This window comes from Trichosurus vulpecula, chromosome 7 (genome assembly GCF_011100635.1).
Source record: "Trichosurus vulpecula isolate mTriVul1 chromosome 7, mTriVul1.pri, whole genome shotgun sequence".
Classification (NCBI taxonomy): Eukaryota; Metazoa; Chordata; class Mammalia; order Diprotodontia; family Phalangeridae; genus Trichosurus; species Trichosurus vulpecula.
In genome coordinates this window covers 1,127,294-1,195,364 of record NC_050579.1, presented here as the reverse complement: position 1 = coordinate 1,195,364, position 68,071 = coordinate 1,127,294, and the positions used below count along the sequence as shown (strand labels likewise).

The window sequence follows — 68,071 nt, the reverse complement described above, 5'->3', positions numbered from 1 at the left end:
TCCCACTTTATCTGCCCCATTCAAACGAAGGCCAGAATCATTAAAAGTCAACAGCAAAAAGTCCCACCTTAATTACTATTACACTCGCCCATGTGACCTAAAAGCATCACAAAAATGCATCTTAAATCCACATGGTCTAAAAGCCTCTGGTGTCACAAACATGTCACTCAAACCCATGTAAACTAGGCTTTCCCTTGAGGCAAGGAGGTCATGAAGGACTCCTAATTTAATGAAGGAAACAAATGTTATACCGAGAGCGGGTGAGACACTCCACATGGAGAATTTATTAGCTGGTGGTCATTCGGGTTCAACCCAAATCAAAATGACCAAGAGTTTGGGGTGGAGAAGTCAAATTTATACAGTAGATCAAGGAGCAGTGGTTAGTTATCTCTTGAAACTTGCATATGTTATTTTAGCAGGCTTGGCAAGCCTCTTCCACCTTTGTGATCATGATACTTGAAGAGGAACCTCCTAAACAGACTGCAAGTACAGCATATCGTACTGCTGACAAAGTGTCAACTGAATTACAACCCAGGATCTCTCTGTTCAATTTGCCATTTACATCCCACAACATAAGATAAGAATAAGGAATTCAAGAGAATGTCCGGGCCTGAGGCCTTCATCCTTCAAGGCTATAGGCAGACCAAGGGATGCTCCAGCTGGGTTTGTTGACACAAGATAGAGACGTCTCTCAGCCCGCTCAGGAAAGAAACAGAGATTGCTAAGCATCAGGCCCTTCCCTTGGCCATACTCCATACTCCCAGAACAGTCACAGAGTGGGGGTGTGGTGCCAAGGACACCCACTGAAAGCCAAATGGCAGGAACTAAGTCTGATTTTCTTACGCAAACTGGGGTTTTTTTAGTTAGGGGCTGGGGGCAGGGTTTTTCTAGCAATAGCTGGATGTTCAGGTATCACACAAAGGCCAAACCCTTCAAGTGAACTTGATTGAATAAATGTTAAAAGCCCATCTCAATTACCAATGCAACTCCATATGCATCAGTACTGTGATGTTGCAGCCACAATATCTGAGGCCATCTTGGGTACACTAAGAAAGGCATAGTTTTCAGGAATGAGTAAGTTATAAACCCAGTGTTGTCTTCCTTTGGCCATACCTTTTGGGCCAGCACATTTTAAGGACAGTGACAGGCTGCATTTATTCCAGGGTTGGGGATGGACTCGGGCTTATGCCATACAGGGATCCATTCAAGGGTCCAAGAATATTTGTGCTGGGGAGAAAAAGACTTGGGGGAGAACATGATATCTTTTAGTATTTGAAGGTGGCCCTCTAGAAGAGAGAGAAGACTGGTGTTTATTAGTGCCAGAGGAGCAAAGGGTGAGTGTTTCAAAGGGACTAATTCAGACTGGTTGTCACAAACACTTCCTAACAAAGCCAACCAGACGTAGAAGGGAATGCTTCAGGAGGTGGGGGAGGGTCAGGTCTCTCTGGTTGGAGTCACGGCTCGGGGAGCACTTTGTGGGAAGTGAATAACTTTGTCAACAAAAATATTAAAAACATCCATTGACTAGCATTTCTCAAGTGCCTGCCATGTCCCAAACATGTTGTAAATGCTGGGAATAGATACAAGGAAAGACATAACTAGGGTCCCTGCCCTCAGGGATCTTGCATTTCAATGTTGGAGACAGTATGGAAATCTCTATCCACACTGTGTAAATGGAAGGCACTGTAGACATGAGAATTATCAACAAGCCTATGTGAAAGAGTAACCTTTATTTATAATCTTTAAAAATAACACATGGGCTTCTTTCTTTTCCCAAGGTGCTTGCGAATGGCCCTGGGGGCTTGTTACCTTGCCACCTCTAAGACTCTCTCCCTCCTTTGGGGATTTTCAAAATTGTCCAATTTACAAGAAAAAAAACCCCACCACTGAGACAGAGCTCTGAGCCAGTGGGACTTTATGAAAGGGTCCATGGCCCCTCTAATGAAATGGACCTCAGATCTGCATGACTGGAGATGCCCACTGCCTCCAGAGCATCTTTATAGTTTTATAGTGCTTGATACCAATCTGAGGCAGTCTTGGGGTACATTAAGAAAGGCACTCCACCTGGTGGAGGGGACAAAAATACTGAGTCAGATTGCTGGATAGACCCTGCCCTTGCCCCTCCAGGAAGGTCTACATCAAATACAGACTCCCATAGCTGCCAAATGGGCTAGTGAACAGACCTTAACAGACCTATCTTGACCTTTCAGGAGGTCCTACCAAAGCAGATGAGCAGGCTCATGAGGTTGGGCTAATGAGCCCATGTCAAAGCATTGGCTGAAGACCGGTAGAAAGGCAGGTGGAGGACAGGCAACCAGGTCACTCATTGGATACATACCCATGTTGGGCACCAGAGGGATGACAAACTGGGGGGGCTTTCCATGTAATTGAGTTGCCTCTGCTATGCAGGGCTTGGCCACCATAACAAAAACCAAGGATGGAGGGCTTCTGGTTAGCTTCCCACTATTGAGAAAGTGAACTTACAACCTGCAGTTCACAGTTCTGAGGCCTGATATGAAGAGCTTATTATCACTACCCTTATGGAATTATATCAAACTGATTAATACCGATTGGAACAAAATAGGGGTCTAATAAATCATCTTAATACCGATTGGAACAAAATAGGGGTCTAATAAATCATCTATCACACTTCTTTGTAGTTTTCCGTACAGTGTTGGTGTTATGTAGTCACCATCAGTGGGTAAATGTTCTTTGCACTCCCTGCTGTTACACTTCATAAATATCCTCCACGTTTCCTTTGGAAAGGATGTATCTTTTCTTGTGATGCCTCAATAGTCCATCACCTTCCCCTAATCACAAATCCTTCCTTTCCTGGAAAAAGGCCCTCCCGTTCCATCGAATCCAGTTCCAGCCAAGGGCAGGTTATTTCTAACTTGGATTTGGCTTTGTCATTCCCTGCCCCCACCCCTTTGGCGGCCATCTTGTTTGCAGATGATTTCTGCTGTCTGAGGGGCCGCTTCTTGCCCTTCGCAACTTCTATGTCTCTGCTTCCCATTTCTGCTTTCAGAGCTCTTTTTCCTAGGATTAATCCACTGCTTCTGCAATATTACGTTTTATGTATTCACCTGATAAGTGTTTAACTCTACATCACTTTCTAATTTATCTTCAAGGGCCCTGTAAACATAATTAGCCTTTCCACTTATGATTTACTATACACAGCACTTGGAATATAAAAATAAAAAATAGTTCCTTTAGTGAAAAGACCTTATAATAAAAAAACCAGGAAACATTTTTACAAATATCTAGAATTTAGGATAGGATACCTCCAGAGGAGAGACGCTAGCAGAATATTTTATCAGGTCAGGTTCTGTGAAGGAAGAGATCAAACCTATACCCAATCCTTTCCCATTGTATTTCCTGCCTTATGTTCTAGATGCTAAATAGAATCTAACCAAAGGCATCAAGTTGCTTTTCCTGTATTAGAAATGAGAAGATGCCTGTTTGATCTGTTTTGTGAAGAAAATTTGTAAAGCTGGCAGAACAGGTTTTCTCATGTACCCAAGGCCACTCTCTCTTTTCAGGTTCTTATAAATGTTGGCTTTCAAGGGCTGGGTGCCCATCTTTCAGACCTGTCTTTCTCCACCCTGCCCCCCCTCCCCCGCCCCATTCATGCAGTCTTCTGGTGCCCTTATCACATCTTAGCAGCTGAATTGGATCTTTTTTGCCTCAAACCCTTCTAGGTATCAGTTCCCAAAAATTCGGCCCCTGGGGTGCTTGCCAAATATGACCTCAAAGCCTGCTCCCTGTACCTGTTCTAAAACTCACTTTCATTCCTGAGTAGCTCCTATGGGTCTGCAAGTGTATAAATATGCCACTATATTCACTGACACTTTGGGATCTACTACTCTGAAAAAAAAGCGCAGCCCCACCCCCAATCTGTAGCTTTCACAATAAACTTGAACCATTTGCCTGCTAGCTGGATCGCAGTCTTTTGCATTACTATGGCAATTCTTGATGTCTCATGGAGTTATTAGCTTCCACTTGGCCAATTCAAGAGTTATTTCCTTCATTAAGGTTTTATGCCTCTTTTACAAAACTGTTAATTCTCTTCTCCTGTCCTTCTTCCCTAGTTCTTGCTTTTCTCATTTTCTCTACTCCTCTCATTTGGTTTTTTAAAATGATTTTTAGCTCCCCTTTTAAAAAACATAACTCTTGTTTTAGCTCTTCTAGGAATTCTCCTTAGACTTGTGTCCAATCTGCCCTTTTTCCTTTGAGGCTTTGCTTGTAGATGTTTTCAAGTCATTGTCTTCTGTGTTTGGGTCTTGAGCTTCCCTGTCACCATAGCAGCTCTTGATGGTTGGGTTCTTTTTGTTTTGGTTCATTCTTCTGGCCTCCTTCTGGACTTTGGATTTTATGTTAATGCTGGGCTCTTCCTGCACTTTGGGAGGGGATGTCTGACTTGATCTTCCATGCTTTTATGTCTCACTGCTTCCACAGCTCAGTCTAGGAGCTCGCACGTTTTTAGCACTCCCAGAGTGGTATGGTCTGTTTATTGTCCCCTTGGACAGCACAAGTTGGGTCTGTTGGCTTGAGTGTGGTTGAGTTTCAATAGTCGGCTGATGGACGCAGACACTGTTAACCCACTGGGAAGTTCTGCGGGTTCAGAGAGACTGAACTACTTACTGGCTTCTCTTTGGTCCGGGAATCCTGCCCTGTTAATTCTGCAGGCATAGGCACTGGGCCAAAGGCTAGAACTGTGTTGTTGCTCTGCTCTCGGGCTCAGAGCCACACAGCTGAGCTTTTGGAACTTGCTTCTTGTCCATTTCACAGCTAGGGCCCATGCTTGCAGCTGGAACTGTGCCTCTCCACCCAGGATCTAGGTTGTAGGTAACAGAGCCAACAGGTGGCCCACGTCCCTGCACCCAGTGCTAATTCAGGGGTTCCCTCATCTCTTTCTTCCCCTGCTCTTCCTGCCCTGATGCCCTAGAAAGCGCAGCATAACTTGTCTCCAGTGTTCACCAACCTCTCTGTCTAAGCTGCCCTGGTCTGGAAAAATGTCTCATTGTGACTTTTTCTTGACTTTCCAAATAAGAATTTGGCTTAGTGCATTTTTGAGATCTTTGTCAAAGAGGTGTGCTGGGCAAGCTAGGTTAAAGTGCTTCTCCCTCTGCCATCTTGACTCTGCCTCAGTGTGACAATTCCAACATACTTTTCCCCATCTCCTTCTCCATACAGTTGGTATCTTGGTTGTCTCTTGTAGCACCCCTAGATCTGTTGTCTCCCTTTCTGCCCCCTTGAGCATGCATGAGTTCTAACAGGATCATAGTATTTAGAGCTGACAAGGATCTTAGACTAAGATCAATTGGTCCAGTTGCCTTATGTTGAAGATGAGAAGAGGGTCAGAGAGAAGTGGTGACTTTTCTAAGGTCGTATAGATTCCAGATAGCAGAGGACCCTGTAGGACCAATGATCCTTTCTTCAGATGAAGTAAATTTCAGTGTGAATTTGATTCATCTTTATTTTTGTAATGGACAAAGACGGCCAACTTGTGATTTTTATCTTTTTATAATTTCATTTTAGAATTATGAATGTAAACAGAACGCAAAAAAGAGGTTTGCGTCCCCCCCCCAAAAAAAAATTCAAAAGAGGTTTGCGTATAAAATCATGAATCTCCATTTCATACGGTTTGCTTTTAAAGATATATAACAAAATATATATGTTCATAAATTCCACGTATTTCTTTCAAAACCACCCTCACTTGTTTGTTCTTCCTTCTGAACTCTTTTTGTTCTATACATTTTAAAACGTGATTCAGTGGCCCTCTTTTTGGTCTCACAATTGCTAACCACCCTCCTTCACCCCCTCCTCCCCAATTAAAAAGAAGAAGAAGGGGGGGAAAGCCCCTGGTAGCAGATCACAGGAGTGAAGCAAAACAAAGCCACCCATTGGCTGGTGCAGAGATGCACCTGCTTCTGCACCTCTTCTGTCAGAAGGTGGGTGCCGGCCTTCAGGCTAGGTTGGAAGCTGAAGGGGAGGACTAGGAGGAGCAGGAAGGGGAGAGGACCAGGAGGGGGAGGAGGGAGAGGAGGGAGAGGAAGGGGAGCTCGCTGAAAACTCCAAGCGTGGCGGTTCAGTTCATTAGGAGTCCCGGGGCCCCTTCCCATCCCCTCCCTCTCAGCTGTGGATCAGCGGCTTTCAGAGGGAGCCCCCCCAGGGGCAGGGAAATTCCATGATTGGCTAATTACAGGAGCCTGAGTGTTCTCTGATTGGCTGAGGGGAGCGCACATCAATCACAACCCCTCTCTGATTGGCTGAGGGGAGCGTACATCAATCACAACTCCTCTCTGACTGGCTGAGGGACGCGCACATTAATCGCAACTCCTTGGTCTTCTCGGCGAGGACTCCCCGAAGGTCCTAAAAACCTAACATTTGACCAGCCGCGTCCCAGGTTCCGAGGGAGCTGTGGTTTGTAGTAAAGGTCACTAGGCAGTGGGCGGCAGTGATGCCTAGGGGGGAGGGGCACCGCGCCAGCAAATGACCTTCATTACATAACGTTACAGAGTAGGGGGAGGGGTGTGTGACACTCTTATTCTAAAAAACATTAACAGACAACTGCCTTAAACGTAATCCTAGTCTTTTTATTTCACTAATACAGCCATTGGTACCCATCAAATCACAATGAGCCGGATAAATGCTGACTAAATTGAGTGGCGGGGGAGGGGAGGAGTCGGGGAGGGGGCAGCATCACTCTGCGCGGACCGAAAGAAGCCACTGCGCTTGGGAGATGGGGCCGGACTCGGACTACATTTCCCAGAAGGCCGCGGGGGACTCGCCATCGAGCGCGATGCATTATGGGAGTGCTCCTTCCGGGCGTCTTCAGTGCCTACTATTCAAGCAGCTGGGCTTCCAGGCCCCCTCCCTGCTCGGGTAGCCGCAGAGCAGTTCGGGAAGGAGGAGAGGGAGGGAATGTGCAAGTGCAGCCCCTGCTCGCTGCTCCGACCCCCTCCTTGCGGGGGTGGGGGAGAGGGTCAGAGTGCGCAGGCGCAGCCCAAGTTCCTTCCCCACCTCCTCCTCCATGCTATTGATCAGGTGAGGGGGCAGTGACGTTGGGGGGGAAGGGAAGTGAATAGGGGCGGAGTTTGAGTGAGGGGAAGACCACGTGGGGGAGTGCACTGGTTCTCCTGTGTAAGTGGTGGGGGAGGAGGCGTGGGTGTGCGTGCAGGCGTGAAGGGCTACGTCGGCTTCCTTCCATCTCCCACCTCGTAGCTTCGCTGAACCCCATCCCGCTGCACTCGAGGCCCCCCAGAGACTTGTCCCCTGTGACTGCCCTTGGCTGGGTCATCTCCCCCATTAGAATGGAAGCTCCCTGAGGGCAGGGCCTGGGCTCCTTCCTGCCCCCACTTAGTGCTCATTACATGACTGATGGGGGGGTCGGAGGGTGTGGCCTCTCCTGCATCGCCCAGACCTGAAGACCCCCCCCATCCACGGCTACCTAGTTATGACCCCCACTTTCCCGATGGGGAAGCTGAGGCAGACACAGGGGAAGCAACAGTTCTCTAACTGAATTTGAACCGCCCACCCCTCCCAGGCCTGAACTCTGTTCTCTGGTAGCACAGGTCAGGGTCTCCTTGCCTCACTGCCACCCCCTTCTAATGGTCTACCTCTCCCAACCCCGCCCCCCCAGATCTCTTGGGTCCCTGAAAGCTTCTACCAGACGTGGTGGAGTACCAGACCCCGCATCCTCTCCTTTCCCTCTCCAGGGTTACCTTGTGCCACCTTGTTTCAACAACCTGGCTGGTAGCTGTTGTGTGGGTGAAAGACCAACGCAAACCCAACAACAAGCACGCTACCAGCGCGCTGCAAGCCCAGGTTCTTTCGATTTGCTTTACTAAGGAAAGCTACGTTACGGGGTTGACAAGCTTACTTTAATCCAGCATACAAATATCACTCACTTAGTTCAGGGGAAAAAGCCAGCACCCTAAACTTCAAAGCAAATACAAAGTACAAACATGGACGGACAGAGACCTTGTCTGATTCAAATCCCAATACATCGTTACCAGGGTTCAACAAAGTCCCAACATCTGGGTTTAAGAGCTGGCGGGCCCTTAGCTACAGCTGCTCAGAGTGTCTGTCGCAAACCACCAAGAGTGAGAGCCCTGCACAAATAGCTATGTCGTCTCTTCTTATACCATTTCAGACGTCATCAAATGTCATCTGAATGACCAGAACTTAGGCTCCTATGATTGGCTCTTGAGTTAGAACCTCCTCTTAGTACCCCGGGAGCTTCACACCCACATAGACTTAGCACCTAATAGGGGTTTGGGCCTGGGGTTTAGCACCTAGTAAGACTCAATGAAATACACTTAATTAATCATAGGAAACAAAAGCCACACTCTTCAAGGGGACTTGCTTGAACTGAGTGCTAAGAACCCACTTTGCTTACCAACATACACCTCCTCCTGGATGGCTCCGCTCTGTGCCCACCTACTCCTGCTCAGGCTCCCTGCTGGACCATCATCCCCATCCCACCTCCTTGGCAGCTGGGGCTGGCACCTCTCTTTCTCCTTTGAGCTCTCTCTGTGACCTCCAAGCTCCCTGGATGGTCCTTTCTGCCCTGATGCCTCCCAGGCTGGGCAACCACCCTGTTCTCTGCTCAGCTCCATCCTGCCCAACCTAGCATGAATGAATACACACTCAGTGACCTAAACTGAATGAGAAGGAGAACCCAGGAAAAAACAGCAGGAGGTGGAAGTCTCCCGGGGACATCTTGTGGGGGCAGATAGATGTTGGCCCAGCAGGCCAAGGGAACCACCCAGCAAGAGAGGGCAGGCACACAGTCAGAGGAGGGTCTGGGTCCTCTAACGGACCAGAGGATCCATTCCAGGTCCCAAGCTAAGGTCCTGTGCCATGCATCTTCCATGAAAAAGTGTCACAAACACGTTCTGCATTCACAGGGCAAACCGCCTTTTCCCCCACCCTCCACTCTTCCGGGCCTCACTCCCTGACTCGGGCTCTGATCCAGTGACCCCAGCCTCCGGCTGTTCCTCCATCTTTGGGCTGGGGGAATTCTCTCTGCTGTCCCTCATGCCTGGAACGTTCTCCCTCCTCATCTCTGCCTACAGACTTCCCGGCACCCTTCAGAACTAAAGTCGACATGCCTTCCACAGTGTTTCCCAGCCCTTTCCTTCTAACCCCTCCCCCACCCCATCTTTCATCATCTCTTTTCCTGTGTGTAGCTCGTTTGTACATAGTTGCTTGCTGTCTCCACTATTGGACTGTAAGCTTCTTGAGGGGAGGGACCGTCTTTTGCCTCTTTTTCCTTTTCCCAGCCCTTAGCACAGTGTCTGGCACACACTAGGCACTTTAAAGGTGATCACGCAGGTTGTAAGTTGGGGATCCAAGATTTGAAAGTCCTAAGATTCTAAATTTAATATCATTTCTTCCATGCCATATTACTTCTTATATCCAAACAAAAGAATGGTTCCCTATTGAAAATAAAGTTACCTAAATATTATTTGCAAAAGATATGATTGTACTTAGTCTGATCACAAGCTGCAAAAAAATCCACAGGAAAATAAGGATGAAGTGGATGAAAAGACACGAATGGCCAAGAATAGAACATTCAGGCAGGTCTGCAAACCAGTGATATTGATGATATAAATATACATCTACAAACATGAACAGGCACAGGCATGCAGGAGACGCCATGTGTCCTAGCGGATGGAAGGCTGGCCTTGGTTGTGTGAAGATGGGGAAGTCATTTGGCCTCTTGGTCACCTTCAAAGACTATCAAGAGGAGTTGCCACTATGCATTTCTGAGGAGACTTTCCAGAGTAGTTCTCTAAACTGATTAACTGACAGGCTCAGATGAAAATATGTAAATGGCACACACAGAGAAAAAGATTCCAGGTTAAGAACCCCAGCCCTAGATTTCCTGACATTGGGGGAAACCAGTGGAGCCTTCAGATACCCTTCAGTCCTCCCCCTAGTCTCACTGCATGACAGACCCATCCTTTTTATTTGTTTTTAATTTTGAACTTAAACATCAAATAAAGTGATAATTTCCATAAATTAGAACAGAAAAAGATTATATTATGCAGTTTGTCTTTTCCTCTTAGACACATGACAAATGCAACATGTAACTTCCAAAGTTGTTGTGTCTCCTGTCTTTCCTTCCATCTTTTCTGTGCATTTAAAAAATGCTTCAATGACCCTCTCATCTCTTTTGGCTATCTCTTTATACTACCACTAGTCCCTCTTTCTGATCCATCTCCGCCCTCCCAAATAAAACAAGGAAAAAGAAAAAAAGCCAAATCATTGTAGCAAATATGGATACATTTAAAAAATTCTCATATTGCCCCTGTCCAAAAATGTATCTCGTTCCGCACCTCTCTGCCAAGTGGCGGTTCATCATCAGTCTTCCGGACTCACTGTTAGTCCTTCATCAGTTTTTGTTTCAAAGTTGTTCTTTACAATGTTGCTATTGTGTAAATTATTGTCCTGGGGCGGCTAGGTGGCGCGGTGAGTAGAGCACGGGCCCTGGAGTCAGGAGGACCTGAGTTCAAATGCGACCTCAGGCACTTGACACACTATCTGTGTGACCTTGGGCAAGTCACTTAACCCCCATTGCCCTGCCTTCCTCCCTCCAAAAAACAAAAAACAAAACTATTCTCCTGTTACTGCTCCCTTCACTCTTCATCAGTTCATACAAGTCTTCCTGTGTTCCTCTGAAACTGTCCTTTTCACAATTTCTTAGGGTGTGACACTATTACATTACATTCAGAAACCACAATCTGTTCAACCATTCCCCAAATGACAGGCACCCCCTTAGGTTCCAGGGAGATAAGAAGCAGCAGCTTAGACCCTAAATTGTTACAGCACTCTGCTGGGACCCCTCCCCTGCAGGCATCCAGTTTTAGTCTCTGTAGGTATCTGCAAATATGTTATCTTCCTTACTCAATTCTGATTTTGTATATGAACTTATATGCTCAATGGGACCTCTCATTTCATTTTTATATTCCAAATGCTGAGCACAGCACTCTATAAGCAAGTTGTTGCTAAGGCGTTTAGTTGTGTCTGACTTGTGACCCCATTTTTATGGGGTTTTCTTGGCAGATACTGGAGTGGTTTACCATTTCCTTCTCCAGGGTTCCCATTTTACAGCTGAGGAAACTGAGGCAGAGATTAAGTGACTTGCCCAGTGTCTGAGTCTGGGTTTGAATTCAGGTCCTCCTGACTCCAGGCCCAGCACTCTATCCACTTGTGAGAGATGAATCATGATGGGCCCCTCCTCTGTATTAGTTCCGTATGATTCTATAAGAGATCATAATTGTTAGCAATTATTTTACTATACTCATCTAGTAATACATTTCTAGCCATCTAATTGGTGTGAGAATAAGCAATTTATTAATCCCTATTTTTGATAATCACACAGAAATATAGATTCTGACAGAAGGACTTTAATGTATTGTTCACTACGTGTTTATCAGCCATGGAGCTTATCTGTATTACCACAAGAATGCTGACATAGATATCTCCACCCTGTTTTGCTCAAATTCCATGACCAAGCCAGCATGACTGGATAGGCCCCTCTGATTGTACCATCTCCTCGAGCCCAACCTAAGGAGGAGCCTGTCCATCTTATGAGTACCTGATCAGTGGGGATATTCCCTGCTTCACCCACCCAGTGACCTTATGTGTCATATGTCCACCAATGGGATTCTGTACTTTGTACAGTCTCCTTAGAATGTTCAGGTTACATCTGGTATCAAGACTTATAAAAATAAGGCATTGGAAGGAGGGGGTATCTCAAGCCGTGAGGAAGGTCTGGGGTCTGCTTCTTTAGAGGGGGCCAGGTCCCTTTAAGAATGTGCTTTGGCTCAGAGCTATGCTTCAGTTTCTCTTTTAGTCTTTTGGGATATTTTTTGTCCCTACACACTGTACCAGCTTTCTACCCAATAAACAAGTAGGATGATAATAAATATTTGTACAGTTCTCCAAGAGGAGATTAAAATGGTGTAATGTAGTGTCCAACTCTTTTTTTTTTTCCTTTTTGGAGGGAGGAAGGCAGGGCAATTGGGGTTAAGTGACTTGCCCAAGTTCACACAGCTAAGTGTGTCAAGTGCCTGAGGCCGGATTTGAACTCAGGACCTCCTGACTCCAGGGCTGGTGCTCTACTCACTGCACCACCTAGCTGCCCCTAGTGTCCAACTCTTAACAGGGAATTATACCATACCTAGTATGGAAGAAGCAGTAGTAAAGTGATTTTTAAAAAGTAAGAAATTAATAAGACTATAAGAGAGTTCTGCAAAGCAAGAGCAACAGAAAGTCTGTGAAGGAAGTACAAAATTTTTTTTAAAAACAGACACACCCGTAGCAGAAAGCATTGGGGAAAAAAAGATGGCTGGCAAACTGGGGGAGAAGAAAAGCCAAACACCAGGCACAACGGGTTGGCCGTAAACTGGGTTAAAACTCTGCCAACAATTAATGTCTTCCATCAATGGGAAATAGGTGAGAAATCTTTTCTTAAGCTGAGCCGCAAGGACTGAGACGTGTGTAAAGGCTCCATGTATGAACTTATATATGAATTATGCAGAATGAAGAATGCAGATTAGGATCAATGCAGACACTGCGCATGACTGCGGAAGAAACCTCACTGTCCAGAAAAATACAAAGAAGAAAAAGAGTTCATGCGTTCATATGGGAACAAAGGATGTTTTGTTACCATCTCATGAAAATAAATGTATACTTAAAAAAAACAACAATACCCATAAACATTACTGTTTCACATTCTTTCCACTCACACGGGTACCGCTAATTCAGGACTGCAACAACTCTCACCCAGAATTGTGTTTGAAAATTAAGGTAAACCCTTAGCACAGTGCCTAGCATGGAGGAGGCACTTTAAAAATGGCCACACAGGTCGTAAGTGGGGGATCCAAGATTCAAAGGTCCTTAGATTCTGAATTCAATATCATTTCTTCCATACTATATTGCTTCTCATATCCACACAAAAGAATGTTCCTCTACAAGTCTTTTCTTTTACATGCTAAACATCCTTGGAGCCAAGAACTGAACCTTATGAGGCATGAAGCTGAGTCCCTCCATCATCCTGGGCTGCCTTCTGCAGCAAGAGATTCAGCTCATCAACATCCTCTAATATGCTATCTAAACTAAATACTTCAGATGCAGTCTGATGAGGGGAAAGAGTACAGTGAGAACATTACTCCCACATTCCTAAAGATCTTTAATGTGCCCCAAGAGTTCATCAGAATTTGGGGCTTTAATATGAACCTAATATCAATAGACAAAGTTTGCAATCCAACCAAATACACCACGTCTTTTCAAAAAACTGCTCTCACAACTCCCCCCTCTTCTATTTTTGAAGTTTTTCTTCTTAATCTAAATACATTTCATCCTTTGAAATTCTCAGATGTTCTCAACTTTCCAGATCTCACTGGATCCTGGTTACCATCCACCATGTTACCTATCCTCCTTCCCAGAATGGTGTCACCCACATACTTGATAACCATGGCATCTATGTCTAAATCCAAAATGTTAAGGAGCAGGTCCCTGGGAAACTGCACTGAAAGCCTTCCAATTCATAACTGAATTATTACTGATGATTCTTTGGGGCTTACCAGTTTGGAATCCATCTAGCGGAAGCATTTTCCAGTCAATATCTCTTTTTTATAAGAATAGCATGAGTCATTATCAAAAGCTTTGCTGAAACTAGGTAAACTATCTACAACATTTCTCTGATAAGTAGTCAAATAACCCAATCAAAAAAGAAAAGTTTAGTCTAGTAGATTCCCAACTTTTTAAAATTACTCACACCCCCTGGCTTCCAGCAAACCTAGAATCCTATACTCCCTATTCAATGTGAAAATAAATTCTAGAGTTTATAATTAATATGTACATAAATAAAATTGAAATAAATTTTTCATAAGAAAACATTATTTGGTATGTAACTTTTTAATAGTAGTTAAATATTTATCAACAAAGAAATAAATTAGTGAGGCCGTTTGTTTCAACAATCTGGCTAGCAGCTGCTGTGGGGGTGTAAAACCAGTAACAACCAGCTCACAGAATGCTGCAAGCCCAGGTCCTTTTGATCTGCTTCACTAAGGAAAGCAATGTTAAGGGGTTAACAAGCTCACTTTAATCCAGCATACAAATATCATTCACTCAGTTCAGGGGAAAAAGCCAGCACCCTGAACTTCAGAGCAAATACAATCAAATTGCAAACAGACCCAATACAATTCACAGCTACCAGAATTTAACAAAGTCCCAACATCCAGTTTACAAGCTGGAGGGCTCTTAGCTACAGCTGCCCAGAGTCTCCACATCAGCATGCCACCAAGAGTGAGAGCCCTAAGTGAATAGCTCTGTCTTCCCTTTTTATGCAGTTTCAGGCATCATCAAATGTCATCTGAGCAACCAGAACTTAGGCTCCTTCCATTGGCTCTGGTGTTAGCACCTCCCTTCACTGGCCCCACCTTAGTTACCAATTCACACCCACCTAGGTTTAGCACCTAATATGGGTTTGGGCCTGGGGCTTAGCACCTAGTAAGGCTCAATCAAATACATTTAATCATTTAAAACAGTAAGAAAGTCCCAACTTAATTGATATTACACCCTTGTTTCATTTTAACCAGTAGTCCTATCCTTGCTGTAGTTTCTGAAAGAGATGTTATCTGCATCCAGAGAATGAACTGATAAACAGATGTGCAGAATAATTTTACATAAGTGTGTATGTGTGTGCGCGCACGTGCACCAATTTGTGTCTAATGGTAGTCATCTCTAGGGTAGGATGTGGGGGGAAAAAGAAATTTACCCGATAACTTTGGTATATATTTGGACGGAATAGCAAGTTGTACATAGATTTGTAGTCTCATGTGCAATCATCTTTTTTATTGTACTGTTATGAAATGCTTGTTTTTGTTCCATGAATTGAAAATAGAAAGAAAGGAGGGAAGGAAGGAAGGAAGAAAGAAAGAAAAAGAAAGGAATGAAGAAAAGAAAGAAGGAAAGATGCTTCCACATCAAGGTTAGGGTTAGAAAGCTTCTGGCTTGTTTCTTTCTTTGGATTTGATTGAGAACAGGACTGAGAATTCTGATCCACAGAAATAAGTTTTTTAAAAACAGAAGGAAAACAGTGGACACACATTTAGTAAGAATGGGACGTGCTTCCCTGAGTTCCAGACATTTTGGAACTTTCTTGATTAGGAAGCAATTTGGTCACTGCTGTGATCAGTTAGGTTATCTTTTGCTGTGTTTTGTGATTTATTTTTCCTAGTTCAAAGGGTTTTGTATCCCAACATCATTCATGTGGTTTTGTCTGATGAGCTATTCCTTCACCTCTTTTCAAATATATGAAAAGAGAGATACCAACTCCCTGCTAGCCCACAAAGTGCCTATAGCACAAAACTCCAAACATAGCCCAAATCAGAGTAAAATGCAGTGGGGAAATGTTTAACAGAATTAATTAAAAAATATAATGTGTTAATGTTATTTTGTGGTTTTCTATGTCAAAATGCAGCCTGCAGGGATCAGTTTCTATTTAACTTTGACACCACTGTACAGAGCCTCCCCTTTCCATCCTACCCTGGTCTTCCTGCCATTCTCTCTATAATACACAATACAGACAAACAGAATGGACAGAAAAATAAAGATATATGTATTTTTTAAACTAACCACTATTCTTGGAATGTAAATAGATTACGATATTCCCTATATCCCCTTAACAAACTTCTCCTATTCCCTGGGGGTAAGTATACCTTAGCATGGGAATCCATGGCCTAGAATAATCTGTTCATTGACTTCATTTTTAAAGAAAATTTGACATATCAATTAATCTATTTTGTTTTTACATCACTTTCATTCTCAAATACATTCCTACCTCCACCCACAGAGAGCCACGTATTTTAACAGAGGATAAAAAAGCACAGAAAAATCAGTTCCACAAAATTAACCAATATATCAAGAAAGTCCAACAGTATATGCAATCTTACACATTTTTAGTCATCCTTCCCCCACCATCTGAAAATGAAAGAGGTATTTTTTTTCATGTCCTGAGTCAAAGTGAGTCATTAGAAGCAAACAGGATTCAGTTTTGGTTATTTCTTCTTTCTATTTACATTGCTATGTATATTGTTAGTCCTGCTTATTTTGCTCTGAATCAGTTCAAATAATTTTTTCCATATTTCTTTGAATTCCTCATATCCATCCTTTCTTACAGGGTGGAATTATTCCATTATACTCATGTACTACCATCTGCTCATCTATCACCTATCAATGGGCATTGACTTTCACACAGCCTATTCTTGGTGAGGTCAATTCACAGAATCATAGAATTCGAGAGCTGAGATGGACTTCAGTGGTCATCCAGCCCATCCCCAAACACAAACTGTATTGTAAGAAAATATCCAACAAATGGTCATCCAGCTTTTGTTCGAAGAGCCCACCACCTCTCTAGGCAGCCTATTATACTTCTCCAAGTTCTTCCCACCAACAAGCCTAAATTAATATCTTTGCAACATCCACACATTGCTCCTAGGTCTGCCCTAGAGGGCCAAACAGAACAAGTCTAATCTCTCTCACGCAACTTTTCAAATATTTGAAGAATCATGTTCCTGTTTCTCCTTCCCAGGGTAAACGTGTTTAGTTACTTGAAGTCCATTTCTCAGGACACAGACTCAAGGCCCTTCATCATCCCAGCTGCACTTCTCTAAATATTCTCCCCCCTATCACTAGCAACCTTGTGACCTGCTGCTCAGAATTAAACACAGTATTCAGATGACATCAGGGGAGGCTAGAATAGTGTTACTATTAGCTCCCTAATTCCTAAATCTGTTTCATTTAATGGAGCCTAAGATCACATTAGATTTTTTTTGTCTTCCACATCACACTGTCGACTTATGTTGGGTTTGCAGGCCAGTAAAACTCCAAGATGTTTTTTTCAGAATTGCTATCTAACCACCCCCACCACCTGGTATTTGTAAAACTGAATGTTGTACTCCAGTATGAGACTTACATTTATCCCTACTGAATTTCACCTTACTAGATTCATGCCAGTATTCTAGACTGTCAATACCCTTCTGGATCCTAACTCTCACCTGATGCCTCGGCTCTCTCACCTCTGTGTCATCTGCAGATGTGACGAGCATGCCTCCTAAGCCTTTCTCCAAGTCACAGACATAAATGTTGAGCAGCCTGAGTGAAGAACAAACTCTTGCAACTGCACAGGAGACCTCCTGCATGGCTGATACTGAACCATTAAAAACTATTCTTTGTATTTGTTATACTCAGAATGCTTCACTCCAGTATGAATTCTTTGATGGGTAATAAGACGCTTCCTCTCTCTGAAGGCTTTTTTTCATTCATTACAAGCAAACAATTTCTGTACAGTTTTCATTCTCTGGCAATTTTGGGGTATTTCCCTCTTAAAAAAAGCTTTCCCATGGTCACTATGTTCAAAGGGTTTTTCAACAGTGTGAATTCTCTGATGAGCAATAAGGTTTGCCCTTCTACTGAAAGCTATGCCACATCCATTACATGGAAAGGGTTTCTCTCCAGTATGACTTCTCTGGTGTCTAACAAGGTTTGCCCTCCCACTGAAGGCCTTTCCACATTCATCACATGAAAACGGTTTCTCACCAGTATGAGTTCTCTCATGTCTAATAAGGTTTGCTTTCCCACTGAAAGCTTTCCCACATTCTTTACATGCAAAGGGTTTCTCTCCAGTATGAGTTCTCTGATGTCTATTAAGACTTCCCTTCTCACTGAAAGCTTTCCCACAGTCATTACATTCAAAGGGTTTTTCTCCAGTATGAGTTCTCTGATGGGTAATAAAGTGTCCCCTTTCACTGAAAGCTTTCCCACATTCATTACAAACAAAGGGTTTATCTCCAGTATGACTTCTCTGATGTGTAATAAGGTTTCTCCTCCGCCTGAAAGCTTTCCCACAATCATTACATGAAAAAGGTTTCTCTCCAGTATGAGTTCTATGATGGGTAATAAGGCTGGCCCTTTGGCTAAATGCTTTCCCACATTCATTGCATGCAAAAGTTTTCTCTCCAGTATGAATTCTTTGATGTCTATTGAGGCTTCCCCGTTCACTGAAAGCTTTCCCACATTCATTACATGGAAAGGGTTTCTCTCCAGTATGAGTTCTCTGGTGTGTAATAAAGTATCCCCTCCCACTGAAGGCTTTCCCACATTCATTACATATAAAGGGTTTTTCTCCAGTATGAGTTCTCTGATGTGTAATAAGGTTTCCCCTCACACTAAAGGCTTTCCCACATTCATTACAGTTAAAGGGTTTCTCTCCAGTATGAATCCTCTGATGGGTAATAAGGCTTCCCTTTTGTCTAAAAGCTTTCCCACATTCATTACATTCAAAAGGTTTCTCTCCAGTGTGGGTCCTCTGATGACTAATAAGGTTTTCCCTCCGGCTAAAGTCTTTTCCACATTCATTACATTCAAAAGGTTTCTCACCAGTATGAGTTCTCTGATGTGCAATGAGGTTTCCCCTCTCACTGAAGGCCTTCCCACATTCATTACAGTCAAAGGGCTTTTCTCCAGTATGACTTCTATGATGATAAATGAGGCTTGCCCTCTGACTACAGGCTTGCCCACATTCATTACAGGCAAAGGGTTTCTCTCCAGTATGAGTTCTCTGATGGGTAGTAAGGTTTCCCCTTTGGCTGAAGGTTTTCCCACACTCATTACAAGCAAAGGGTTTCTCTCTAGTATGAGTTCTCTGATGACTAATAAGGTTTTCCCTCCGGTTGAATCCTTTTCCACATTCATTACAATCAAAGGGTTTCTCTCCAGTATGAATTCTCTGATGTCTATTAAGACTTCCCCTCTCACTGAAGGCTTTCCCACAGTCATTACATTCAAATGGCTTCTCTCCGGTATGAATTCTCTGATGGATAATAAAATGTCCACTCTCACTGAAGGCTTTCCCACATTCATTACATTCAAAGGGTTTCTCTCCAGTGTGAATCCTCTGATGTCTATTAAGGCGACCCCTTTCACTGAAGGCTTTCCCACACTCATTACATTCAAAGGGCTTCTCTCCAGTATGAATGCCTTGGTGACTTTTGAGTATTTGACTGTCACTGAAGGCTTTCCCACACTCATTACATGCAAAGTGTTTCTCTCTAGTACGAGTTTTCTGATGACTTATAAGGCTTTCCCTGTGATTGAAGTTTTTCCCACATTCATTACATTCAGAAGGTTTCTCTCTAGTATGATTTCTCTTATGGATAATAAAGTATCCACTCTCATAGAAAGCTTTTCCACACTCACTACATTTAAAGCATTTCTCTCCAGTATGACACTTCTGATGTCTATTAAAGCATCCCCTCTTACTGAAGGCTTTTCCACATTTGTTACATTCAAAGGGTTTATTTCCGGTATGAATTCCCTGATGAACAGTATGTTCCTTCTCACTGAAGGCTTTTCCAAATTCATTACATTCAAAAGGTTTCTCTCTAATATGAATTCTTTTATGTTTCATCAAACTTCTCTTGTAGCTGAAGGCTTTCTCATATTGCTTACACTCATTTCTGTCTCTATTCTGATGGCCAGTAAAATCTGACCTTCTGCCAATAGCTATGCCATGTTTATTGTGCTCACTGTGCTTCTCTCCAGCATGTATTCTATGAAATTTAATTAGGTCTGAGTGGTACCTAAAGGGCTTCTTGCATTTGGTATACTTAAAAAAATTCTTCCCTAAGGAGAATGTATTACAAGTAATTAGGGCAGGAAAATCTTTGAAGCCCTTTCCAAGCATCTTATATTTATAGAGACTTTTCCCCATCGTTCCTTTCCAAAGTGCATCAAAGTCTGACCCAAAGCTCAATCTTCTCCCAAATGTATTACTCTGAGGTCCACTTCCTTTATTAAAAGTTGCTCTGGGAGTGATTGTTCCTTGTCTGGAGTGTCTCTCCAGGTTACTCCTTGGTTTTTCTAAATCAACATCATACTCCCCAGCTTTGTCCATCTTGCAATGCCAGGCTGCACCCTTTGGCAGTCTCTTCCTGGATGATGTTTCTATGCAAATATTCTGCATCAGACTGGAGTTCCTTGTTTTAAATTTGATCTCGTTACTAAGGGCATCTGAAAAAATAAAAAAAATTAAAAAAATCACTAGCCACTGATTCTGTACTGAGAGCAAGGAACCTTCTTTAGAACAAGTTCTAGTTTCTGTCTCTTCCAATAAACTCAATGATGCTCAATTTGAACCAGGTAGAACAAGGACTGATTGTCTGAACTGAAGCCAAAGACAGATAAAAAGACAGCAAAAGAGCACTTAGCTGCCTAGGACTAGTGAGTTATATTCCAGTACATTCAAACAATTATAGATGCAATAAAAACAACATTTAATGCAAAGCCAAATTATCCTTTGTATAACTAAAGAATGGAAAGCCAAACAGAAAGGGGGAAAAATCAGCAGAGAAGTATTGCTCAAATGAAAAAATGCTCAACTTAGAATTTATTTTAAAAAAGTGGACAGAGTTAGAAGACCAGAAGCAATTGGGGAAATCTTAAGAATTACTAGGCTTTTCCCAAATTGGGAAAATCGAAAGAATCAAACCAATGTATTTCAAGAAAGTCTGTGCGTGTGTGTGTGTATGTATGTGTATGCACATACATACAGGTGTGTATATATATATGTTTACATATGTATGTATATGTATATATTTTAAAACTTTGAAGAAAAAGAGATTAAAGACAGAATTTATTGATCGCCAATCTACAATTACAAATTCACATAGATCCATTGTTGTCAATCTACAACAGCTGACAAATTAATTTTTTAAAACAGCCAAGAAGAAAGGCACAGCATACCAAGTAATAGCAATCTGACTTGTTATGAAAATTTAAAAATGACAAAACCCTAAAAATCATATACTAAATGTTAAGAGATTAACTTTATTTCTTAATGAGATAGGGAATTATACTTTCATTTCAGTTTTCCTTTTTAAAATTCAGTTTTATTTTCAGCTCTGAATTTTTTCACCATGTCCCATACCACTTAAGAAGGCAAGAAAAACCAAATCTATCACAAATACATATAGCCATGCAAAACAATAAGGAATCTTTTTTTTTTTTAATCCAACAACCTATTTTAATAAATGACTTAAATAAAGGCACAGGATAATGAAATGTGGAAATGACATAAACTTGGGAGAAATAGCTAACAATATACATGAGAATTAGGCTTCACAGATTAAATCAACAGGCTGAAATTCATAAGAAATGTAAGAGATAATTATCAAGTCCTACATTTTGATACAGAAACTCATTCCACAGTTACAAAATAGGGGAGGTATGGCTAGAGACCCAGTTGCCTTTAAAAGATGCCGGGATTTTAGGAAGCTCAGCATAAGTAAAGGAAAGATGGGGGCACATCTGGCAATAAAGACTCTCTGAAGCTATCCTCAAGAAGGACTGCAGTCCAGAAAACAAAAGGTCAATGAACTTCCCTGGTCAGACTATACCTGCAGGACTGAATGACATATTCCAACATGGCGGACAGCCTCGGATTCCATAAAGGGACCAGAGGACCTTCAGGTGGGAGAAATCTTTTACACACTTTATGCACCAATGACTTAATCTACAGAGGGACTTTCTCATGAGGAATTTCCTCCACCGACAGAGATACCTGATGCACGGAGAGGTTGATCCATCTATTCAGAGTCACCCAACCAGTACGAGCCAGAGGCTCTTGTCTTCCTGATTCCAAGGACAGTTCTCTATCCATCATGCTGCCTCTCAAAGAAGACTAATGGGGGATGGACCCAAAAGGGAGAATGAGGAGCAATGGGTTCAAGTTACAAAGAGATAATTATACTTAGGCCTGCTTAGAGGGGAAATTTCTTAATGATTAGTGCTTCATAAAAGAGGAATGGGCTGCCTCTGGGCAATGTAACAGCAATTTAGATTTGAAGATCTTTCCCACACATTAATAGGCCATGTGACCTATTTACATCACAGGAAGTCACATGTGGTGGGAGGAGCTTGCTGAGAGGAAAAGGAGGCTGTGTCACAGGAAATGCTGAGACAGCCATTATGGCTGTTAATGGCCATCATGATAGTCAGAGCTGAGGTAAAGAAAGTTGACCTGTGATAGCTGTACTGAGTTTTTGGGAAGGTCCCAGCAGGGGATTGGAGAGGTTTTGGGATGGCGAGCCTCCATGTTGTGATACTGTGTTTAAAGTTCCTTGCTGTTATGATAAAGTGGGCTGACTGGTTGTAGGAGCAGATTGCCTGGTTATGGGATGGTTATCTGGTGTCTGAATAAATGTTTTACTACTTCTGTCTCCTATATGGAGAGTCTTTCATACTTTGCGATACGGAACTACATAGGCATATTCACAATTATTGCTGATGCTGTATTTACTGCCTTGTTGTTACAGGCAGTGATTTTCCTCTGAGCACAAGCTGTACAGTCATTTGTCAGCAATCAGGCATAGGCTGTATTAGATGTCCACAAGGTTCATCCAACTTGTAACTTTTATGATTCTGTGACATATCTAAAGTGAGACATTTATCTTAATTATGGAGAATTGGTATATTTTTTCTATTAAAAATTTTTTATATGGAAGACATTATAATATAAAACTGAAAAATAAGCATAAAAGAAAAATAATTAAAATCACATACAAGGTATACCAACGTCTTAGTGCACTTTTAAGCTTTAATAGCTTAAATTGTTTCAAATTGTATTCCTGAAGAGACAATATAAGAACCATCTGGCTACCTAAAAACAGTGATTAAAAAAAACAACAAAAAACAACCTGGATACTATATTTTAAGAAATTACAAATGATAATGGCCCACAAGGCAAAGTGAAAGTAGAAAAAAAATCTACTCATTATTGCCTGAAAGAAACTGCAAAATGAAAATTTTGAGGAACATTCTGGCTACAGTCCAGAGATTCATTAAAGAAAAAATACTGTTAAGTAGCCAAAAGTAAGAGTTCATGTAGCAATGGACCACAGTCAGTACCACACATGATTTAGCAGCTACCACTATAATGGGGAGGAAATTTTGGAATATAATATTCTAAAAGCCAAAAGGCATAGGCTTACAACTAAGAATAACTTACTACCTTGCAAACTGAATAAAATCCAACAGAGGAGAAAAATGGACCTTTAATAAAATAGAAGATTTTTAAGTATTCCTAATGAAAAGAAATGAAGTGATACTATGCAATTTAATCCCTGGAGTCAAGAGAAAACTAGAAAGGTAAATACATTTGTGCCAAAGGAAGGGGGTGGATGATAATAAAATGTTTATGTTTACTAGAAGGAAAAGATTCCAATGGCCCTTTAGAGCCTTAATGTCTTCAAAAGTCACAGAGGGAGTTAAATGAGATAATAGAGGACTTGGAGCGTGAGCTGCCGTATTTTTATGTTCACAAGAGAGGAAAGAAAAGGGAATTCAGTAGGTAGACATAAGGAAGAAAACAAATCACTAATGAAGTCAAAAAGGGAAAAAAAGGGAAATTTACAACAAATTGGGTAAAAAGGCAATAATCAGAAACTATAAACTATTCACTGGAAGGTTAGATATTGAAACTGAAGCTGAAATACTTCGGCCACATAATGAGAAGAAAGGATTCACTGGAAAAGACCCTGGAAGAGTAAAGGCAAAAGGAGAAGGGAGCAGCAGTGGAGGAGATGGAGAGCTGGAAACAAGAAACATGAACCTGGACAGACTCAAGAGACAGTGGAGGGTAGAAGGCCCTGGCATGCTATGGTGCCTGGATCATGAGGCGTCAGACAGGACTGGATGACTGAACAACAACAACAACATTTTGACCAATTCTTTTCCAAATAGATGACTTAAGTGAAAACAGATAATAGTCAATAAGAAATAAAGAATTTAGAGAATGTAGTTGAACAAGAAATAGAGAATTGAAATAATTCATTCTCAGAAAAAGAAACTGAATAAGTTATGAGTAAACTTCCAAAATAAAAACTCTAGGTCAGATAAATTTACAAGTGAGTTCTATCAAATGTTCAAAGAATAATTGGTTTCATTGCATTAACTTTATGTGGAAATACACTTCTGTGATACCAATATGCTTTTGATGCCTAAACCAAGGAGAAAAAAAAGCAGAACACATTATAGACTAGTGTCCCTAATGAATACAGACACATATTAAATATTAGCAAAGGAGCTATAGCAACGTGTTAAAAAGAGTATACACTATGACTAAGTGGGACTGATAGTAGGAATGACAGACTAGTTCAGTGTTTTAGAAAAACTATTAACATAGCTGGCCAAATTAAAGACAAAAACAATTTTTAAAAGTCATGATTTTAACAATAGATGCCAAAAAAGGCTACTGACAAAATTTTGCTAAAAAATCTAAAAAAAAAAAAAAATACAGGATTAAGTGATCTTTTCCTTAAAATGGTAAATAGTATCTATCTTTATTTTAGAAAACAAAGAAACAACATAATATTTATTAGAGAAACACTAGAGGTCTTTCCATGAAGACAAGTGGTAAAATAAGGTATTTCATTATCATCACTATTATCACTAGAAATGCTCATTATAGCAATAAGACAAGAAAAAGAAACTGAGGTAATAAACAATATGTGAGGAAGAAGCAAAATTATTGACTTTTGCAGATGTGTTGACCTATTTAGAGGTGCCTAGAGATTCAACTAAAAAACCAAATGAAACAGTAACTTTAGTAATACAACAGAATGTAAGATAAATCCACACATTTTGTATTTTTAGAGAAATTATATTCAATATAACAAGAGAAAGTGTAAATATTTGGGAGTCTACACGCCAAGACATATATAGGAACTATGTGAACACATTTACAAAACATTCTTTAGAGAAACATAGACAAATAATTTAGGGCATATTAATAACCCACGTTTGAGTAGTGCTAATACTAAAAATAAAAGGACAACACTCCCTAAATAAATTTACTTATTTACTGTCATACCAATCAAACCACCAAAGGATAACATTATAGAGCCAAAAATAAATAATAAAATTATATCTGGAGGAACAAAAAAGTCAATAAGCTTAAGGCAAATAACAAAAAAAAGTGGAAAAAATGGGTATGCAGGTGCCAGTTGGGCATTTGTTTTAACAATCCGGCTAGCAGCTGTTGTGGGGGTGAAAGACCAACATAAGCCCAACAACAAGACTGCTACCAGCACACTGCAAAGGCACAGGTTCTTTTGATCTGCTTTAGTAAGGAAAGCAACGTTAAGGGGTTGACAAGCTTACTTTAATTCAGTACACGAATACCATTCACTTAGTTCAGGGGAAAAAGCCAGCACCCTGAACTTCAGAGCAAAATACAAAGTACAAACATCGACAGACAGACCTTGTCTGATTCAAATCCCAATTCATAGTTACCAGAATTTAGCAAAGTCCCAACATCTGGGTTATGAGCTGGAGGGCTCTTAGCTATAGCTGCCTGGAGTCTCCTCATTAGCTCACCAGCACAAGTAAGAGCCCTGCTCAAATGGCTCTGTATTGTCTTCTTATACTGTTTCAGACGTCATCAAGCATCGTCTGAGCGACCAGAACCTAAGCTCCTGTGATTGGCTCTGATTTTAGCCCCTCCCCTTAGGACCCTGGGAGCTTCACGCCCACATTGGCTTAGCCCCTAATAGGGGTCTGGGCCTGGGGCTTAGCACCTAGCAAGACTCAATGAAATACACTGAATTACTCAAAGGAAACAAAAGCCAAACTCTTCAAGGGCACCTGGTTGAACTAAGTGCTAAGAGCCCATTTTGGTCACCAACACACTCCACCCCTTGTTCCAGGATACATAATCTAATCAGCCATGGATCCTGGAACATACATTGTGATCCAATTACGCAGGAAACTAAAACATATCATTCACAACAAACCAAAACATACCATTCAGTGACATTCCCAAATATTGGTTTACAATTCAATTGTCCACCCCTAGGTCAACGCAAGTTAATCTCTTTAGCTCATAAAGTACTTCTTGAGCATCACCCTGCCACTGCAGGCTTTTCCCCAGTACCCTGAGGCATGGGCATGCTTTAGTTAGTAAAGTCCTAAAGCAAACAAACAAACAGAGTTGTCTTGGGGATGTCTCCTCCCCAAACTGCGGTTTCAGGCTTCCACTTGGCACCCAAAGTCCCAATTTCAAATAAAGAGTCCAAACAAAGTTCTTTTGGGGTCTGTTCTCCCTTTTATGTTCCAGTCCCCGGTTCCAAGTCCTGAGGGGTGACTGGACGATAAAAGCCAATGGGGGGGGTCCCTGGCACTTTCCCCACCCCAACAAAAACAAATCCACGCCTCCCTCCTGGATCCCAAGCAGCCCAAGAGGCAGGGACCAAAAAGGTAGACTCAGTGCCTTGCTTCAAAGTTTCCATCTTACCCCAGGGCTGAATTCCAAGCCCCCAGGTTCCTAGTTGTCTAGTTCCAGCTGGTCTCTCCTGGCTTTTGCCAGAATCTCGATTGCAATATAGGTGATTCTCCACCTTTTTGCTCACCTCAAAGTTCTCTGCTCTGGCTGGGAAAGGCAGGGAAAAAACACACTCAGCGTCTTGCTGCAAAGTTTCCATCTTGCCCCAGGGCTGAACTCCAAGCTCCTGGGTTCCAACTCCAGCTGGCCTCATCTGGCTTCTGCTGGAATGTAGGTGATTCTCCACCATTACGATCCTCTCACCAAAGTCAGCTCCAAGGCAGCTCAGCGCTTTCAGCTTTCCAAAGTTCCCATGCAGTCTTCTGTTCTACCTGGGTCAATGTTTCGGCAGCCGCTGTCTGCTTCTTCTTTCTTCTTACCAGCCACTCCAGCCAAATCTGCAGCACAGTCCTCTGGGGCCATGCTTATCAGCTTAAGCACTCAGAAGAAGGGATTATCTCCCAGGGCCACTCCCAGCACTTCCACCAGCCTGTTTTCCTTCAGGCCTTTGTTGCTCCTGGGCTCCATAGAACCATAGCCACCCCAAGTACAAAGACCAATCCAAAAACTGGGAAACATTCAGACACCCCAGTACCCCAAAACGCCATGCTTTCCTATTAAAAGGCAGATCCTGCGGACTACGCCATTTGTTTCAACAATCCTGCTAGCAGCTGTTGGAGGGGTGAAAGACGAACACAAGCCCAACAACAAGAACGCTATCAGCATGCTGCAAAAGCACAAGTTCTTCTGATCGCTTTAGTAAGGAAAGCAACATTAAGGGGTTGACAAGCTTATTTTAATTCAGCATACAAATATCACTCACTTAGTTCAGTTCACTTAGCACCTAGTAAGACTCAATGAAATACACCAAATTACTCCAAGGAAACAAAAGCCAAACTCTTCAAGGGCACTTGGTCAAACTGAGTGCTAAAAGCCCAGGCCCAAACCCCTATTAGGTGTAAAACCTATGTGGGTTTGGATTGGTAACTAAGGGGGGTCCAACTAAGTAGAGGTGCTAACTCCAGAACCAATCATAGGAGCCTAAGTTCTGGTCATTCAGGTGACGTTTGATGACATCTGAAATGCTTTAAGAAGAGAAGACAGAGCCATCTGAGCAGGGCTCCCACTCTTGGTGATGCTGATGCAGAGACTCTGGGCAGCTGTAGCTAAGTGCCCTCCAGCTTGTAACCCGGATGTTGAGACTTTGTTAAACTCTGGTAACTATGTATTGGGATTTGAATCAGACAAGGTCTGTCTGTCAATGTTTGTACTTTGTTTGTATTTTGCTTTGAAGTTCAGGGTGCTGGCTTTTTCCCCTGAACTAAGTGAATGGTATTCGTATACTGAATTAAAATAAGCTTGTCAACCCCTTAACGTTGCTTTCCTTACTAAAGCAGATCAAAAGAACCTGTGCTTTTGCAGCGTACTGGCAGCATTCTTGTTGTTGGGCTTGTGTTCGTCTTTCACCCCCACAACAGCTGCTAGCCGGATTGCTGAAACAGTATTACAAAGTATTAATGATCAAAATTATTTGGTACATTGGCAAAGAACAAAAATGTCAATCAGTGGAACAGATTAGGTATCCAACACAGAGAACCCAATGACCATGGTAACAGAGTGGTTAATAAATTCCCAACGCCAACTGGAAGAGTAAGGAGTCACAATTCTCCAAAAATTCTGGGAACACTGAAAAGGAGTCTGGCAGAAACTAGGTTAAGATCAGTAAATGTCTCACATCCAGATATAAAAGGTCATATCATCGTGAACAAATCAGAGGAGCAATGAAAGAGATACTTTTCAAAACTATGGCTAGATGAAGAGTGGATGACCAAACAGGGAACAGGAAAAACAAAGATAAAATGGACAACTTTGATTGCATAAAATTGAGAACGATTTGCACAAATAAAATAAATTCACTTAAAGTTAGAAGGGAATCTACCCAGCAGAGTATAATCCTTCAGGGGAAAAGATGGGAATTCAATGAAATAGAGGACTTTCAAGCATTCTCAATGAAAAGACCAGAGCTGAATAGAAAATTTGACTTTCAAATACAAGACTCAAGAGAAGCATGAAAAGATAAACTGGAAAGAGAAATCATAAGGGACTTATTAAAGCTGAACTGTTTACATTCCTACATGGAAAGATGATATTTGTAACTCATGAGACCTTTCTCAGTAGGTAGATGGAGGGAATATATATATACATATATACAGACAGAGGGCACAGGGTGAGTTGAATACAAAGGGATGATATCTAAAAAATAAAATTAAGGGGTGAGAGAGGAATGTATTGGAGGAAAATGAAAGGGAGAGGTAGAATGTGGTAAATTATCTCACATAAAAGAGGCAAGAAAAAGCTTTACATTGGAGGGAAAGAGGGGAGAGGTGAGAGTGAATGAGCCTTACTCTCATCGGATTTGGCTTAAGGAAGGAATAACATACACACTCAATTGGGTATGGAAATCTTTTACCCTACAGGAAAGTAGGGGGGAAGGGGATAAGAGAGTGGGGGCATGATAGAAGTGGGGCAGATTGGGGCAGGGGCTAATCAGAAGCAAATACTTTTGAAAAAGGACTGGGTTCAAGGAGAGAATAGAATAAATGGGGGACAGGATAGGATGGAGGAAAATATAGTTAGTCTTTCACAACATGACTATTATGGGAGTGTTTTGCATAACTACACACATATAATCTATATTGAATTATCTGCCTTCTCAATGAGTGTGGGTGGGGAGGGAAGAAGGGAGAGAATTTGGAACTCAGTCTTAAAAACAAACGTTAAAAATTGTTTTTACATGCAACTGGGAAATAAGATATACAGGCAATGAGGTACAGACATCTATCTTGCCCCATAAGAAAGTAGGGGGGAAAGGAGTAAGGGGGGAAGGGTGATAGAAGGAAGGGCAGATTGGGGGAAGAGGTAATCAAAATGCATGCCATCTTGGGGTGCGGGGAGGAGAGAGATGGGTAGAAAATCTGGAACTCAAAGTCTTGTGGAAATGAATGTTGAAAACTAAAAATAAATTAATTCTAAAAATTAGAAGGGAAACAGCTGGGGAAAAAAATCTTTGCATCAAGTTTTCTGATAAAATTCTCCTATGTTATACAAGGAACTAATTGAAATGTATGAGAACAATAAGCATTCCCCCAAAAAAGAAATGGTCAAAAGATAAGAAGAGGTCTTTCTCAAAGAAATCCAAACTATGAAAAACCATATGAAAAAACACTTAATTCTGCAAATTAAAATAACTTTGAGGTTTCAGAGGGACCATTAATGTACTGTTCATGCGTTCTGAAGCAGTCCAACAACTGTGGAAAGGAACAGCAATTATATTCCCAAAGTCACTACAAAGCACTATAAAGCAAAAATGCTTTTTGACTCAAGGACACACTACTAGGTATCTCAAAGACAGAGAAAAGTACTCCTTCCACATACATAATTTTCTGCCCATACATGCAAAGATATTTCTATAAGCACTTTTTGTTCTGTCAAAGAGCTGGAAACTAAGGGAAGGCCCATCAACGGGGGATGTACAAGAAACAAAGAGAGGATGAATTCAGAAAAACTTAGGAAGAATAAACAGAACCAGAACAATTTATACAATCACCATAACACTACAAAGAAAAACCAATGTGAAAGAAGCACAATCAGCATCACTACACAACTCTGTGATGATGAAGCCATCCACCACGTGGCAGGTGGGGGCTCCTGGGCAGAGACCTTCATCTTCAGGCACAGCCGTGTGGGTTTGCTTTGCTAGACTAAGCTTATTTGCTATAAAGGGTTTTTTCAATAGTTAGGGTCATCTGGAAAGAGGAGTGATATGAGTGATAACCCTCAAAAAATAAAAGGAGAGGCCCTGTAGCATTTTTTAAAAATGGACTGACAAGAACAAGAGGCAGTCAGGAAGAGATACAGACACAGGAAAATTTTGTAACCAACAAGTTAAATTTATTAAATAATTTTGAAAAGAAATAAGCAATATGGAGTTGGGGGATTACACAGGTAATTCTTTTTCAATTCTTTGTATATAAACATATTCACGTTTGCTGACCTGCCTGCTGTTCACTCACCTAGAAAAGACGCTCTGGGGCCTCTGCCCTCAGGACTCCTTGCTGCTTCTTGCATCTCCAACAGGCAGGTCACATCCAGTCTGGAAATGGGAATCCCTGCACACAGGGACATAAGGTAATCCGAATTTAATTACTCAAGGACAAGCAGGGTGTGCAGGATGACCGAGTTGTCTAAACACTTGGTTTTGCCTCCCATTGGGGCAGGGGTCCCAATCCAGATCTAACTTCTTGCCCACCTCTGCTGTCTGTCCCAGACATGCTAACTGAGTGACAAGCTCTACAGGCTCCATCCAAAGGCATCTTGCAATCTAAGCAACAGCTATTCTTTCCCCATTTGGTCTTTCCTTCTTAGAGTGCTCCCAGATCCTTTACAGAAGGCTCTCAAGTTTTCGATGCAACCAGAACAACATTATCCTCAAAGAGGAGACCCAGAAGGACCTGACTATCCTTAGAGATTCCCGCCTCAACCTCAGTCCCAGAGGTGAACTCCACTGTACCTTGACTGCCTTTAGGCAACTGCAAAGCTCCGTTGATGCCAAGTTTCCCTAGCTTTGTTCTGACACCAACATTCTACCAGGACCGTACTAGGGAGTGGGGTTTAGGACACACAAGTTTCTCAGGAATTAAAAATGAACAGAGGACACAAAAGAGGAAGAAGATCATGGTGGGTAAGCTGCATGCTGGCTTCCTTGTGGCTGCTCAAATAAGATACTCCATCTCCCAATCAAAGACAGCATTTCTTCTCACCTTCCTCACCTTTCTCTGGGCTTCCTTCAGGTCACTGCTAAAATCCTACCTTCTACCAAAATCCAATCCCAATCCCTGCTTAATTCTAGGGCCTTTCCCCTGTGGATCATCTCCAATTTAATCTGTCTATATTTTGTTTGTACGAAGCACTTTGTATGTTGTTGCTCCCATCTAACTGTGAGGTTCTGAAGAGCAGGGATTGTTTTAGCCCTTCTTTGTTATGACTCTTAGCAGAGTGCCTGGCACATAGTAGGGGCTTAATAAATGTTTACTTACTTGACTGAGCAGGCTATGTAACATGTAAGCAATGAGGAATCCCAAAGAATAGGAACAAAAGACCTCACTAAGGGAATATATGTTAGGAAGAGGAGAGGAGCTGGCGTGTGGCAGGGGAGAAGCAAGGCAGGTGGGGGGCCCAAGAGCTCCCCGGTAACCTCACAATCTATATCACAAGAGAAAAAAGAAGGGCCACACACATGGGGTGGAGCCCATACAACCCTCAGGGAGAATGGATGGGTCAAGATCTGAATTAGGCTCAGAGGGAAAATCAATCCACTCTACACTAGGAGAGGAAGACGCATACCAGAGCCTGGGCATGCCCACCAAAAATGCCTCCGCTGAGAAAATCACATGGACACGTAAGAAAGCAAGCAAGAGGTACTAAAATAACATCAGATCATTTGGGGGAAGAAGCACAATCAGCTATGGGGATCAGGGGTGTCCTCATGTAGAAGGTGACACTTCAGTTATGCAAAAACCTGGAGACAGGAGGGGGGATGCACTATCTGAAGGAGGATGAGCGTAGTCCACTCCCCTGGACCTACAGAGGGCAAACTGAAATGATTGTGAAGAGCCCAGAAGGGTAGGAGGACCCCATGTCGTGAAGGGCTCTGGATGCTAAAGAGAGGACCAGATGGAGAGTTAATCCAGAGCATTCTCTCTGTTGGCCACAAAGGGGCTGGAATGCTTCCAAAGCGACAGGCAGTCTGAAATATTTTTGTCAAAACTCAGTTCTGCATGTCACACGGCAGGGAGCTGCGCTTACCCACAAAGACCAGGTTCTCGTAGGTCTCCAACATCACGTCCCTGTACAGAGCCCTCTGGGCAGGATCCAGGCATCTCCACTCCTCCCTGGTGAAGTCCACACACACATCCTTGAATGTCACGGATTCCTGAATGAAACACACTCATGCTCAGCCAGGGACCACGCCTCCTAATAGCTACCACTTTCCTACTTGTGGTGGGCCACACTCCACACTAGACACAGTAGCTTGTACACATCTGATTACCCATATCACCCCGGCAATCCTCTCCAAAAGGAACCCCAAAGAAACCCATGCCCTTTACTCCTGAAGCCCCAAACCATATGAGACAATCAGCCTCCATCTGACTACTGAACACACAACGCCAACATTGGCAATCACGGTCCAAATGTTAATCTCTTCTCAGATACATTCGGAAGATCCCTCTCCATTACTGACCAACTTGCTCAGGAGACAAAATCCCAAGCTCAGAATTCTCGACAGTATTTTTAAACATTAAAGGCCTCGGTTTTCTCTCAGGGCATCACTTCTTTGCTCCTTGGAGAGAGCTCTGAATATTAGATTTTGTTCAGTGACTCAATTACTTTTTTAGAGTCAGTGGTTTAAACTAGGGGGCCCTTGTGTCCCCTGCTCTCATGTGACCCTTCAATCTTTTCCAACTCAAGCACCCCAAGTTCATTCAAGGGATCCTCCTCTGACAAGAACTCAAGCTCCTCTGGGGCAGCTATGTGGCGCAGTGAGTACAGCACCAGCCCTGGAGTCAGGAGGACCTGAGTTCAAATCCGGCCTCGGACACTTGACACAATTACTAGCTGTGTGACCTTGGGCAAGTCACTTAACCCCAACTGCCTTGCTTTCCCTCCTCCAAAAAAAAATGAAAAAGAAAAAAAAACAGAACTCAAGCCCCTTCTGCATCCTGGATAGCCTCCTCTGGACATTCTCCCACTTGTCTAAGCAGCCTTCCAAAAAAGTGGGGCTGCAGAGGGAACACAGCCCTGCTGAATGTGGCCACGATGGGCACCTAAGGCTGCTCTTGCCCACACCGCTTCTTCTGTTCCTCCCCCACGCCCTCTATTCCCTACCTCCCTTTTCTCTTCTTCTGTCTCTATCTTTGTCTTTGTTTGTCTCTTGCTTGTGCAGACGAATACCCACCAACAGAAAGTAAGGTCACTGGGGGAGGGGTAGCTTCACTTTTACCTTTGTGGCACTGGTGCCTGGCACACAGGAGGCACAGAATGCTGTTTGCTGAACTGAACTTAAGGAGAAAAGAGGGAGAAGGGAGGAGACAGAGGAGAGGAGAGAAGGGAGTCAGGAAGAATTCGAACTCACCTGAAATGTGGCTACGAGGAAACCTGAAGTCAGTCCCTCCTTAGACTCCATACTGCTGCCAGGAGGCGGGCTGAGCTAAAGCGGAAAGCAATCGTGAGGAGCAGAGAACACTCAGCCCCAAGCCCTTCTGCATTATCAGTGCTGCCCCTTAGATCACCCCCTATCCACCTTCTCTACCCATCTTACACTGCTGAAGAATGTCTAGGTGTACTGGCCACCTGCTCCTTTCATCTCCCCATGGGCTTTCCAAACTGTGAAAGAGCCTGCCAGAGAAGGCTGGTGGGCCAGTGTTGCTTGTGGAGCAGCAGGGGGCCCAGAGCTGGGGTTGGCAGCTGCAACTGTCCATCTGTCCCCTACCTCTCTCTTTCTTCTCTCTCTTTCTCAGTGTGCCCCACACTGAGAAGATTACCTTCTCCCTGCCAATCCTCTGGAAATCCTCACCTTTTTCCCCAAGGACTCAAGCCAAGTCCTCCATCATCATGACCTCCGTGTTATTCTCCCAACATGACTTCACTCAGGACCTCTCAGTCCAGCAAGGATGACCAGGAACTGCCAACCTCCCAGGATCTCTTCCTTCCTATCAGGCACTGCCCTGGAGCTCCAGGGGAAAACGTCAGGCCACAGTCTTCTCCTAGAGGCATCCCCCATCACTTTCCCCTTCTAGTAAAGCTGGGACCTGGGGGCTCAAAAACAAAATTACTTCAACTGAGGCCCTGTCTTTGGGGCTCAGATCTCTGTCTCCGGCTGGCCAGTGTACCCCTGGTGCTGCCAGCTGGGGCCCTGAGGTCACTACCGAGGGCTACTCATGCCAGAAAGGAAGGGGGCAGCAGAAGAGGCCTGAAATCACAATCACATAGTATAACTCAGGTCCTTTTGAGACAGCCACTGCCCTGGGCATGCAAAGGAACTGGTGGTGAATTTCATTCTTTCAGGAACATTTAAGGGCAAAAAAATGCACCCACAGAAGGGGAAACAAGACCCTATGGACCAACGAAATGGTTAGCAACTCCCCAGAGGCCATGGGCATTTGGTGAGGAATGTTTTGGCCATGGCAATGCATCATCATCATCATCACCTCTCTCTCCTCTCTCACACACATTTTGCTCAGGGTGTGTGCCAAGGGAACTTTTTAAGATGACCGTTTAATGAATAACTTAATAATAAAGAACATCATTTTTATTTATCATATGCAAGAAAGGAAACCCTAACCTAGTTTCTTTTTAAATAAACAGGTGAACTTTGCTTTAAAATACAAACTTTGCAAAGAGCTCCTTTTAATCACATCTTCTCCTTAAAATAAAATTCAGAATACCCTTTTAGCCTCATTTTCTTGGCTAAAAAAACCACTTCCTCCCCTGGCACTACTCTTCATTATCAAGGCTAACATAGGAGATCATGGCCTGGTGACCAGAGGCATCACTTTTCAATCCTATGTTATGGTTTTTGCCTTCCCTACCCATACTGATGGAGGCCCTGGAAAACAAAGTGAAGAGAAGAATCAGAGGGGAACAAAAAGGTCCAACTGAATTTTCCCCAAACAGGCTGGAGAACACTAACAGAAGAGGCAGAGGCCTCCTGAGGTGCAAAGGAGAAAAGCAGAAAGTGTGTAGACTTAACAGAACTGGGCTCGCCAAGCAGAAACATCCCCGTAGCCAGTAAAGCACTGCCCCTCAGACAGCATGGAGGAGGGTCCAGGATTGACTGCTGACCAAGCTACTAGACATACCTACTTACTCCAGCAGCAGTCTCACAGAAGTAGCAGAGGGGAAATAAATAAGAAGCAAGGGAAGGAAGCAGGAACTGATCACGGAGTTATAGCTGGAAGACCCCAGAGAATGGAAGATACACCAGCCCCAAGAAGGCTCAAGATCCCAGGGGCTACCAGCACATATACACCAAGAACACCCTGTACATAACTATGCACAAATATATCCACCTGAACTTTCACATACACAAAAGATATACACACACATCAAAACACTAACACTTACATGCATGCACCTTACCTAGGCCATATACATACTCAGTTCAGCCACGCAATGAAGCATTTCTTAGTCAGTTAGACAATAAACATTTATTCAGTGCCTACTATGTGCCAGGCATTGTGTATAGAAAGGCAAAAAACAGTCCCTGCTCTCCAGAAGTGCATACTCTAGTAGGAGAGACAGCATGTAAACAATTACATACAAATAAGCTCTGGGCAGGATAAATTGGGGATAATCAACAGAGGGAAGGGACTAAAATTAAGAGGGATTGGGAAAGGCTTCTTGTATAAGATGGAATTTTATCTAGGACTTGAAGGAAATAAGGGACACCAGGAGGTAGAGATAAGGAAGAAGAACATTCCAGAAATGGGGGGGTGAGTCAGCGTTGCCACACTGAAGAATGTGGGAGGCTGTAAGGCAGAAGACTAAAAACTGTGTGTGTGGGTGTGGTGGGTGGTAGGTTATTAAGTAGGGGTTGACATGATCAGAGCTGTACTTTAGGAAAATCACTTTAGTGGCTGAGCGCAGGATGGACTGAGGCAGGCTACTGTAATAGTCCAGGCATGAGGTGATGAGGGTTTGCATTATTGGAAATATCAAAGGAGAAGAGGGGATGTATAGGAGCAATGATACAGAGATCAAATGGACAAAGGGATGCTGCAGAAGTACAATCCACAAGAGATGCTACAATGGTGAAATCCACAAGGGATGCTGCAATGGTGAAATCCACAAGGGATGCTGCAGAGGTGAAATGGACAAGGGATGCTGCAGAGGTGAAATGGACAAGGGATGCTGCAGAGGTGAAATGGACAAGGGATGCTGCAGAGGTGAAATGGACAAGGGATGCTGCAGAGGTGAAATGGACAAGGGATGCTGCAGAGGTGAAATGGACAAGGGATGCTGCAGAGGTGAAATGGACAGTCCTCGCAAACAGCTTGGATATTGGGGGGGAGGGGTAAAGGAGTGAAGAGCTTGAAGATGACACTTAGGTTGCAAGCCTGCGTGCCTAAGAAGATGGTGGGATGGCCCTACCCTTACAAGTAACAGGAAATTGGAAGAGGGGAAAGTTTGAGGAAGAATGAAGTCTTTGGGCATGTGGAGTTTAAGAAATCTACAGGACCTTTAGTTCAACAATGGGCAGTTGAAAATGTGAGACTGGGGGTCAGCAGGGAGGTAAAGTCTGGGAATCATCAGCACAGAAGGACAGGGGTAAAGAGAACAGGACCAGAGACAGAACCGGTGGGACATTCACAGTTTGCAAGCATGACCTAAAGATCCAGCAAAGGAGACAGGGAAGGACTGGTCAGAAAGGTAGGAGAAGAACCAGGAGAGAGCGAATGGTATCCCAAAAACCTAGAGAGAAGAGAGGATTAAGGAGAGACTGATCAACAGTGTTAAATGCCATAGAGAAGTGGAGAATGAGGAACGAGAAAAAACCACTGGATTTGGCAACTAGGAGATCACTGGTAGAATGATAAGGTCAGAAGCCAAAGAAGAAAGTGAGAGAAGCGGAGGCACCTATTGAAGACAGTCTTTTTGAAGAGTTTAGCCACAAAAGGAAGGAGAATATGAGATGATAACTGACAGGGTTGGCCACCATCTCATCATTCACGACTCTGTGCTTGCACGTCAAGGTTGTGCCTCCCAGACCTGCAACCCTGCTTCCGGCCTGGGGCCAGATGTCATCCCAGAGGGCATCCGCTGTGGGGCAGGGGCCTGAAATCCCTGCCAGCACTACCATCTACCAGCCGCCTTACCTACACAGACAAGGAATCCCAGGAAGTGCAGCCAAAGACCAGCGGCTCCTTCCAGACCAACCTCAGTCACCAACCTTAGGGAGACGGGTCCAGTCAACAGCCTGGGTAGGTGTTGCATCCCCAATCTCCTTGGCAGCCACAGCCAGCCAAGACCCAGAAAAGTTCAGGGCACCATCGTATGGGTTCAACATGGGAAATGGATGGTTTTATTGAGGGAGAAAAGAAACCCAGGGATGTAGGAATCCCAAACCAAAGTTCCCAGGGCAAGGTCACCTGGAATGAATTTATGATCTCAAGCATTCTTTTTTTTTTTTGGGGGGGGGGGGGCAGGGCAATTGGGGTTAAGTGACTTGCCCAAGGTCACACAGCTAGTACACGTGTCAAGTGTCTGAGGCCGGATTTGAACTCAGGTCCTCCTGACTCCAGGGCCGGTGCTCTATTGACTGCACCACCTAGCTGCTCAAGCATTCTTAAAGTCAAGCTCACAAAGATTCATTACACTTTACAGCAGGCAAGAGTTCTTAGGGAACTTGCAACCTTAGAAGGGTACAATGACAGCTTAAATAGGAGATTTGGGGGTGAAACATGTCAATTAGGTGTTTTGGGGTGGGATTAAGGAGTGGTTAAGGCGTGGTTAGTTCTTAAAGGAACATGCACATTTAGTAGCTACTGCGAAGGCATATTACCCAGAGTTCACTGGGAAATAGCCCAAGAGGAGGGTTGCTAGGATGTGTAGTTTTTGACTGTGAAAGGTCACTAAGTTAACTAGCGGTCACAGCTGACTCAAATATCTAGGTGGCTTTCATCAAATGTCTTGTTAGACAAAATAAATGTAAGAGAGTAGACATTTGACTATATCTAGGATACATATCAGTAAGGTCAGTGTGAGAAACGTGGTTTTGGGGATCACTGTACTTCCCCAAATTGTGAGACCACGTGACTTTGGGGATCACTGGACTTCGTAGGCAGGGCCAAAGTCCTGAGGAAGAACCCTGTGATAATCCCTAAGGAAGGCAGTACAGACCACAGGACTCCCAGAGGAAGACCAAGTGGTAGCCCCCCCCCCTTAATCTGTGGGGATCACAGGGCCTCCTAGGGGTCAGACCCTAAGGAGGACCCAAGTGATGTCCCCCTAGGACAGCGGTAAGATCACAAGGCTCCCGAGATAGGGCCCGAAGTCCCAAGTAATGTCCCCTTAAGAAGGCTGTGCAGACCACAGAGTTCCCCAAAGGAATCTGGAGTGGTAGCCCTCTTAACACCGCAGCGGGGATCACAGAACACCCCAATGCAAAACCCAGGACTAAGCCCACAACAAGCTTCCGCTGCCCATTGCTTTCCTTCACTTGACCTTAGGAAGATCCATGTGATTTACCCATTCTCACCCAAAGAACTCAAGACCAGAGTGAGCAGAGGAAGGCATTTTATTACGCCTTGGGAGAACAGGTGTAGTGATCACTGGGACACTCACACTGACACAGCTGCAGGAGCAGGGGTAACCATTCCCTCCACTCCTGCTAGAGTTATGGTTAGTTTACAATCTTTATTTTTTACATAGTTTTCCTAGGTTATACAGTTTATATAAATAGGATAATAAGGATACAGAAGCAAAAGTGACGTTAATTAGATTTTCCTTGTCTTAGTTTAGGATTCAACTACATTCTTTTACCTCCCCTACTTTCCCTCTTTAACATATGCAAATTACGCAAATCAGTAGGCCTGGACCCTAGATAAGCTTGAACTGGTTCAAGGGGTTTGGCCTCTCTAATTCCCCTGCCTTCTCAAAAAGCATGTGCATGCCTACAAGCCTCTGACCTCTCACCTGACCGACCTTGAGGCCTGGTCTCTGCTAAAGCTGGGGTGGGGGAGGGGAGGGACGTACACCTTTAGTTCTGTGGAAACAAAACTCCTCCTCCCATTTCTTACATCAGTAAAGTGGTGAATCATGACCCAGTGCACAGCCAATTATCAGTACACAAGAGTCAGTCTACAGACAGGCACAGTTGCTTACAGTATCAGGACAGATAAGTATTTTGCTGGGGCCCACTGCTCTGCTTAGCTAGAGAGAAACTGCCAGGGCCAATGCCCTGAAGCTAGGGAAAAACACGACTTCAGAACTGGATGGGCTTCTGGAATTGGGGTTCAGGCACAGGCACCCAAGCAGAGGCCCTTAGAATTAGGGTCCAAGTACGAGCACCCAAGTACCCCATCAGTTTCATCAGGGAAGCTGGACTAACACCAACGTGGCTCCTGGCCCTGAGGACCACTGGACCTTTCCACGCTCAGAAGCTGAGACCCCCTGAATGTATGTGGTCTCCCCTTAGGCTGCGAGTTCTTAGAAGGCAGCGTTTGTCCCCCTTCCCTTTTAAAGCCCCCCCAGGAATCACCACAGAAAAAGCTTTATAAACGCTTCCGCCGGGTCGTGGTGTTCTTGGATGAGAGTAAAACATAAGAAGGAAGGAAAGACAGGTCTGGCCCGGGCTGCAAAGGGCTTCCGATCCACAGTCTGGGAGTAAAGCTTGAGGGACGGGTGGGGGCGGGGCGAGCCGCAAGGGAAGAAGCCGCCTGGTGGGCGCTGGGAGGCAGGGACTCTCTACCAGTAGAGCGGGGGCAGGTGGAGGAAGGGAAAGGAAGGCAAGGGGCGGGAGAGCAGAAAATGACGACGCATTTGGGGTCTTGTTCGGCTCCCGCTGCTGGAAGGGGGAGGAGGGGTTCTGAAGGGTGGGAGGGGAGAGCAGAGGGACCTCGAGGGAAGTGGGAGGGCGGACACACTCACGCGCACCCTAACAAGCGCTTGCACGTCCATGTGCACTGGCGCACACTCAGGAGCTTACATACACCAACTGCATGCGCACACATCCTTTCACACGCGCGAACAAAAAACCACAGCCGCAGACAGTCCCCCAGGACTGGGGGCTCAGGCTTCGGGATCGCGCGTGCGCACCACCGGAACCGACGTCAACCGCTCTCACTCAGCTAGTGGCCCAGAGAGCCAGACCGACAAGGACCTCAAAGTGGCTAACGCGGGGCTAGGGGCGGGGTTGGGGAGGCGCGTGCGCGGTGCCCCGCCCTCACTCCCTGGCACCGCTCAGCACAGGCACCTAGGCAGGGGGAGGGGGAGGGGGAGGAGACGCAGGAGCTGGTACCACGCGTGCTCGGTCATACCTTGCCTCCCTCGCTCACCTCGGCGGCTCCGAGAGGGAAGGCAGCAGGGAACGGAGCGGGGAGCTGCTGCGGCGGTTGCGGTCTTACTCCCTTCCCCCTCTCTGGCTCAGCGGATCAGAGGTGCACTCAGAAAGGCGGAAGAATCATTCCCATGATGCATTTCACTCTGCGGCAATGTTGACAGCCTTCAGAGCCAGGCCGAGGCGCAGCGGGGGCCCTCCGTAAAGCATGTTGGGAAATAGAGTGCGGAAGCCGAAAGTCCTCCCCGCGCGCTTTGGGATCGTTGACCTAGACTACATATCCCAGAAGGCATTGCGGCCTTCCTTCCCAAAGTGTTGAGTCTGCGCACTGGAGGGAGGCTTGTGGCACTTGCATTCCTGGCCTTGCTTTCATTTCCCTGGGCACTAAGCCTATTCGGTCGTCCCTTAGATCCGTTGAAAACAGTAACTGCTTAGTCCGGCCCTTATTTAACAGATAATTGAATGATTCAGGACCCCGCCCTGCCAGGGCTTCAGTTTCCTCGTCCACAAAACGCATAGGACCCCTAAGGCCCCTTGCGGCTCCAGCCCTCTGACCCTGTAACCCCACGTTCAGTTCTGTGGGTCACTCCTAGTCTGACCGGGAGAGAGAGCTCAACCCCCCCCCCCTCCACCTTTTAGGGATACCGGGTTTCTCTTGGTGCCGTCACTAAGACCCCTGGATTTTCACGTGAACTTTGTCTGGATCCGCCGCTTCGCCCCCTAGTGGTGCAGTTGGGTTTTGTAACTAAGACCTGATAATGATCCAGGTTCAAGTTCACCAGGTTAGTTACTGCCCCCACAGCCAATCAGAACAGAGCCACCCTGAGGGGAAATTAGCTCAAGGCGAAATTTCCCAAGTCAGGGATTTATTCCAAGGCAGTAAAGAACTGAATCTCTCTTGGATTCAGGAAAAATCCAGTCCCTGACAAATACTGTGGGACAACGTTTCCACCCGTCTGCCCAATGCTTACAGGTAAGGGAAGATTCGGCTGGAACTTACCCCGGCGCGTGGTGCAGGCAGCTGGTCTAGAATTGATTGCCGCCGGCTGCTTATACCGGGTTTCCCAGCCAATCTTGGCGGAGAGCGACGCTTGAACACGTTAGCGGAGGTCTCTGGGATAACTGAACGCCATGAGCCGGTGCTCGTTTACTTCTGTGGGTTGTCTCACTAATGGATCCGCTTTGTGGTGTCAGCTTCGTCCTGTTGGGCCCCTTTCCTTCCATTTGTCTTTATTTTCTTTGACACTGTGTGGGTCAGAGACCACTACCCAAAATGAAAATATCCGGAGGCTCCAAGTTACTTAGAAGCAGAAAGGAGTGGATTCCTCTCTTGAGAAAGGACACCGCCCCTCCCCCCCCATAGGGAGTGCGAGTTGGTCTAACGCTGACCAGAACTTTGTGCAGAGACAAGGAAGAAGGAAGTCTTTTAACAATCTTGTGCTGTGTGCTTAGAAACAGGATGTGAGTGCTTTGAGGGGGTCACGATGTGCTGTTTGTTTCGGCAATTGCCTGGGACACACAGAGAATCATTAATCGCTTGAGGAGACTTCACAACATTGTCAGCGTTTTGTTGCTCCAAATGGATTATGTCATCTTTTTTTTTTGCTTCTATAGAGCAGTATTAAATGATTTCTCTCTCTCTCTCTCTCTCTCTCTCTCTCTCTCTCTCTCTCTCTCTCTCTCTCTGTGTGTGTGTTTTGGTAGGGTATACTCTGACACTGCCACCAGCCTAGGGCAAGGCTCATCACCTCCTGCCTAAATTATTACAGTAGCCTGCGGAGGGTCCCTCCCCACTCTGGTCGCTCCCTCACCCACTCAGCCACCCAAGTGATTTTCCTGGAGTGTGCAATACCCCATACACACCCCTCAAACCCTCAGTAAACTCCCATAGCCCTGTCACCTCCAGGATCAAATACAAAATGGTCTATTTAGCATTTAAAGCCGTTCCTAACCTGCCCCCTCCTACCTTACTCTGGCCAAGTAACCTTTGACCCCGTGACACTGGCTTCCTGGCTGTCCCACAAACAAGACCTGTCTCTCAGCTCCTGACATTTCCTCTGGCGGTCCCCCATCCCGGAAATGCTCTCCCTTTTCTACGATACCTATTGATTTGTCTAGCTTCCTATAATTCCCAAATCAATCCCCGTCTTTTACTGAAAGACTTCCCCAACCCTTCACTCTGGAGCCTTCCCTCTGTTCATTATTTCTTATTTATCCAGTGTATAACTTGCTTTGTATTGTTAAACCTGAAAATTTGGTTGAAGGAAACAACAGATCTAGGTGATAGAAAAATCCATGTTGTTTATTATTTTCCCTTAAAGCATAGCGGAGCTAGCTTACTTGTACGTACAAGGAGTCAGAGCATAGGCTCTGGCTGTCTGAACAAAGGAATGAGAAAACTTATATACGTTATTTTAGCAGAGCTAGCAAGCCTGTATTACCTCACGTTTATGGCCCCCATGTATGATACAAGAAGAGGATTTTCCTTAATGGAAAGAATGTTGACAAAGGTCAGTTAATATTAAGCGAGGTAGTCTCTCTTGGGTTTAGGGTCTCATCCTTTAATGGCTAACAGGGGTAAGCTTTGTTGACAGTGGTAAGGGTATCTCCTGAGCAAACTTTTAGAGAGAACAAAGAAGCCCAGGTTCTGGATCTTCATCCAGTTACTCATTAATTCAGGCTCTGGGTCTGGTTGAAATTAAAAATGATATAAAATAGTGTAATATTTTCCACATTTCCTCCTTTTGGTCAAAGGCAAACTGAAAGTTTCGCCTTAAGACCAATTAAGGCATGGAAAAACCTCTATCTTCCTCAGGGGTGAAGTTCTAAAGTCACTATCTAGTTGGAGTCAGGTTTTGTTCCTTTTCTGTGTTTGGACATCCCCAGGGATGGGCAGAAATTGTAAACTAATTGTAAACAAGCAGAGGGAGCATAATAGCTAAAAATACTAAAAATACAGGAAAAACAGTCTTGGGAATGCAAGGACTCAGAAAGGGAGCTGTCCTTCGTGCAGGTACTGGTCCAGAGTCTCAGGAGGGGCTGCCTGTGTCTGATGCTGTCCCCTTCAGGCTCTTTGAAACCAGAGGGCAAGGTGTCCTATGGGCCCAGATGTCCACTTGGGATCAGGGGCAGATGTGACAGAAGGATCAAGGAGTCCATCCACAAGATGGCAGCTGTAGAAGTGGTCAGATCTGACAGGAGCTCCCAGAACACATATGATTTGATAATTGAGAGAAAAACAGCACAACATAGGTCCCAGCCACACAGGCCTAAGTTCAAGCAAATACAATAAGTAGTTCAGTATCCCAGCCGCACAGGGCTGAGTCCAAACAATTACAATAAAGTTTTTTTTTCTCACAGTTCACAGAACTGCACAATTACACTAAGTACAGACCAAACCACTTAGACGGTTCACAATAGAGGGGGAAATTTGCATGTCACATGTTTTACATTTACACATTAGATAACCAAGAAAACTTGGTTAAAACATGAACCATACAAAGTAATGCAATCATTATTAACAATGTTGACAAATATTAAATTCCTGGTATCCCAGTACATATACCATCATAAACTTTTAGTCATGCCATGTCTCTTTGATGGCATTTACAAAATAATCCACAAACCATTCTTAACAAAGCTGAAAATGTTTCTGATTTAATTCCAGCAATTAATTGCACAATTTGTATACAAAGTAACTTTAAATCCCAGTTACATATTTCCAACGTCCAATTAAAGCAACAATTTTTTTTTCAGATGCCTGATTGTAGTTGTCTGGTTCCTAGATAGTAAAAGAGAGTTCTGCTTCTCTGGTTCAGATCTAGAAATTCTCAGACAATTCTTACTTAATAAAACTTAGTACAATCACTTGAATTTGGCTCTCCTTTTTTTAAAACTTCAGAGTATTTCAGTTTATATATCATCTACTGTTTCTATCCTTACCTAAATTTTGTACCTGGTATGAGTCCTTTAAAATATAAAGGTCCAATCCTAAATTGAATTCATCTTCCTTTTTAAATTATCAGACAGATACCTTAATAAAGGAGATACAATTTCACCTGTACAAAAATCCACATTTAAGATCTTATTACCAAAACACTCTTATTAGCTTGAATTTCCATGACTGATAAATTTCGGAGCCAGTCATACACATCTGTACACAATTCTTAGAGGAATCAATCTGATCCTATTGCTTTTTCTCAAAATTTGCTATCCTATTTAATTAGACATTTATCACATTACATCTTTGTCTTATTACTGTGTCTAATCATTTCCTCCTTTTGGAGGATGTTATCTCTATATCCTTCTAATCTTTATTTGGTCATGAACATAGGTTAAAATTGTAAGCTATTCATTCCTGCATCCTATTATAATGACTCAGAGATATTCCAATATTCATCTATTACCTAATAGATTTAGCATTGTGCTTACAAAACTTCCTGATGATATAAATTTGCTATGAAACAAAAGAGGGACAATTTCATATATCTTAACAGAAGGAAAGAACTTCCTCAGCTCTGTTTGATTCCAGGCATGAGTCATACCTGTTAGCCAATCATATAGCCATTAGGTGCTGAAAGCAGGGCTTAGGAGTAACCAGGTGGGGATTTTCCTTTTCAGAAAGGAAATAGCAGAATTGGGAAATAGAGTCAGGAAGATCCTACGTAGGTTGTGTCCAAGATCGTCTTCAAGACTTTTTCCCGGGCATAGACATCCCTTTAAAGTTCTCAGCTTGTAATGCCTGCCGTTCTACTACTGGCTTCATGTGACCTATCCCTGTAATCAGAGCTTAAAACAATATTGAATTGTAGTCCCATAAAATCTTAAATAGCAAATAAATATCCTTCAGATAGGACTGTCCCAAATTTCATTGAGCTAATAATTATCAAATCAAGCTACATATCTTTTCTGTCTTCTAAAATACTTTCTCACACTCTCAACTCACTTAAACTGTTGAAACTAGTATTCCTTTGGGACAGGAGAGGCTTAGCTAACTCCTATTTGTCCCTAAACCTTCTTATCTGCCTTTTGTTGAAACAACCCATTTATCAATTTAGGTGAACACATTTCTAAATCTCCATGCACAGAGAATCTTTCATCTCATCATTTGAAACTATAACTTTAAATCACCAGATATATTCTCATAATAGAAAACTTTTTCATACAGAAAGTCTGTTCTCATGGTTAAATATCAGTATTATTGATTATTTACTTGTTATAACCATATATAACAGTTCCAAATTTTATCACATCCCTTTGAAAACCCAATTCACATATATCAAAATCAGATTAAAATTGCTATAATATCATTTCTTACCACACAATGGTCTTCTCAAATTTCACAATCTAAGAGAATTTTTGGGAACACAATGCAAGTTTAGAAATATAGAAACAATAATTTTCAGATGACATCTATTGCATTTCCAGATTTCCACATATAGAAATTATTCAGCTTATTACTTTTGGTATTTAAAAACCACTTCAAAAGTTAACAATTACATTAAATCAGAGAGAGATAATAATAATGTTGTATCTAACATATACCAGACTTTGTTACGCATTTTACAATCATTATCATTTTGATCCTGTAACAACCATCATTATTATTTTCCCTTTACAAATCAGGAAACACATCAAACAGGGATTAAAATACAGTTTTGCAACTGGAACAAGAAGTGTGAAGTTACGTAGAGCAGAAGCTAGTATCCCAGTGGTGACAATTCTGGGAGGCAGAAAGTCCAAATCCATCTACCTCACCCTTCCCCCACAACTGCAGAAGTTACTGAGCCTAGGGCAGTTTGCAGGTGCTAGGGACAGAGTGGGCAGAATGCATAGGACCTGGGTGACAATTCCAAACTTTGCCAAAAAGGATGGGCTACAAAGGTACCCAGGGGCACAGGACTGTCAGAATACTGTCAGTCTGTGAATTTCTGTCCTTCTCCTCCTTTTGCCAGGTGGGGAAGGGTGATTTAAGTTTTCCCTACAGTTCTCCTGCATTATCTTCTCCTAATCTGATCTGGGAGGAAAGGAGTTTGTTTTAGCTGCTTTAACTTTTACTGCAGCTCTGGCTAGGTCAGAGACAGGACAACAATGGTGAAAGATCTCAATGATTGTAACTCAAGTAAACTTCACCTAAGTGATGAGCATTGGGAGGGTGTTTTAGCAAGAATGAGCTCCTGGAGAGATTTTACAGTCTCAGGAGTTCTCTCCCAAAATTCCAACTAATCAGTTTCCAAACTTTTTAATGATTAAATCCCAGAATCTGCTAAAATGTTTCAGCTCTATTTTTTTCTTCAAGTCCGGTTGGCCAGATCAAACATTGAAAAAGAAAAAAGAGTCTCTGTTTCCCTAACTGCAGCCTTAGAATTATCTGGCTACCTGCGTTTCAGATTTTACATAGAGCACAGGCTCTCATACAGACAGTTAACGGACAATCAACAAAACAAATACAGAACAAATACAGAGTGAGCTCAGAGTTTAAACAACAGAGAATTAGAAGCTTTCATGAGTTAGCTATTTGTACCCCTATGATCTTTGGGGAAGCCTTGGCGTTCCTGATTTTTCTGACTCTCCATATCCTATCCCTTAGGAAGGGGGAAAGGGGAGATGGAGGAAGCAGAACAGAGTTACCTCCCTCTGGATCAGATCCTTTCCTGGGAGGCAAAGGGGGAGGGAAAAACACAGCAAAGTGCAGTTTTTCTCCCCTGAATCCAGGCCTCCAAGGGAAGGAAGGGAGGGAGTAGAGGAATGGTTGGACTTCTAATTCTAGTTTTTGACTGATCCATAGTTAATTTTCTAGATCAATCAGTGTTTCCAGGGGATCTATGTGCGTTTGACCACAGATTTGATCCCTGCCCCCAGAGCTAGCTTAAAGGGAATTTTTGGACTTCAACCAATTTTGTGGGAGTTCTTTTTGGAAGCTGGGAAGAGAGACAACTTACCCCCACCTTGTCAAGGTCAAAATTCCAGGAAAAATTAACCCTATGGTGCCCAAAAGCATTGGCAAGTTGGGTTGCATTGTCCCGTTTCCATCATTTCCATCCGAAAGTCACGGCACCATAACTGTTAAACCTGAAAATTTGGTTGAAGGAAACAACAGAGCTAGGTGATAGAAAAATCCATGTTGTTTATTATTTTCCCTTAAAGCATAGCTAAGCTAGCTTACTTGTACATACAAGGAGTCAGAGCATAGGCTCTGGCTGTCTGAACAAAGGAATGAGAAAACTTATATACGTTATTTTAGCAGAGCTAGCAAGCCTGTATTACCTCACGTTTATGGCCCCCATGTATGTTTAACCATGATACAAGAAGAGGATTTTCCTTAATGGAAAGAATGTTGACAAAGGTCAGTTAATATTAATCGAGGTAGTCTCTCTTGGGTTTAGGGTCTCATCCTTTAATGGCTAACTGGGGTAAGCTTTGTTGACAGTGGTAAGGGTATTTCCTGAGCAAACTTTTAGAGAGAACAAAGAAGCCCAGGTCCTGGATCTTCATCCAGATACTCATTAATTCAGGCTCTGGGTCTGGTTGAAATTAAAAATGATATAAAATAGTATAATATTTTCCACAGTATATACCGTAGTTCACAACATAACCATCACAGATTTTTATGCCAATTTTTTTGCAAAAAAGTGGGGTGCGACCCCTATGTGAAGCTTTTAAAAAACTGTCCTGGTACGACTTAAAAATAATTTATTACTAACCTGTCTTTGGTGAAAGATTAGGATGCATGGAATACTCACTTTAAAACAGAATACCGACAATGCGTGTGCAAACGGTCCCCCCCCCCCGCCCCGCCCACTACCTCCCCGATCTGAATTCTCTAATGTCTAGTGCAGTTTAACTGGCAACTCAAGATTTTCCCACATTCGTTACATTCAAGTGGTTTCTCTCCGCTATGAATTCTCCGATGGTTAACAAGATTTCCCTTCTGGCTAAAGGCTATTCCACATTCATTACATTCAAATGGTTCCAGTGTGAGTTCTCTGATGGCAAACAATATTTGCCTTCTGGCTAAAGCCTTTCCTATATTCATTTATATTCAAATGGTTTCTCTCCAGTATGAATTCTCTGATGACCAACAAGAGTTTGCTTATGGCTAAAGGCTTTCCCACATTCATTACAAGCAAATAGTTTTTTTCCAGCTTGAATTCTCTGGTCTGTATTAGGGATTGCTCTCCACCTGATGCTTTTTCCATATTCATTATATACAGAGGGTTTTTCTCCAATTCGAATTTTTTTATGGATAAGAAAGTGTCTTCTCTCACTAAAGGCTTTGTCTATTGTAGGCAAAGTATTTTTTTTTAAATATTCTCTTGTGTTTAGGTGAGCTTTCCCTTTCGATAAAGGTTTTCTCACATTTATTAATTGATCTATCAATACCACTGCTAGGTCTGTATCCCAAAGACATCCAACAAAAAAAAGGGGGATAAGTACCTATTTGTACAAAAATATTTATAGCATCTTTTTTTGTGGTGGCTAAGAATTGGAAATCAAAGGGATGTCCATCAATTGGGAATGGCTAAACAAGCTGTAGTATTTGATTATAATGCAACACTATTGCTCTGTAAGAAATGACAAGTAGGATGATTTCAGAAAAACCTGGAAAGACTTAAATGAACTGAACATAGTGAAATGACCAAAGCCAAGAGAACATTGTAGACAGTAACAGCAATATTGTTCAATAAAGAACTGTGAATGACTTAGCTATTCTCAGCAATACTATGATCTAAGACAATCCCAGTTTGGGATTTGGCCAGTTTAGACCAGTTCTCCTACATCCTGGGTCTGAGGCATCCACCAAAACCACAAAGTTGATTGGATTGGTTGAGGACTCTCATCCTGGTTAATTTTTACTCCTTCTTTGTTCAAGCTGACACTTCATTAATTATTCTTTGGAACTTAATTAACTCTTCTGTGGAAACTTAACTTGCCCTAACTTTACTCAATTAACTCTTCTGTGGAAACCTAACTTTTACCTATCTCTCACACAACTTGAAATAAAAATGTTAAATTTTTTTTAAAAAAATTTTAACTTCTAGGAATTCTTATTGGGCTTGTGTCCAAAATGTATTTTTTTCTTTGAGGCTTTGTAGATGTTTTAAGTCACTGTCTTCTTCTGTATTTGTGTCTTGAGCTTCCCCATCATCATAGTAGCTTTTTCTGGTCAGGTCCTTTTTTTGTTTCCTTAGTCTTCAAGCCTTATTCTTCAGTATGGGCTTTGTTAGTGCCATGTTCTACTTGTTTCTGCAAGATTGTTTGACCTGATCATATGTCCTTTCATATCCTCTGCTGTTTTCACAGCTCAGTCTGGGGACCTGTAAATTTTCAGTGCTCTCAGATTGGTGCCACCCTACTTGTCTGAGCTCTGTAAGTTCCTGACCCAAGATTGGGCCTGTTGGCTTGTGTGTGGTTGAGTTTCAGTGGGCTGCTGATGGGCTCAGTCACGGCTACCCATTAGGAGGTTCTGTGGGTTCAGAGATACTCAGCTGCTGTGCTGACTCCCTCTTGGTCAAGGAATCCTTCCCTGGTTATTTCACTGTTGGCTGATGTGCTTGACTAAAGACTAGAACTGGGTTGCTGCTGCTCTGCTCCTAGGTTGACACTGATCTGTTCCTGGAACTTATCCTTTGCTCAGTACACAGCTTAGGATGGACCCATGCTCCCTCTGACCACCTCTCTGGGCCCTGAATCAGTGGCCCAGAGCTGGGCAGAGCTGCCTAATGGCACATGTTCTTGCACTGAGCAGTAGTTCGTAGCTCGTCTGGGACCTACTTCTGCAGCCCTTCCTGCCCTGATGCCTTGTCTTGGCCCTGTACTCTGGAATGCTCCCTATTGTATCTGCCATCTTTCCCCATCCTGGCTGGCCCATGCTCCAATGTGTGTAGACCTCTCTCTCTTTCCTAAACTCTCTTGGACTGGAAAATGGCTCATTGTGACTTTTCTCGACTTTCCTGCCCAGGATTAGGTCTGGTGCATTGTCTAGATTGTTGTGGAGGAAACATGGTGGGTGAGCTAGACAAAGATCATTCATCTCACTCTGCCACCTTTACTCCCCCTCTACTATACATGTTTCTAATGGGATTTTTTTCTTTTCTTTTCTCAATGGGGGAGAGGGAAAGTGAGAAGAAGAGAAGGCAGATCTTCATTTGAAAAAATATTCTTAGATGCTTGTTGACTGACTCCTTATTGACATCTGCAGTCATATTGGGCCAATAAACTTAAATAAATAAATTAAAAAACAATAAAATAAAAAATCTTTTTTTTTTTTACTAGCTCTAGAAACTTCTCTTTTCCCATATGTCCAAAGTCACAATGTAATAAGGTATTCGATAGTGTGCTATCCCTCAAGGACCAACTGCTTCTTGGCATGTTTTGTGGAATGACTCCAGTACTTGATTGCATATTTCCAGCTCCTGTCATTATCTCAACAGGAGGGTACTGCCAGGAGAGTCGACGCCTCTGACATCACTGATTACCTTCTTGGCTTGTATCCCAGCAGCCGTCACCAGTCTTTGGCCAGTCATCTAACCTGTGACTTGTACTGCAGTTTGCTTATAAACCACCTCCCTCCTTGGTGTCACACATGAAAAGTCTTCCCTCCTTCTTGGGTGTTGCCAAAGTTCCCATGTCTCCTGGCATTTAGGACGGGGCACCTGCAGCCACATCTTCCCTGGCCAGCAATGTATGCGAACTTCATAGACAGCATGTTGCTGCCCTCCTTTGGCATGCAGCATCCACCTGGGTACTAGACAGAATATCAGTGGTTTGTTGTCATCGTACACTTGCCACTTTACTCCACACACAGTCTATGAACTTCCCAGTGACAGCACACTTCAAATAGCTTAGATTCAGGATATAGTCAGCCCTCTGTTGACCAATGCAGCTGGTCCCTGGTGAGCATCAAGGATTGCTCCTAAGCCCACTTGTTATACCAAGAGCGAGTGAGACACGCCACAGAGTATAAGTTTTAATGGAGAATTTATTAGCTGGCGACCATTCGGGGTTCCACCCAAATCAGAATGGCCCCGAGTTGGGGTGCAGGAGTCATTTTTATAGAAAATACAGGGTGCAGTGGTTAATTATCTCTTGAAATTTACATGCCAGATCACAGGGTGGTGGTAGGGGGGAACAGGAACAAAGGTCCTGACAGATCAAAGATTCTGACAGGTTATCCGATAATCTTATCTATTGACATTCCTTGGAGGAGTCACAGAGTCCCAGGGACATTTGCTAAATGCCAAAAGGTCTGAGTCCATTCTTTATTATGCAAACTGGGGTTTTAGTTAGGGGCTGGGGGCAGGGTTCTCCTTAGCAATAACTGATTTCTCCAGCACCACACACTGATCTGGCATCTTGCATGCTTGGTAAAAGATGTGTACCTGAGGCACTTGACCAAGTCCGTAACTCCCAGTTCACATCTGTCCATCCACAGGTTTCAAAAGGTCTCTGTGAGTTTTAAAACAAATTGGCCTTTTCTGCCATCCTGTTCCTGGTTTTCTTCAGTCATTTTGTAAGCATAAGTGAGGTCATTTATTAGTTTAGGTGTACAAGTACTGTTCCTACCAAACTTTTAAAAAACAGATCTCCATTTTAAATCCTGTGCACTTACAGTTTTTTCCCAACAAATTACAGTAATATCAATCATCCCCCCAACTAAGGCGGCACATTAAGATGCAGGTTTTGTTTAAGTAGCAAGATGATGCAGTATTTTTTCACAATTCATTTTTGTTAATGTGACTTTTAATTCACTGCACAGCAATAAATTTGTATTGAAATAAATGTAGCATAACATAGCATAGTCTTTGTCATTAAAAAAATTAATATGCCCTTCCCTCCCCCATCATTTGAGCAAAAAAAAGATTAAACCCTCAATACATAGTGGTATCATCTGCCCAAATTCTCCATGAGTAGAGTCATAAAAATCTATCATTCTGCATTTTAATTCATCATTTTTCTGTCTGTAGGAATGTAATATTGCATTGTCATTCTTTTGGACTCATGTTTTAGCAAAATGCTATCAAAGTTCTGAGTCTTTCAAAATTATTTTTCTTTATAATGTTATTTTACAACTGTTCTCCTAGTTCATCCCTCTTCATTATTTCATAGAATTTACCCCTTAGTAGATAAGTCATCAAAGCACATGGACATACAGTTCTTGAAAGAATTGCAAACAATTAACAATTCTGTGAAAGAATGTGCACACAAAAGAGAGAAATGAAAATCAAAACAACCCTAAGGTTTCACCCATCAGATTGGCAAAGATGACAAAAAAAAAAAGCAAATAACAAATGCTGGAGGAGATGGGGAGGAAACAGGCACACCAACTCACTGTCGATGAAGCTGTCAGTTGGTCCAGCTGTTCTGCAAAGTAATTTGTAACTACATCTCCAAAGTCACCAAACAACTAAACTAAACTACCCTGTGCCTCAGAGATACCACTCACTATTTGGTCTATACTCCAAAGAGATCAAAGAAAGAGGGAAAGGCCTCATATACAAAAAGCTTTTTTTATAGTGTCAAGGAAATCTAAACTAAGGATATGCACATCTATTGCGGAATGGCTGAACAAACTATGGGATGTGATTGTGGTGGAATAATTATCAAATCACAAGAAATTATGAAATGGATGGTTTCAAAGAAACTTGGGAAATACCTGTGTGAAGTTAGGAAACCAGAACAATTCATACAGTAATAGCAACATTGTAAAGAAAAACAACTTTCAAAGACTTTAGAATTCTGATCAATGCAATGTCCTACCGTGGTCCCAGAGGACTGATGAGGTGTCCTACCTACCTCCTGACAGAGATGTGAGGAACTCAAGCTGCTGAAGAGGACATATTCTTTTGGACACAATATAGGAATTTATGTCGTTTAATGTTATATATTTGTTCCAAGGGTTGCCCTCCCCAAGTGGGGTAGGAGCAGGAAGGAAAAATGGAAGGATAAGTTAGGGGAAAAAAAAGAAAGAAAAGAGGGCCACTGAGTAATTTTTTTTTTACAGGACAGAAAAAAGGCTCTCAGAAAGCCCAGACAAGCAGGACAGACTTGAAAGCTACAGGGTAAATTTATAAGCTTTTACAGAGAGCTACAGCTTAATGTATAATCTTGTTGTTCTGTTCCATGTATATGAAAATGTCCATTTTATTTGGTGATTGAGAATAAAATGAATTTTTTGTTTGTTTTTTTTGTTTTATTGATTTTTTAAAATTTAATTTATTTAATATATTTAGTTTTCAGCATTGATTTTCACAAGAGTTTGAATTATGAATTTTCTCCCCATTTCTACCCTCCTGCCCACTCCAAGATGGTGTATATTCTGGTTGCCCTGTTCCCCAGTCAGCCCTCCCTTCTGTCACCACACTCCTCTCCCATCCCCCTTTCCCTTCTTCCCTTGTAGGGCAAGATAAATTTCTATGACCCATTGCCTGTGTATCTTATTTACTAGCTGCATGCAAAAATATTTTTTTTGTTTGTTTTTGAACATCTGTTTTTAAAACTTTGAGTTCCAAATTCTCTCGCCTCTTCCCTCCCCACCCACCCTCCCTAAGAAGGCAAGCAATTCAACATAGGCCACGTACGTATCATTATGCAAAACCCTTCCACAATACTCATGTTGTGAAAGACTAACTGTTTTGCTCCTTCCTAACCTATTCCCCTTTATTGAATTTTCTCCCTTGACCCTGTCCCTTTTGGAAAGTGTTTGTTTTTGATTACCTCCTCCCCCTATCTGCCCTCCCTTCTATTGTCCCCCCTTTTTTATCTTCTTCCTCCTTCTTTCCTGTGGGGTAAGATATCCAACTGAGTGTGTATGGTATTCCCTCCTCAGGTCAAATCTGATGAGAGCAAGATTTACTCATACCTCCTCACCTGCCCCCTCTTCCCTTCCTAGAGAACTGCTTTTTCTTGCCACTTTTTTGCGAGATAATTTACCCCATTCTATCTCTCCCTTTCTCCCTCTCTCAATATATTCCTATCTTATCCCTTAATTTAATTTTTTTTTAGATATCATCCCTTCATATTCAACTCACCCTGTGCCCTCTGTCTATATATATACACACACACATACACACACACATGCATATACATACACACACACACACACACATATATATATATATATGTGCATATGCATATTCCTTTCAGCTACTCTAATACTGAGGTCTCATGAATCATACACATCATCTTTCCATGTAGAAATGTAAATAAAACAGTTCAACTTTACTAAGTCCCTTATGATTTCTCTTTCTTGTTTACCTTTTCATGCTTCTCTTGATTCTTGTGTTTGAAAGTCAAATTTTCTATTCAGCTCTGGTCTTTTCACTGAGAAAGCTTGAAAGTCCTCTATTTTATTGAAAATCCATATTTTGCCTTGGAGCATGATACTCAGTTTTGCTGGGTAGGTGATTCTTGGTTTTAATCCTAGTTCCACTGACCTCCGGAATATCGTACTCCAAGCCCTTCGATCCCTTAATGTGGAGGCTGCTAGATCCTGTGTTATCCTGATTGTTTTTCCACAATACTCAAATGGTTTCTTTCTGGCTGCTTGCAATATTTTCTCCTTGACCTGGGAGCTCTGGAATTTGGTGACAATATTCCTAGGAGTTTTCTTTTGGGGATCTTTTTGAGGAGGCGATCTGTGGATTCTTTCAATTTCTATTTTACCCTCTGGCTCTAGAATATCAGGGCAATTCTCTTCGATAATTTCTTGAAAGATGCTATCTAGGCTCTTTTTTTGATCATGGCTTTGAGGTAGTCCAATAATTTTTAAATTATCTCTCCTGGATCTATTTTCCAGGTCAGTGGTTTTTCCAATGAGATATTTCACATTGTCTTCCACTTTTTCAGTCCTTTGGTTCTGTTTTATAATATCTTGATTTCTCACAAAGTCACTAGCTTCCACTTACTCCAATCTAATTTTTAAGGTAGTATTTTCTTCAGTGGTCTTTTGGACCTCCTTTTCCATTTGGCTAATTCTGCCTTTCAGGGCATTCTTCTCCTCATTGGCTTTTTGGAGCTCTTTTGCCATTTGAGTTAGTCTATTTTTTAAGGTGTTGTTTTCTTCAATATTTTTTTCAGTATTTTTTTGGGTCTCCTTTAGCAAGTCATTGACTTGTTTTTCATGGTTTTCTGGTATCATTTTCATTTCTTTTCCCCATTTTTCCTCTACTTCTCTAACTTGCTTTTCCAAATCCTTTTTGAGCTTTTCCATGGCCTGAGACCAGTTCATGTTTTTCTTGGAGGCTTTTGCTGTAGGCTCTTTGACTTTGTTGACTTCTTCAGGCTGTATATTTTGGTCTTCTTTGTCACCAAAGAAAGATTCCAAAGTCTGAGTCTGAATCTGAGAGCGTTTTCGCTGCCTGGCCATGTTCCCAGCCAACTTACTTGACCCTTGAGTTTTTTGTCAGGGTATGACTGCTTGTAGAGTAAAGAGTACTTTGTTCCAAGCTTGAGGGGATGCACTGTTGTTTTCAGAGCTATTTCTATACAGCGAGCTCTGCCACACCAGCACTCCTCCTTCCCCAAGAACCACCAGCCAGGATCTGACTGGGCTCTTAAGCAGGCTGTGCACTCCTGCTCTGATCCACCACTTAATTCCTCCCACCAGATGGGCCTGGGGCCAGATGCAACTGCAGTTGTAGTTTTGCAGCTGCACCACCCCTGCTGCTCCTGGGGCAGTGGCCTACCTTGAACTCCTTCCACTCTGTCCCTGCAGTTTTTCCCACTAACCTTCTCTGTTGTCTTTGGTGTTTGTGGGTTGAGAAGTCTGGTAACTGCCACAGCTCACTGATTCAGGTTGCTAGGGCCCATTCAGCCCGGCTCCTGGTCTGGTTGGTCCTGCCACCACCCACCCTGGGCTCCACTCTCCTCTCCCCCAGCTCTGTGCTCGATAGACCTCATCGAGTGACCACCCTCGCTGTTTTGGGCTGGATCCCTGCTTCCCTCTGCTATTTTGTGGTTTCTGCAGTTCTAGAATTTGTTCAGAGCTGTTTTTTATAGGTTTTTGGAGGGACCTGGAGCTTATGCAAGTCCCTGCTTTCCAGCCACCATCTTGGCTCCACCCCCATAAAATGAATTTTTAAGAGTGCTTCAAATGACTAGTAAGAGAATTGTAAATAAAAATAAGCTGACTAAAGATTAATCAGAATTGTTAAGATTTATTAGTTTTAAAGTTTTTTGGTTTCTCATGTTTTTTCTCTAATATTCAAGACTTACCTAGTTTTGTCCTTATATAAAGCTTTTTGTTTGTGTTTTTTAATTTAAAAAAACTTTTCAATTTAGTTCATTAATCCTTTTTCTATTTTGTTAATGTTATGTTTTTAGGAATGTAACTTTTTCTCTTGTTCACTACCTTAGCTACATCCCAGAAATTTTAGTATGCTGTCTGGTTATCATTTTTTCATATCATTAGTTTCTGTTTCTTCCGTGGCCCACTCATTGTTTTGGATTTCATTATGAATCCTACATTCTAGTCAGTTTCTCTGCTATTTCCCTTTATTGCTTGCTATTGCTTATCTTCCTATATTGATTACTATATATACTACTAGAAAAAATATGTTTAGTATCTCTGCCTTTTAAATTTATTTGAAACTTTTCTACATCCTAGTACATGGTTTATTTTATGCACTAAGAAATATGTGTGTTTTGTAATGGTCTCATTTAGAAGACACCATAAATTGGGATACTCCCACTGAACAGTACTCTCACTCAGGAAGAGGTGCGTACTTTCAAGAGAAAATGTGGGTCCCATGAGAGACTTAATTTGAGGGGAGTTGGTGCACTGGGAAGCCATTTCTTTGAGTTCATGCTTGTATATACATATCATGCCTTTGGAGCAGGAATGTAGGAGCTCCAAGGGGCAGCTGATAGCCAGAAAGTAGTATAAGGAACAGGGACCCAGATGAGGTGGCAGAGTCACTGGAGTACAGGATGATCATGGGGAGCACAAAGACAATTGGGAAATAGTCATTTTTACCGCATGGCTGCTTTTACTCAATATTACTTAGTATGCAAATAGGTACTTATAATAATGAGGCATGGTAGAAAAAAGGGATGATCAAATGATATCTACAAAGGAAATAATACCCAAATCACTTTAAACAGCTCTAATTTTATGAGGAATACAGATTTTAAAAGACATATACATGTATACATTTGCACACATACCTCATACACATGTACTTATTTATAAGTAAATATATAAAGGTAAATATCTATGCTATGTAACCCACGTAGAACAGAATTTCAAAACAGACTGGAAGGGAAAAGAATCAATGAGAACCACAGAGCAAAGAAAAAATTATTTTAAAAAAGATGCAAAAAAGAAAACATAAGTTGGAGGGGGAAAGAGGGAAGGTTTTTAACTAGTCACCGAGAGGTTAAAGAGAGTGGACAAAAAAGAGGAAGAAACATATCTAAATAAATAAAAGGAGGGAAAAAGTAGTAAATTAACTAAACCCCCAAATCTACTGAAAGGATTGATCAATAGGAACAAGAAGGGTGGGAAGAAAGAATACAATTGCATCAAAATAGTTTAATAAAAATAAATCCTAGGGACAAAGCATTGACTTAAAAGAGGAAGATTTTAACAATCTAACATCTAATTTTGTGTGTGAATGGACTAAACCAGAAGAATCAAACATTTGGTCCACAACACTCCTTTGTGCAGTCCAAATCAGATTAACATATAATTGGAGATAATTTAGCAAAATAAATAAAAACATAACATAACATAACATAGCTAACATTACATTTTAAAACTAAGTATGTGGTCCACAGGAATCCTTATCTATACAGTAGTGGCCCCTGTTTGTATGTGAGTAGGACATGATTGAAATAAATCAAATAAAATGAAAGTGTCAGAATAGCTAAAGGAAAAAACTCATAATCCAGTGGGTATATTCAATACAGAAACAAAATGAGAGGCTGGAATAAAATGTACTCTGCATTAGGGGGATACAAAAAGCTGGAATTACAACCATGCTACCACACAAAGTTAAAATAAAAATTCACAATCCCAAGAGATAAATAAGGAAATTACATTATGCTTAAAGGGACCACAGACAATGAATCAATGTCCATATTAAACATATATGCACCAAATGGCATATCAAGAGAAAAATTAACTGAATGGCAAGATGTAGATAGGAACACAATAATAGTAGGAGACTATAATCTTCCTCTCAATACTGGACAAATTGATGGGCAGGTAAAAGATAAACTAAACAAACTGTTGGTGAATTTAGAGCTAAAAGATTTATAGCTTCTAAATGTATATCAAATGTATACATGTAGATTAAAATATACATTATTTCTAAGCACCAAATAGCACCTCTACAAAAACAGACCATGCCTTAGGACACGGAGATGCTGTAAACAAATTTTTAAAATATCAGAAACACTAACTACATCCTTCACAGAAGATACTACAATTAAAAAGTAATCAATTTGGGGAGCACAACAATGGGAACTTACTATTGAAATGTGAAATAATGACTGGGTCAAATAGCAAATCATAGAAACAGTAACAGCTTCAAAGACAATGAGAAAATATTCCAAAATTTCTGGGATGGAGCTAAAGCAGGCTTTAAAAGGATAAATGATTTCTCTAAAACCATATACTAATAAAATATAAAAAGGGTATTGAATGTGAATTTTAAAAAAATTTTTTTTAAAAAAACTACCAAAATAAGTACAATGGAGAAAATATTGAAGATTAAACAATAAATTAGAAATCAGAATGCAGAAGTGATGAAAACTAAAATCAAATTCTAAAAAAAGACTACCCCGCTCCGCCCCCTCTTCTTTACAAAGATGGTGGACTTTGGGTATGGAACAATACATACAATGTCAGTTTTTTTAATATGTTGGTTTGTTTTGCTGTACTTTTTCAAGCTAAGAGTTAACTCCTTAGAGGGGATGGAAAAGGCATAGGTTGAGAAATGCCAATGGTATGAAAACCAAAAAGTGCCACAATCAAGTATTTTAGAAAGGAAAGGTGTCTCTCCTGGTTGAAGGTGTCAGAATCTGAGTTCTCTGGTGGCTGTGAAGGTGTGCTTCCTGTCTGAAGCCTCTCTATTTCATCAACTGCTGTTTCTTTCCAGTGTGACTTTTCTGGTGGGTAATAAGGTTAGACCTCCTGCTGAAGCCTTTCCCACATTCATTACATGCAAAGGGTTTCTCTCTTACATGAGTTCTCTGGTGGGTAATAAGGTTTGCTTTCTGGCTACAGGCTTTCCCGCATTCCTGACATTCAAAGGGTTTCTCTCCATTATGAGTTCTTTGATGACAAGTGAGAGATACTCGGTGGCTGAAGGCTTTCCCACATTCATTACATATAAAGGGCTTCTCTCCAGTATGAGTCCTCTGATGAGTAATAAGGCTTGCCCTTTGGGTGAAGGCCTTCCCGCATTCCTGACATTCAAAAGGCTTTTCTCCAGTGTGAGTTCTTTGATGATAAGTGAGGGAATCTCTGTGGCTGAAAGATTTTTCACATTCATTACATACAAAGGGTTTCTCTCCAGTATGAATTCGCTGATGGGTAATGAGGCTTGTTCTCTGGGTAAAGGATTTCCCACATTCATTACATACAAAGGGTTTCTCCCCAGTATGAACTCTCTCATGACTAGTAAGATTTTCCCTCCGGCTGAAGCCTTTCCCACATTCCTTACATGCAAAGGGTTTTTCTCCAGTATGAGTTCTCTGATGTGCAATAAGGTTTCCTCTCTGGCTGAAGGCTTTTCCACATTCATTACATTTAAAGGGCTTCTCTCCAGTATGAATTCCTTGATGACAAATGAGGTATCCTCTCTTGCTGAAGCCTTTCCCACATTCATTACATTCAAATGGTTTTTCTCCAGTATGAATCCTCTGATGATCAATGAGGTATCCCATGTGGTTGAAGGCTTTTCCACATACGCTACATGCAAAAGGTTTCTCTCCTGTATGAGTTCTCTGGTGTCTAATAAGGCTTCCCCGAAACCTGAAGGCTTTCCCACACTCACTACATTCAAAGGGTTTCTCTCTAGTATGAGTTCTCAGATGGGTGATAAGGTTTCCCCTATGACTAAAGCCTTTCCTACATTCATGACATGCAAAGGGTTTCTCTCCTGTATGAGTTCTCTGATGAGTAGTAAGGTTTACCCTATGAATGAAGCTTTTTCCACATTTATTACATGGAAATGATTTCTCTCCAGTATGAGTTCGATGGTGCGCAATCAGGTTTCCTCTCTGGCTGAAGCCTTTTCCACATTCATTACATACAAAAGGTTTCTCTCCGTTATGAGTTCTCTGATGAGCAATCAGATTTCCCCTTCGACTAAAGGCTTTTCCACATTCATTACAATCAAAGGGTTTTTCTCCAGTGTGAGTTTTTTGATGGGTAATAAGGTTTGATCTCAGGCTAAAGCCTTTGCCACATTCATTACATTTAAAGGGTTTCACTTTGGCATGATTTATCTTAAGTTCGGTCAAGCTTCCTTTGTGGATGTAGCCTTTTCCATATTTATTATAGTCATAATATTTCTCTCCAGTAGGAATTATCTGATTTTCAATAAGATTTGATCTTCTAAATACTTTTCCACATTCACTCTGTTCACGTAGCTTTTCTCTGGCAACTATTCTATGAAACTTAAATAGGCCTGAGTAGTACCTGAAAGGTTTCTTGCATTTGGTGTACTTAGAAAAGCTCTTCTCTAAAGACAGTGTATTATATGTAATTAGGTTTGAAAAACCCTTCAAGTTCTTTCCAACTGCCTTATACTTATTCAGACTTTTCTCCATAATTTCTTTCCACAATGCAACAAAGATTGGCCTTAGACTTAAACTCTTCCCAGATGCTGTACACTGAGGCACATTCACATTATTCAGAGTTGTTCTGTGACTGGTGACTTCCCTGAATGGTCTCTTCTGTTTCTCCAAATTCATATCATATTCCCTGGCTTCTTCTGTACTGCAATGCCAGGCAGTGCCTTTTGGCAGCCTTTTCCCAGATGTCTCCATGCAAATGTTCTGCACCATATTTAAGTCCTTGACTTCAAACCCAGTGTCTTCACTAAAGGAATCTGAAAGAAACCAAGAAAATGTCAGTAGCCATTCCTTGCTGTGCTGAGACAAAACAATCTTCTTTAGAGGAAGTTCTAGTTTTTCTCTCTCCCAACAAGGATGATGCTCAATTTGGACCAGATATAACAGGACTCTTTTCAGGAACTGAAAACAAAGACAGGTAAGAAATACTAACAGACAACTTAGCTGCCCTGAACAAAATTCATTACATTCTAGGGTACTGAATGTACTTAGAGATGTCATGAAAGGCAATAGTAAATTGAAAACAGAAATCTCTTCTACAGGACAGAATAGTAGAAAGCCATGGGGAAAGAACAAAAACCAGCTCAGAGAATTACCCAACTGCAAATGTAACCAACTTGGAATCTATGCAAACAAGGGATATATCTGAAAACTGAGTCGACTGAAATCTATAAATGACAGAAAGCTGAGAGGGATGATTAACAATATAAATAAGATTAAGATTCAAAGAGATCCCAGCAGAATAAACAGTAAGGCTAAAACTAATAAGAAAAAATCTAAGCCCATTCCACTGAACCTCCTGGTATAGAGACAGAACCAAGTAGGTAGAAGGTGGCAATGACTCTCCTTTGCTTGAGTATTACTCACCTAGACAAATGCATCTTGGGTCTTCTCCCTTTGGCATCCATGTTGCTTCTCCTCTCTCTAACAAGGAGACCACATTCAGTTTTGAAACAGGGATTCCTACACACAGGGACAGAAATGAATTAGTACTAGGGACAGAAAACTAAGAATTCAATTCTATGACAGGAAAATCAGGCAACTAAAATGCCCCAAGGTTATTACAACTGATCTCTGAAGCAAATCCTGTTTTGTATTCTGAGAGTATAAGTCATAATTTTGGTCCTACCATCTTATCCATTTGGGTCTGACTGATGTACACACTTATGTCTCAAAAGAATTTTAATAAAGGTAAACTGAGATATAGAATTTTGAGCTTAATCAGTTTATTATCAGGCAATGAACCTGTTAATAAAGTAAGTCAAATGGCTACCTCAGTTAGGCCAATGACTCAGAGGAAGAGGCACAGCTCCTTTTTATAATCATAGAATAAAGAACAGAACTGGGTAGGTAAGGAAAATAATACAATTAGTTATAAAGTTAGCAGCATCATGGAGGTGAGGACAACATGATCAGTTAGATCAAGAACTGTGGGCTAACACTCACATGGGGCTAGCAAACCCCCTTTATGTCTTAGAGAAATGCTTGATTGACTTATGGGACCCACCTGCATCTTGAGACTATTGGTAATGGACCAAAGAGAGCAGAATCCCTGGCTCCTAGGAGGGAGATAAGACTGTCCTTAATTGTACAAGAACAGGCAAGGATGAAGAGTCATCTTGTGGAAATATACCAGCTTATAGACTTTCAACAAGAGGAATTTTTCAGGAGCTGAAAGCATGAGGGATAACAAGTGTTCTTTGAACTAAGAGAGGAAGCTAAACTCCTGTCACCAAGAAATGTTCATTATTTGAGTCTGTCTGCAAGATTAGGGATGGTCTCCCTGGTGTCCACCTGCATCGTTCAAGGATAACAGATTTCCTCGAGGCAAGAATAGAACAGTGATCAGCAGGAGAAGTGAACTTCTAAACTTAGCTCACAGGCAAAAAGAAAGATGGGGCTTGACCGATCATTCAAAATGGGGCACAGAACCAGCTGTAGAATGACACAGAATGAATTTCATCCCTTCAGTTATCATAAATACACACAAATACAGACACACACACACACACACACGGATATACATACTTGTGGATAGGATTTGTGGGCTCTCCTAGTTGTAACCTGGGCCTTAGAAAATCTTTGCCTACTTGATCTTTCCTGTGTGGGTGTGCAGACCAAACTATTGGTTGCTTATAGGTCTCTTCCTGAAAGCAACAGATGTTCCAGGGCTTGATGCGACTTACACAGCATCACTGCAGCAAAAGCCCCTGGTGAGCCCATCCTGCCACAGAGAATTCCTCTCCAACTTGGACTCTGTGGTGGATCTCCATCACCCCTTTGGTGGCCACCTTTGGCTACTGGATTTGGAGAGTGGGCTTGACTGGCTTTGAGAACCCACAGAGCTCCTTTGGAGAACCCAAACTAACCCCGGAAAACAAAGTCCCGATTAATAAAAAACCAATCTTCTGCTGGTATGGACATGAGACAGGGCTATAAGAGTCTCCAAAGAATTAAAACTTAATATCTCCCTGAGGGCAAAAGAGAGGCAAGTGGTGGGTGTAAGCAGGCCAGAACATATAGCAATGATCCAAAAAACGTTCCAAAAACAGGAATAAAAAACGATCACCCAGGACATGTCTGATTGGAAGAGAAGAAGAGCTGATCATGTGGTGAAGACAAGAAATGACAGATGGATAAGCTGAATCTTTCCAATGGTACCCTCACAATGTCAGGAAAAAGGAGGAAGGCCTGTAGAAAGGCCCCCAGAATGGTGGGTGGACATCCTCTTGCTCTCCTCTCCCATAGAACATATGGGAAGACATGGATAAGCACCATACAAGACAGTCAGGCATGGAAGGGTTACAGTTGCATCACTGGATCAAATTCCAAATCATAGTTCCACTTAAGTATAGGTCAGAGATCAAAATTATACTCACAGAGAAGATTATTTCATTTGACCCACTCTATGCTAAGAGAATACCTTTCCATTTATTTTAGCTGAGATTCAGGTATCTCAATAAATCAACAGGCATTAATTAAGTATCAACTATGGGGTAGATACTATGCTATGTATCGGGGATTCAATGTGCAAAGACAAAAATGCAGTGGTCACTATCCACAAAGGGCCTCCATTCTGTTGAGGGAAACAGTATATGCAAATATAGACTCAAAATGCACAGAAGTGGGGAAGGTGAGGTAGCAGGCAAGGCATCGTCAGGCTGACCTGGTGCAGGAAGCTCATCATTAGAAAACTCATCATCACTTGAGACTGCATCGGCCTTGGAACTCACACCTTACCAGTGTCCTCAGTACCCCATTCCTCTCCTGGAGGGCTGGAAGGCACAGCAAACTCCTTCCAAAGCCTCCATTTGACAAGGGCTCCCAGGCCAGGCATCTCCTCATTTCCCACCACGTCATTCCTTTGGGCAGGACTCCACCATGCCCCCTTGTCCAGCACCTTTTCCTCCCCCATTTTCAGCTTCCTTTTGTGTCAGGCTGAAAGTCCCTTGAGGGCAGTGACTGTCTCTCATATCCCCAACATTCAGCAGGCACTTAATAAATGTCTGTTGACTGTTAACACTGATTGGCCATATCAGTTCTAGACCACAGTAGGGAAACGACTACACTGGACCTTCCTTCGCCACTGCCCCTACCAGCATCTGCTGTGCTGCGGTGCAGGGAACTGTTCACTCTCTTGCTAGCCAGATACTGACCATTGTAGCTGAGACTTTATTTTTTATAGAGAATTTTTAACATTCATTTTTAAATATTTTGAGTTTCAAATTCTCTTGTTCCTCCCCTCTCCCTGTCCCTGAGGTAGTAAGCAGTTTGATAGAGGTTATATACGTGCAGTCATGTAGCTGGGACTTAAAAAAAAAATCAAACATTAAATATTTGCTGTGTGCATGGAGCTGTGCAGGGAGAGATATAAAGTTCAGATAAGATATGACCCCTGCTGGTTTCACAGGGCTTCCAGTCCAGGAAGAGTGAAATCTTGTGTATAGGAGAGCTCTCAGCCCAGTGGCCAGAGAATTCTCAAAGGAAGTGGAGAAGACAAAGGTCTACTGATTCTCTTGGGGATCCTTCATCTGAGGATCTAGAGAGACAGGAAGTTGTAGCCTCAGGGTCAGTTCAGGAAGCCAGGAGGATTTCTACTCGTACAAAGCAAAGACCTTTCACCTGGAAATACCAAATAAATATTCTCATTGGCCAGAAAGAATTTGGGACTCTCTAGAAATGACAGGTAATTTTGAATATTCTTGTACCATAAGCCAAAGCTCAGCTCAGCATTTCAGACCTCCCACAACCTGCCGGGAGAGGGTCTGGAAGGACAGGCTGAATCCCAGGCAGCTGTACTTACCAAGGGAGATGAGGTTCTCATAGGTCTCCAACATCACATCTCTGTACAGGGCCCTCTGGGCAGGATCCAAGCATCTCCACTCTTCCTGGGTGAAGTCCACAGCCACATCTTTGAATGTCACTGATTTCTGAAGCAAACATATAACTGCTTAACCAGGGACTGTTTCTGATCACCTAATCACTATGTATCTTTCTTTGTACTAGACTTGGCTGCATGAAGATTGCTTTTTTTGAAGGCACCAACAAATCCTATAAATGAAGCCCAAGAAAGCTGTGCCTCTGCTCCTAAAGCCCCAAACCATACAAAAGACCCAGCAGCCATCTTACTGTTGGTCACACAACACCAACATTGGCGAACTTGCCAAGAAACGTAAGCATTCTCCACTCCCAGTCAACAGTCACCACTTAGAAGGCAGAATCCCACAAATGGGGTTTCATGCCAGGAGTTCTAATTACCAACTGCTAATTCTCATATTCTCTCTCTCCGATTCTCTGTGTCACACACACACACACACACACACACACACACACACACACACACATACATCCCTCCTCCCTTTGTACTATGGAGCCCTGGAATTCATTTTTACCTGTCATGTTAGTACAACCTACAGTGTGCAGAGAGTCATGGTGAGTTCCAGTGAACTATGGTTTCCAATGCTTTCATGGGAAATGCTTTCAGTGACAGTACTCTACTCAAGAGTGAAAACCATAGCTCCTTTACCCCTTTGCAATTTTCATGGTCCCATTTACAATGTCCCAGAACAACCTTCTGAGCGACTCCAGCCAACACACAAGTGGCCTCCTCTTAGGCTCTTCTCAAAGGAGGGAATAAATAAACACAGCAAAAGGTCTGTCTCTATCTTCACTCTGTTTCTGTCTCAGTCTTCATTCCCCCTTCATAACTGGCCCATCTCACAGTCTGGTCATACTTTAAAAATACTTTTTCTGGTGGTTTGCATAGAGTTCTCAGCCCCATACTCTGCTGCGATCCATTCCCCACAAATCCCTTTAATGTCCTTTGCTTGAGCCACATTCTGAAATGGCAGGGCTCCATCATTCACTGCCATAAATGACCACCTGAAAGATGACCGTGTTGAAAGGTGGGCTTGTTTTAGGCTGAAACTTGGGGGTCAGTCAAGGTGCTGCCCAGTGTCCCAGACCCTTCAGAGCCTACTTTCTTCCAGTTCTGCATTCAGGTCATTTCCCATTTCCATGGTCCATCTAAGAGATCTGTGATTGTGAGCCAAATCCATGACCAGTCCACACAACTACATATTATATTCTTCAATGCTTTGATTATTCCAAATTCTGTTGAGTTCTTACAGTCTCTTTTAGGAGGCTCAATACTGTGATGGGCCTTGAGGAATCAGAGCAGTGATCTACTTAAATGGCAGCCTAGGGAAACTTCCCTGGGAGAAGGGCATCTTCCATGACAGTGGTGACCTCGGTCTGTTTTAAGGCTTGCTTGATATAAAAATTCAGAACCTCATCCAACACAGTTATCTCTGCCATAGTTCTATCAAGTAGACATACTGATGAGGGAGAGCCTTTGGGATTAATTTGTAGTCCATAACCAACTCAGTGGAGTCTCCTCTTCTCTGAACCTTTCCCTAACTGCCTTGATTGTCAGCTGGAGGTGTGCTGTAGAATACTACTCATGTTTCCTGATTACGCTTACATCGAGGATACTACTGTTTCAAGTGTAAGTTTTTCTCTTGAGAATTGTGTGGAGATGGGAAAGTTTTAACAGGAATAAGGAGCTACTGAAATCTTTTAGAAGGAACCTTAGTCCTTCCCTCACCCCTTCCTAAGCAGCTGACTGTGCAGCCTCTGGCAGAAGCCTCCTTGGCTGTATTTAGCCTGTTCCAGACACTCTTCCTGTCTCTTTTCTATGGACTCATTTCTACTTCCCTCATGGACCACACAAGAGATTGCTATGCAAGAGTACAAATATGGCAGCTCCCACGTAACTGATGGCAAAGAGAGGTTGTTGGGAAATCTCAAGAGATGTTTCCACATTGTCTGTGGTCCTTGTTCCAGCTTCATCCCTAAATGCTGTCAGGAAGATCTGGCTTCATTTGGTCTTGTCCAGAGCTTCCTGCCAAAGGCATCCCCCCAGTGTTTATTGCTATTTTGAGAGGTGATGTTGCTCACAGTTGCAGAGTTGGAAACGATCTCTCTTCCAGCCCACAGCCAGATGAGAATCCCCTATATTGAATCTCTGATGCTTCACTGTCCATCCTTTGTTTGAAGACCTTTAGGGAGAGGGAACCCTCTGCTTTGTCCACCTCGCTTTCTGACAGCTCTTAATTTTAGGAAGTTTTTCCTCCCATGAAGTCTATTTTCAAGCCCTTTTCAACGGTGACATAGCTCTCTTAGTTCTGGCCTCTGGGGCCACACAGAACATGGCCATTTCCTCCTCCTTAGGACTGCCTTTCGATCTTTGG

The 68,071-nt window shown here is 42.5% G+C and overlaps 2 protein-coding genes across 2 annotated transcripts in view; both read right to left on the bottom strand.

The window, feature by feature from the left end:
* Positions 1 to 15,493: 15,493 nt before the first annotated feature.
* LOC118855882 (zinc finger protein 665-like) lies at positions 15,494 to 34,252 on the bottom strand. Its single transcript, XM_036765914.1, has 5 exons — positions 34,032 to 34,252; positions 33,591 to 33,665; positions 32,264 to 32,390; positions 30,472 to 30,567; positions 15,494 to 20,091 (listed from the first exon to the last, which is right to left on the bottom strand). Exons 2-5 carry the CDS (start codon positions 33,639 to 33,641, stop codon positions 17,339 to 17,341), a joined length of 3,027 nt encoding a protein of 1,008 aa, XP_036621809.1. The 5' UTR covers positions 33,642 to 33,665; positions 34,032 to 34,252; the 3' UTR covers positions 15,494 to 17,338.
* A 25,003-nt stretch (positions 34,253 to 59,255) lies between these two features.
* Positions 59,256 to 68,071, bottom strand: part of LOC118856444 (zinc finger protein 569-like) — a 15,814-nt gene continuing 6,998 nt past the window's right edge. Inside the window, exons 5-7 of the mRNA XM_036766725.1 lie at positions 65,623 to 65,749; positions 62,187 to 62,282; positions 59,256 to 61,576 (exon numbers count right to left, since the gene is read on the bottom strand). Of these exons, the coding sequence (XP_036622620.1) occupies positions 59,589 to 61,576; positions 62,187 to 62,282; positions 65,623 to 65,749 (2,211 nt within the window). The 3' untranslated portion in view covers positions 59,256 to 59,588. The remainder of the gene's footprint in view (positions 61,577 to 62,186; positions 62,283 to 65,622; positions 65,750 to 68,071) is intronic.

Coding starts and splice junctions, on each gene's coding strand:
- LOC118855882 (XM_036765914.1), bottom strand. CDS start 33,641: ATGGAGTCTAAGGAGGGACTGACTTCAGGTTTCCTCGTAGCCACATTT. Junction 32,391..33,590: donor TCCTCGTAGCCACATTTCAG/GTGAGTTCGAAT, acceptor TGTTTCATTCAG/GAATCCGTGACATTCAAGGA. Junction 20,092..30,471: donor CCCCAGAGCGTCTTTTCTAG/GTGAGTGAACAG, acceptor TTATTTTTTCAG/ATGCCCTTAGTAACGAGATC.